Here is a 72,089-nt window from a genome sequence, read left to right on the forward strand (position 1 = left end):
AATCGAAACATTTTCTAAAATGAAATTATCAACTTTCCCCGTAGATCAGCTGTTTTCCATATATTCTGAAATGAGGACGTATAGCCACTTATATAAACTCTATAGTTCCGAAACTAGTACTTAAGTTGACCGGGATCGACTATACTTGATGCACACTTTTCCCCAGAACCTCTACACAAAACCTCTTACGTCGAGCTCACAGATCATCTCTTTTCAAGCAAATGTCCACCTTCTAATCTAACGTATATTCTCTTTTATAAGTTTGGGACCCAGCGGAGAACGCACCAAAAATGTCTCTTTTTTGGGTGTGGAGCTGAAAAGGTTTGTGAACCCTGCTCTAGCTCCCCACCCCACCACCACCTCGCCTCCCCCCCTTTATCCACTCTGACTCCCCACCCCACCAACCACCTCTCCTCCTCCCTGGATCCTCCCGCACCGTCTGGAATGCGTCGGGACAATAGCGGTTGTCCCTCTCCGTCCCTGCATAGCGGCGGCGGCCCCTCCAGGCCCATACAGGCCCTGACAGGGGGAACAAAAGTGCACCTTGCAGGCTTGCACCTCTCTGCTTGCACCAAACCACCCACCCACCCACCTCCACCCCTGGGGGGGGAAATTACCTGCATACCTGTGGTAAAAGGGGAGAGAGAAAGAGAGGGAGAGAGAGAGAACGACAGAATGACAACAAGAGGACGGCGGACAGAGCAGTAACGGGGGGATGAAAGGGAGGACGAGAAGAAAGAGAGGTGTTGGAGTACACTGCAGGTGATCCTCTGCTCAGCTGCCCTGCGTGTGTCAGACAGGCCGTCGTCACACCTCTGACACGCTGACACCACACCTGCGTCTTGTGTTGTTTTTCTGCAGAGCAGCAGGAGAGAGAACAACTTACGCAACAGTCTCCTGCTTTATTTATATAGTCCTGGAGAACAAGCAGATCTACAAGCTCACAACATCATGTCGCATGAGGGGGCAGCGGTGGCCGAACGGTTTGCGGAGCGGTCTTGATATCGGAAAGGTCGCTAGTTCGTTCGTATCCCCGGACCGGCACGTTAAAATTACCACCGCTGAAGTGCCCTTATGGACAAGGCATTGAACCCCTACCATGAAATGTTCTATATGAGCAGGGCCTGGCTGTAAACAAGTTCTTGAGCTTAGTCCAGTTACCCTATGCGGGTTAACATAGTACCTTTCCTTTCCTTTCCAGACACGTATAGCTATATCTATTCTTTGTGTAAGCATTTCGTATACTCCCTAGCTGGCTGTGTCCAAAATCAATCACTCACTCACTCTCTCATTAATCCGTATTCCCACTATATATAGGGGAGTTCTGTATAGGAGACTATAGTGAAGTCATCGGAAAAAAATGTACTATACACAGTCGGCCGTTCGTGACGTCGCTCAATTAAAACACGCCAGATCAACACTGGCTTTTCGAGGGGCCCGGCCCCTCCGATGTTGTGATGTCATGTGGCAGTTCAGTCGCCATGAGATCAAAGGCTTCGTCACTACTATATATAGTGCACTAGTGAGGGGAGTGATTGCGGACACAGCACCTGTCTTTCTGTAATGATATCGTCACCTTGTCCTAACGCGTCTGCATGTCCAGGTCTTCACCTGCAGCAGTGCACTCTTGCCTTGTGTAAACTCTCTCACGGCGTTGCGTTGCTATGCGTGCGGTCCTCAAGATACAACAACAACCCTGGTCTCAGTCTGCTAGTCCATGCCTTTTATATATACCATTCATGTTGTGACATGATAGCCTCAGCCAGCCTAGCACTATAGCACACGTACATTGTGTGTCTACATGTGTGTGTGCACTTTTGAGAGAATTCCACACCCACAATCAATGCAAATGTTTTTTGTGCCCATGGAGCGCACAACTTTGTGCCTGGGTTCAGGTGGCCAAGTCATACACCGCGGAGTATGCCGGAAAGTGACGTTCACGCCTGTGCTTTCTGGCTGCGATAATATGTCACCGACTTCACCTCTGCGTTTTCAACCAAGCTCTGTGGCTGTTCGACTATACTGGCCAATAACAGCAGGGCTTTTAGAGAACTGCGATGAGCAATAGTTTACCTATATACTCTATCCTTGCTCTACTGACCCCTCTCTCTATCTCTCTCTCAATCTGCCCAGCAGGGAATCAACATGGTCAGCGGCAAAGACAGATCGATCTCACCGTCTCACTCGGACACGCGATATTCATGGAGAAACAACAACAACAACAACGCGGACAGACACGTTGCGTTTGTCACACAAATGTCCACAAGTATAGTACAATTTGTGAAAAAGGACATTGTGGTCCTCACAACAGAACAGAGACGGCTGTTTTTATAGGCATACAATTAGGAAAAGATTCAGGTTATGTCTAGACATTTTGGAGGTTAGGTTTAGGTCTTGGGGTTGGAGCTATAGCTGACATGCGTGAGCGTGCGCGCACACACACACACACAGACACACACACACACACACAGACACACACACACACACACACACAGACCCCCACCAGCTGGGTCAATGTGGATTTGGACAACCTGGAGAGCAGATAACAGACAGACGGGGGGGCTTATAGGAGCATCCTCTCCCCAGGGTCCTCCAGCAGGTATCATGCAGCCAGATAGGAATCACCGTTACAGCCCTTCTGTCACTACACTGCTCCTGTGATGTCAGAGGTCACCATTCCACACACACACACACACACACACACACACACACACACACACACACACACACACACACACACACACACACACGCGCAGGTCAGCAGTGGAAGAAGTAACTCTGGTTTTCTTGGTTTGCAAAACCACAATGTAGTAAAAATGTAAAAACCTGTATTCAAAAACATATGAATGTGAGTTTTTAATTGGGCTTAAAATAGGCATGGTAGTTAGTTTTTAGGCAGTAAGTTGAATGTTCTCTCCGTTTTGTCATGTGCATGTAGAACTACAGATAGATATGAGCTTATAATATAGCTAAATCCGGCATGTTTACATGATATCATGTTTATTGACTGAGTCTCTCAGTCTCCACCGAGTCCCTGGTACTTAAGTAAAAAAAAAATGTGAGTAATTTTTCCACCACTGGGTCCAAGAGATTAAAAAGGTATGAAATGGTAAATGGTGCATTTATATAGCACTTTTATCCAAAGCGCTTTACATAAGATTCACCCATTCACACACATTATTCATATACACCGATGGCGGAGGAAACCATGCAAGGCACCGAGCTACACAACACATCGGGAGCAATTAGGACTTCAGAGTCTTGCTCTGTGCTCAAGGACACTTCCAAGTTCCTTCCACACTGATAACTCTTCCTGGCCACTGAGTGACGTCCCTTGACAACGAAGCGGTTCAACATCAGCCGGCCTGACTCTGAACACAAACACTCCATGGAGGGACGGTTGTTGACCCACTACTCTCCCCATCTCTGCCCTAAAAGCTGCAGCGCTGCACGGAGTGAGCTGTGGCGACACCTCAAGAAACTAAACACAACAAAACTAAACTAAACTAAATAATAGGGGGGTTGGGGGGTAAGATAGAGAACGCACTAAAAAAGCAATTATCACTCCCCCCCCCCCCCCCCCCCCCTGCCACCACACACACACACACACACACACACACACACTCTCCCACCCCCATGTCAGCTTATCCCCCTATAAGCCTCCCGCAGCAACAGTCCTCACACCTCAACAGGTGTGGAGAGCAGAGAAAGTGGAAAAACAGAACGATTCAAAGAAAATAGAAAATAAGTCCCCTTAATTAGATATGGAGAATTTAAGTGGTTACGTTATCTTTACTTATGTAAATATGTTAAGTGTACATATACATTTCTTAGTTTAAATTGTTTTTATTTCACTTTGCTTCAATGCTTTAGCAATGTAAGCATTATGTTTCCCATGCCGATGAAGCCACTTTGAACTGAAATTGAATTGAGAGAGAGAGAGATAGAGGGAGAGACAGTTAATTACGTTTGGATAAATTGCTGCTATTGGATGTTTTAAAGTAAACCAAGGGAACACTGCTGTCAACCGTTTCAAAAGCTTATCCCACCAAGATAACCATTCCTATTTGGATGTATAAACTATATTTCTCACAGAAAATAGACAAGGTTTATAGTTTCGTAAGATATAGTCTCCCCTCTAAGTAACAGAGCATTGTTTTATTTTGTTCCACTTCGGCTTCGAACTTGTAGATCTGCTATTTCCACTATAGTTCCCGGGCAAACATCAAATCTCGGCATCGACCCGAAATTACTATACGGTATTTTCTACTTTTGGTACTTTAAGTACATTTTGGTGCCAATACTTTAGTACTCAAGTTTTCACTATAACAGACCTTTTCCACCACTGACAGAGATAGAGACAGAGACACAGAGACAGAGAGAGACACAGAGAGAGAGACACAGAGACAGAGAGAGACACAGAGACACAGAGAGAGAGACACAGAGACAGAGAGAGACACAGAGACACAGAGAGAGACAGAGACAGAGAGAGACACAGAGACAGAGAGAGACACAGAGACACAGAGAGAGAGACACAGAGACAGAGAGAGACACAGAGACACAGAGAGAGAGACACAGAGACAGAGAGAGACACAGAGACACAGAGAGAGACAGAGACAGAGAGAGACACAGAGACAGAGAGAGACACAGAGACACAGAGAGAGAGAGACACAGAGACAGAGAGAGACACAGAGACACAGAGAGAGAGACACAGAGACAGAGAGAGACACAGAGACACAGAGAGAGACAGAGACAGAGAGAGACACAGAGACAGAGAGAGAGAGACAGACACAGAGACAGAGAGAGACACAGAGACAGAGAGAGAGACACACACAGAGACAGAGAGATAGAGAGACAGAGAGAGAGACACAGAGACAGAGAGATAGAGAGACAGTGACAGAGAGAGACACAGAGACAGAGAGATAGAGACACAGAGAGAGAGAGACACAGAGACAGAGAGATAGAGAGACAGAGACAGAGAGAGACACAGAGACACACAGAGAGAGACACACAGAGACAGAGAGATAGAGAGACAGAGAGAGAGACACACAGAGACAGAGAGAGACACAGACACAGAGAGAGAGACACAGAGACAGAGAGGGTGCAGGAGCACCTGTTTGGGCCTCCCCTGCTGGTCCAGGCTTGCAGCCTTCCCGCCGGCAGCAACAGGCTCAGTGCTCAGCGCCCGCTGCCCGCTCAGCTATGTGACCCTGGGCTCCGAGGTCACCCTGCGGGTGGAAACATGGCTGCAGAGTGCAAAGACATGGAAACAACTGTCAAATCCTGCAGCGGTTCATTTGACTCCGACAGACTTAAGTGGAACTGAACGGCCGAGTTCAATTGACACTCGGGACACTCAAAAACGAAATGACGCCATGACGCCAACTGTAAACCTAACTATCTCCCCCAAATCTTGTTTAACCAATCGATTCAAGGAGCAAGGAGTCAAGGACAAGTGTCTATTTCTACAATTCTACTACACTTTGTGGGAACATTGTGGGGCCCTCACAAGTGTAGTCACACACACACACACACACACACACACACACACACACACACACACACACACACACACACACACACACACACACACACACACACACAGAGAGAATACCAGCGGTGCCTTTGCAGATCCCACTCAGGGCTCATTAACCTCCTAGTAGGGGGGACGGGGGTCACTGGCATCAAAGTGGCAGGATCGCTGCAGACTCTGCCATGGGGGTCTGGAGCCGAAACGTCTAACCCCCTAATGAGAGGCCAGGACACACACACACACACACACACACACACACACGGTTTGACCTCTCCGGACCAGCTGGAAAAGAGAGTCTGACAGACAGTCATGCCTTGTCTCCCTCCTCCTCGGTCCTCCTGTCCTGTATCCGGATAGCCCTCCTCCTCCTCCTCCTCATCGTCCTGGCTGTGCATTCCATCCAGAGCGGTATGGTGGACCTGCCCAGTCTCCCCCCTGCCTGGGACAGTCCCCCCCCCCCCCCCCTGCCTGGGACAGTCCCCGTCCCCCCCTGCCTGGCCCATTTGTGTCAAGGCTTGAAATGCACTCCTCCAGGCAGAGAGGCAGACCTGGCTCCCAACACAGGACAGCCTGGTCACCCACTGACTGCACACAACATGAGGTGGAAAAACCCCATCTGCAACTATTGACCACTTTAAACCCTGTACTTAGGGTCCCCCCCAGGGCAGTGGTTTCCAAACTGGGGGGGTCACCAAATAAAGGTTTGGCACATTTTTGCACATTTCTAAAGTTACAATTTAATGACTTTTTAATACCAAATTGGCTAGATTGTCAGATATTACATAACAAAGAGGCAAACGTTGTGAAAATAGCCGAACTATACGTGTTAAAAAAAATGTAATTCCTACAATTCCAAGTGGTTGTCAGAGTGGGTGGGGGTTCAAAATTAAATATGGTTCTTTTTTGGGGTCTCAGCCTGAAATGTTTGGAAACCCTTGTCCTATATTGGGTCAATATTCAAGTGGCCTCCTTTTTTCTCTTTGCAGAAAATGGCCGATTTACAAGCTCGTGCTGTAACCCAATCTAAGTGAGCTCCTAGATTGCCTACATTTCACAGAATGTTTGGCTATTATGACATTGATTCCCAGAATAGGGATGCTAGGGTTGATGTGACATAACTACTGTACCTGCCAACTGTAGCAAGGCATCAGACACATACAGTACTTCCCAGAAGTTCCCACAGATTACAAACACACCAGAGACGACCTTGAAAACATGACTAATAAGAGAAACCCTCTCCCATACCTGCTATGCTGGGTGAAGTACAGCATTGTGCAAAAACAGAGAAGATTTGGGCTGACAGGAAAAGCACATCCAATGGCTGGATGGACTGTAAAGAAGACTAATCATGTGATCTCAATACGTTTTTGGACACACCAACTTATTTGTGTATCCCGAAGGTCAAATTAGCCTTAGACATTTTGGGGGATAAACAATTACCTCAACAACATAGTGTAATATCACATATATGCCGATACTGTATGTCACTTGGCGGACCAGTTGAAACACTTTACAAACCCATTTATCAGCCAAATATATTTCCGTTGTTACTGCACTTTGGCTTTGTAGGCCAAACCAACTTAAAACACATCTAGAAGTTATAACTATCTAATATATTTTTGTTTGTATATGAATTTTAACCTGCCAATTTGATTGAGATGTTGAAATGTCACCCAGCCTCTGTGCAGACATTCATTTATTCTAAGAGGGCCTATATCTTTAACAGCTGCTATTTCACACTTACTGTGGCATTGTAAACATGTGCCCCCCCATGCCAATAAAGCCCCCTTCGTATTCGGGGTGGGGTGGTGGTTGGTGGTGGCGGCGGGAGTGGGATGTCTTTCTGGGTGTTTGGACTAGTACGACCCGCCAAGTGGGGAAGACGGGCATTTCTAAGTCAAGTGGATCCAGGAATTCCAGTGAGTTCAAAGAGAAGCCGTTATAGGATAGACAGACAGACCAGACCAGAGGATCATCAGAACAAACGCATGTTAAGAAGAAAAAAAACATAGGCTACGCTACACTCATCTGTCAATCAACACAAATGAGTGACGGCGAGTGACAAACGTCAGAGGTACAGGATGTGTGCAACTGTGCATTATGCAAGGTGGGAGGGGTCTGGTGTGTGGGGTACTTACTGGGGGGGGGTCGCAGCTAAGGTTAGTTAACCACTAGGCTAGTTAACCACTTTGTCCATTTATTCGTTGGCCATTCAAATACAGCATGTAGACTTCTGCTTTTTGCTACTCGTTATCTTTTTAACATAAATCCTCTCTTCTGAGGGTCTCCCTGGTACAAAACATTTTCAGATGGGCGGGGCCTTTTGACATGGAAATGTTTGAGAACCACTTGGTGTGGAGAGAGAAAGAGAGAGAGAGAGAGAGAGGGAGGGGTGGCTGTCAGAAAGGCAAGTGCAGCAGCAGCAGCAGTGGGGTGAACCGAGGGGTGCAGGGGGTCGAGGGAAGGCACCTTGCAACAGCTGGTCTCAATTAGCCGCGGCAGGGGCAGCCCAGGCATGTGTGTGCGTGTGTGACTGTGTGTGTTGGGCTGGGGGTATTGGGGGGGTCTGAGACCACTGGCGCCAGGAGGAGAGCAACAGGTCAGAGGATAAAGATTATAAAAATACTAGCAGGCAGTTGGCCTTGGTGGTGCTGGTGCCGCCGCCGGTGCACAGTCAGTGTACATGTGCGTGCGTGCGTGCGCACACGCGCACACACACACACACACACACACACACACACACACACACACACACACACACACACACGCGCAAGTGTTCTTGTATTTGCTATACTTGAGTGGGCAAGATGTCCCCACAAGTGTAGTAGAATTTCGGTGCCGTCAGGCAGAAACCTCTTATCTCCATATTCTAACTTTGTGTTTTATCGTAAATGAATGCCCTACTTGATCATACTACAGTGGCACAAACGCATCCAAAATAGGAGATCTAAGAACGTGGCGTTTTGAGCTCGTCTGCTACTTTTTTCCTCTTTAACAGTTTTGACATATCTCTGCTGTCCCGAAGAAACCTCATAACTCCAAAATGTTCATTTTTCAGGAAATGAAAAATATACATTTTTATGGAAATGAATAAAACCTTATTATTTTTTTAAACGATGCAACACTGCCTCATCAAAGTTGGTGTTGTGACTTTAGATATTGTCAGTTACTTGCATGAGAAGGAGAGAGGTGGTGGAGTTATGTCTAATGTGTTTTTTTTTTACTACTTTCCATTGGTTCAATATTGTCGAAACAACACACGGACGTAAAGGGTGTTCAATAGCACTGATTTATGGAAAAATGAGGTTTCCTCCGGACAGCAACGAGACAGAGAGACGATTCGAGAATTCGACTTTGTCAGGAGTAATGGTCCTCAAGAGAAATGATTGTTTTATGGTAAAAAGAATTAGGAAAAAAAATCAGGTTGGGGGTTATGGTTCGAATTCGAGGTTAGAATGTGGAGAAAGGGGTTATTAGAGTTATACCTGATCTATACTTAGTTACACGCTGGTGTTGTGCACCGAAGAGTAGCCGATCAACAAGCGTGAGCTTGTAGATCTGCAAAATTTAGACTTGAGGCTTATGGTTAAAAAGTACCAATTGTTTTTGAAAAACGGCATTCACACAATTGCCTTCCTAAAATGTTGATGACCTCACGAATATAGTAATACAATCGTGTGTGTGTGTGTGTGGGAGTGTGTGTGGGCGCTCAGTGAAATCCACAGGATGAGGAAAGCGATGGAGGGAGGGGGGGGGTACAGAGCATCATCAGGGTGTGTGTTTCACAACATCCTGTGAGATAGTGCCCGGTGTCAAACACCTAAAATAGCAGATCTACAAGTTCACAATGCATCCCGTCTTGAGTTGAAGAACGCATAGGCCTACCCTACAGGATAAACGTGTGGCACTGGAGGCGACGGAAAACAAAACCAAAAATGAGCAGACAACAATTGGAACACTAAAATGTACCGTAAGATGATACATTTATCTTTGCAGGGTTCTCTCTAAAAATGGTATTGTGACCTGAAAAGTTAAAGAACTTAAGAGATAGGGAGACCTATAGGCATATTCATCTCTACTCACTAAAAACAGATAAAGCAGACCAAGTACAGAGCCAATGGTCAAGTTGGCTCATTTTTGAGCAAGTGGTTAAATATCTGAAATAACTCATTAACACTGATGATGGTGCTGTCAGTATGTACGAAAGCCATCTATGAAAAAGTTTACCAGGCAACACAATTGTATACAATACATAGTGGGGGTCACCCTGCTTCATCCCTCTGCTAAGGGGTCCATGGCTTGAAAAACATTGAAGAGCCCCTCTATAGCAATGATTCTTTACAGAATTAAGAGCTTTAACATATATAATTTTCTTTTTTTTACATAATCACTTACACTCTCTGTAATGTGTCAAATGTATTTGAAAATGTGCAGGTCATATTACATGAAATACACGTTAAATTGTATATCCATTGTATGTTCCATTAATATTACATGAAAATATCAGGAAAGGGAACAACTCAATTTGTCACAGCAATGGAGTCCAAGTGTAGATTCATTCTTAACATTTGAGTGCATGTCGCCCTCTAGTGGTTAATGTGATGAATTGCATGTGTACACAACAGTGGGGAAGAGAACTTTTATTTCCAAACCTGTGGGCAACATTCACAATGCCTTTTCTACCTTTTAACAGCAATAGCCTCAATACGATTTTCCATTAGCATCAAGCTGGGTTCGCTTACAATTCCGCAGTTAAACATTTTCTTTTATAAACGGTGCAGTTTCCACAATTTTCTTTTTTTTCCCCTCCACCCACCCACAAGATTATAGCAGCACCGTCATCCCTTATCCGATGCACTATATATTTTTTTTCACAAAGAGGTATATGACATGCTTCTTGTAAATATATATATATTTGACAATCTGGTGGTAAAGCCAGAGAAAGAGCAATAGGCCAGTTGGGGCTGAATACACCAGCACCACACACACGCATCAAACCAAAACTATATAATAATGTACAACTTTAAAGTAAATCCACAAATCACAATGAGATATTCAACCCCGTTGTAAACTGCTCTGACTCTCTTTACCAGGAGGGGGGTGTGGGGGTGGGGGGTACGTGCATATCGTTGCTGTCGGGCAGAAACCTCTCATCTCCAAATGAAAGAGAAAAGAACATTGAATACCGAAATGTTTTGGACGTGAGGTTTCCAGTTCCACCCGACAGAGACGATATGAATGAATACGATGACTAGACCACCGCCGGCCACTGAAGCCACATCACGACTCTCAGAAAGCTTCAGTTTATGTAATAAAAGCTTTTAAAACGAGCATGGACATGGCATAGCCGCTGCAGCCAACGGAACAATACCCTGAAAAGAGCATGGACATGGCATAGCTGCTGCAGCCAACGTGCTGAATGGAACAATACCCTGAACGCATTATGTATGCATGTTAAAGCGTATATATTTATATACACATGCACCCTTTAAAACCGCATCGCACCGAATTAAATATACATTCATTTTCAGAATTAAAATATCAGCTTAGCAACGATACGATTGTCCAGAGTAACTTTGACCTAGAATGAATTAAGAAACATCAGTAACAGCAGCAGCAGCATTTGCCTAACAAGATAACTTGCGATAGACTCAGGATAAGACTTAAAATGGCAGCGTAGTTTTGACTGTCTTTCCACAGAAAAGGAGAGATTATAGAGGTGGTGTTACTCTTAAATGATGTAGAGAAGAGATAGAGAACACATATACTTAGGCCGTAAATGATACACATACGGCACATACAAGTGGGCTGCTGGTACGAATAGAACATAAAACAATGATACAACATAAAAAAATGGGTCAAATGAAATGCCACTGTAATAATACTAAACTTAAAATGATATAAAAAATAAATAAAATTAGACACTGCAAAATCCTTTGAATTGGACACTTTTTTTTAAGTACAGGCCCAATGTACTGTTCCTGTGCATTCCTCACCAGTTCTAAGTTTTTGATCTCTGATTAGTGCCAAATAGCTAATACACTTCAAATAGCACACATGATTCTTTCCTCACACTGCTCACCAACTCCCTCTGCTGGTAGAAAAACAGACTTCCATCAAAGTGACGGGGTGGTGGGGTGGTTCTCTCACTTGAACAGCTTGGTTTTGGCCGCCGCCTGTCCGTTCACGTTGGCCCATTTGTAGCGGTCGTCTTCTCCGTCTTCGCTCTCGGTGTTATTCGCCCAGCTCTCTTTCAGAGGGGTGAGCTCGGGCGCCGTCACATCTCCATCCTTACACGTGCCAAAACACAGAAAGTGATCATTCAAGGTTAATTAACTCATTTTTGGTGGGAACCCCCTTTGGTGTTTTAAGGCATTACTTCATGTTAAATGTGGCGCAAATCTTTGAATATATTTGTAGGAGCCATTAGAAGAGAGGCATTATTTGTATTATTATTTCCAGTATTATCTTTGACCACTTGGTGGCGGGCTTGAGAAGCACAGCTTCTAGAAAGTGTGTGCACTTTATCAGGTGAGACAGGTGCACTGAGAAGGAACTAGACACAGGGAACCAGGGAGCAAACCGTTCTCACCAGTAGCAGCAGCACAGCAGCAGCAGAACAGAGACCAACAATAACATCACTGGTGTGTTCATGTTCATGATATAAACTGCTCACTTTGACTTCTGATAAATAAATAACACTCAAACTGGATCAAAGACTGGACATCCATCTGTTGCTATTTTCTGTGTGTGTACTGCGTAGGATCACTCCCATACCATACCCGTGAAGTAACTGCAAAGGAGACTGGGAACTAGAAAAAATGGCAGTTACAATATTCTTTCACAGCGAACATTTTTAACTAAAATCTTTGCTTCCAGGGGGTCCTTGACATGAAATATTGAGCACCACAGATATAGAAACATTAACACATTCTGTACAAAATACGTCTGGAAACGTCATAAGGATCAGAAACGAGTGGTACCTTGGACGTCTGTGGACGTCCTAGCGACGTCCAAACGACGCGGGGCGAGATAATAATATTCGGAATTATTCCTATTTTTTTTTTGGCATTTCGCTTTTCGCTTGCCGTATGCTAACGCTCTGTGCAAATATTAGCTTGTCATTGACTCCCATGTTAGCGCGGCGGAAAGAATGACTCGTATCTCCTCATCCAGGGCGCTCTCCGTGGTGATGAATGGATCGATATGCTGGCGCTGCATTTCTGCTCCTCATCCGTCTCTCCCGCAAAATATGAACGCTTTTTGGAGTTTATATAAATATATTAAGATGATCGGGGATTATGAGCTCACTTTGTCAAGTCAATTTTTTTAAGAAAGTATTTCCGGTTCATGGCTTTCAGAGTAAAAGCGATCAGACTACTCTGGCACTATAGGGGCCTTTATTTTGATGCACGTTGGCGTACTCAATGTGTTAACAGAGACATTTTTTTATTTTTTTGACGACAGGCCTAAATAGGTTAATAAAGCTATTGCAATTTGCATGCAATGCGTTGGCTGGATCACGCATCTGAAACGGACATTCTTCGGTTGCGTACTACACGTGTGAACGGCCAACACTGGACAATCATTCCCTGGACGTTTTCCTAGTGTCAGATGTTAAATGGGTATTACCCTAGGCTTGGTGAAGTTCTTGTCCATACACCACTGGACAAAGTGCTTCTTGGCTGCCTCCAGGCTACGCTCATCATTCTTCTTATAGTAGACTCTGATCATCTGCTCGGCAAAGTTCTCAGGGAGCAGCTTGGACACCTAAAATAATAGATGGAGCGTATCCGTTATTTCATCCATCTTGTAAACACTACAGCAGGGATGGACAACACTGCCAGTTAGTATCACCACCTGTACCACTCGTTCTGGGATACAATATCAGATTACGGTAAAACGAGGCCTAGGACCAGAATTCTCCTTTAAATGCAAAGCTTTTATCAAAGAACTCGATAGAAGTTGTGTCGAAGTGTGACCTGGTTCTTGCGGATGCGGATGGGTTTGGTGGGGTCGTCCTTGCAGTAGAAGCGCACGTTACTGATGGGGTCCTTCGCTTTCATCCCGTAGTCGAAGTTCGTCACCTAAGAAACAATGGCGAGAGAAAAAGACTGTTACAAGCAGGCTATATTAGAAATAAAATAATTCACATCCGTGTGAAAAGAGTGGTGCAACTCCGTGTGGGGGGTCTCCGGAACTTCCAGAACCACAGGAAGTAACGCGCCCAGGGTGCCGGCCCGGTTAGGGCGAGCCGCCCCACGTCCGAAACGGGTCGTGGAATCACTGGAAAAAGAAGATACTCACAGTGACCACCAGGTCCTCAGGCTGTAGCTCAACATCCTTGTGTCCAGAGATAGACGGATGCTGAGGCTTGACTCTGGCCACTTCCCCAGCCCAGCGCAGACGCATCTCCTTATGGAGCAAGAGAGATGAGTTACAGAACTATACATGTCCTTATGGAGCAAGAGAGATGAGTTAAGAGTACTATACATGTCCTTATGGAGCAAGAGAGATGAGTTAAGAGTACTATACATGTCCTTATGGAGCAAGAGAGATGGTTAACTCATTTAGTAACCAGACTTCATTGTAGTGGACGGGAGCAGGACGGTAAACGAACAGGACGGCACGGCAGCCCGGCAGCCAGAACTGGCGACGGTAGCGACAGACGGCATCAATGTTAAAATATTTAATCTAATTTGGTGCCGTGCCGTCCAGCAGGTTGACGTCTACCACTTGCCTGATTCCATGTGAATGCAGCGTTAGAGTACTGTATTGCATTACTGCTCTTGTTTTTTAATGTTTACGCCCTGCTTTTCTTTTCTTTCTTTCTCCATTGCTCTGTAAAGCACTTTGAGCTGCATTTCATGTCATGAAAGGTGCTATACAAATAAAGTTTTATTATTATTATTATTATACACATTATCCACACCAAGTACTTGAATCATGTCTACAAAGTTTGAAAAGTTGTTTCAACCAGGGCAAGTAGGTGAATTTGGGGCATGTCATTGCAGGTGACAGTAAGTAATTTTTTATTTTATAAAGCACTTTTCAAAACAACGTTACAAAGTGCTGACTTTGAAGTTTTACAGTGGAAACATTTTCCAAAAATAGTGAAAATATCAGATCTGCAAGCTCACAATGCATTTAGATTGTTGTTTTCGCTATTTGTAGTACGGTATATACATTTAACAATGTAAATAAAATGCTATACTTCTAAATATATAGGTCATCGAAAGAGCGCACACACACACCTCATTGACATCGATGGGTTTCTCAGCTTGGGTTTGACCCAGACACTTGTAGAGACGCCTGTGAACAACATTGGACAGGATTTCCCTGGCCTCAGCCAGCTCCGGGGAGGACGAGTAGAGGATCTGCTCGAACACGTGATCTACGTGATCACAGACACAGGCACGGAAGAGCACAAAGGTCAGACCCAAGATAACAGAGGTCATCTGTGTTGACCCGACATACGTTATGTAATGCAAAACTGAAAATAAACTACGGCTGTCAAATATTTTGCCTAATGGTTAGAATCCCTTTCATTCATCTGTATAAAACGGCCAACAGAAATGTCATATTTTCCACACATCATTATTTCCACTTTGTTGTCCATGCTCTTAACCGTCGCAATTATTTGAGATAATCGTTGTATTATTTCGTCATAATCTTTCCATGTTGAAACATGTTCATACATTAAAAGCACTGTAAGCTTATACTGTAGTGTAATGGGTTAGAAACATTACAGTAAATTAAATCAGGTGATGCACTTGAATGAATACTAAGCCATTTATTCCATTGCAGGTATAGGCAAAGATGATAATTAAGCAGAACCGGTTCAGACCGATGCCAAACTTCCCTGGAACCGACGTCGATCCCGATTTATGAGAGTCCTGCTCGTTCAGCGATTACCAATGTTTTGACCGATATTAGGTCACAAAGTGATATTACATTTTTTGAAAAACGTAGATTTTATTACACGTTTCTTTTGAGAACCTTTACTGTAACCGACAAGCAAACAAACATACTTAATGTTGTATCTATCCACTATTCAGAAATGTTCAAAAATAGCGCAATCTACAAGCTAAAAAGCTTAACATGTTGTAATTATAATTGAAGATACAGATAAAAGTCAAATAATGGCTCATACTGTATATCGGCCAGGCCGATATATCCGTCTAGCTCTAGACTAAATTCCATTGCACAAGTACAGTCTCTGTGGCACAGAGACGACTCCACTTTATCATGGAAACCAATGAGTTGAATTTCATGAGCCTCACAGTACTGTACAGATGGCTTCTACTGTACTCACCCGTCAGCTTGGTGTAGGCCTCCATGTCATCGATGGCTGTAGAGAGCGTAAACATCCTATTCCCAGAGCCTGGTATCTGGATGTGTGGGTCTGCCTTTATGAAGGCCTCTGTAATCCTGCACAAGCACATTGTCCATTGTTTATTATATTTTTTCCCCTCCTCTGTAGATTGCATAACAAGTGAATCACTCGCTGATGGCGACTAAACATAGCGTAATAGACTAAACCAATGGTGTTATCAAGGTGCCAGTGTGCAGGCAACGTTATTATAGTTAACCACTAGCATCTCTATTCTGGGGAGAACATTTCACTGAAAATAGCACATCTACAAGCTGCAACGTGCTGCGTTGTGAGCTTGTAGATCGGCTATTTTCGGGCCAAGATATTTAGTAGAGAGCTCTTGGGAATCCGTTCAAGCTGGTTTACGTGGCTAAATAAAACAAACGAAAGTAGATGTGCAAAAAAACCTGTGTGTACATACATGGTCTCGATGATGTTTCCCACTTTGTGCTGGTACGCTCTTCTGTGGAGGCAGTTTCTGGTGTGGAACAGGTCGTACAGATTACCTACCTCCTGTTGAAAGGAATTCATTCAAGTTATAAACCGCAAGAGACCCTTGCTTTAAAGTGACTTTAGATTAGAACCAAACCACTCTACTTCAACCTTGGCTGTCCTAAAATCACAGCAAACCACAGTCTTGTGTTTACATAACATATGGCAATGTAAAAATCATAGATAGCAGTCAATGAAACTGGTTTGAACAATTGTCACTACGAGAATAATTAAACAAAGACGCATGGAAGGTTCTGAATTGGGAATATTGTAAACATACCATTGTAAACGTGAAATTAATCAATACCGAACAACTGCATAACTCGTTTCTCACCTAAAATGTTATAAGTGGCATTTTTCTTTGTCAAATCTATCAATATTTACAACAAAAGGACCAACATCTGTTTCATAAAGACCGTCAGAATATGTTATTGTTTGCGTCAAGAAGTCAACAAGGACCTTGTCTCTAGTGCAGATGTGCTTCTTTCCGTTCTCCTCGCACACCCGCGCAAACTTGAGGAAGCGGCGATAGTCGAAGTTATTTTGGATTCCAAGGTGGTAGCAGTCTCTGAGAACAGAAATCACATGATCACACCGCGGTTATCGAAAGAATGCCAGATCAATCACGCCGTTCGTCCTTCCACCACAACACCCGGTGGAGAGAATGTGACACAATAATTATCCCACCTGGCGAAGTAGTCCCACTTGTCCACGTCGATGCCGTTCCGTTTGTTGGCCACGATCTCGTACAGGAAAGACTTCTCTTTCGGACGACCTTCGTAAGGCCACTGTGGAGAACAATGGCACAACTACCACATCAGACACAGACCGTTACCCATCTATTTAACCCATTCTGACCTGAGATCAGATTCATACGAGGTTTTCCACTGGACACACACTGGTCTGATTAACCCATTCTGACCTGAGATCAGATTCTAAAAATGTCAGTCGTTCTTCGATTTTTCAAAAAATAGCAGACCTACAAGCTCGTAGCGCGCCACTCGGTGGCGCGCTATGAGCTTGTAGATCTGCTATTTTTCAATAGCTAAAGCATAACATGATGCTAAACACCAGAATGGGTTCCCGTTCAGAATGGGTTAATAAATAAAGTGTTATAAAAAGATAATTTCAACATTGTTCAACATTTCAACAAGTGACAACTACGGCTCTCATTTCATTTTCATTTAATCCCTACGGAATATCATAACTGAAATGGTTTTGTTAGGCCAAGTACCAATCTGGGATTTGTGAAAGGGCAAGATAGGAGGCCCCCCACATTCCCTACACAATATGTAAAAGTATAATGTTTTTATTATCGTTCCAAACCTATGTTGCTGCTGTTCTACATACAGCCAATAGGTTGAAGAAATCACTGGGTTTGAACAATTATGGAATAACATGTATTCGATGGCTAGTTTGACCAATTCAAATAAAAATAACTTTAAAATAGACTACTACTATACCAGCCACATGGGTTAGGGTTAAGCCTGATTTATACATGGCTGTGTGTTTTGTCGCAATCAATATCCTTTAGACTCAAGAAAGCCCAGACTTAGACATGTTAGAAGACATGGAATCTGTGGCAGCCGGGTGTCGTTTTTACTACTGTATGACTGACCGGCGCCCCCTGGCTGAGAGAGGCAGAAGTGTCCAGGGGCCCGCCGATCTGCTCCTTGATGAAGATGAGGTCCTCCGGCAACACCAGGCCATGTCCTTTCATCACTGGCTCGAGGGCATTGTCTTTCACCAGGTAGTCAAACATGGCCAGGGACGCAGTCTCATGCTGTAAGACACACAGGCATGACAGAAACATGAATATAGAACGTACAGTCTCATGCTGTAAGACACACAGGTATGACAGAAACATGAATATAGAACGTACAGTCTCATGCTGTAAGACACACAGGCATGACAGAAACATGAATATAGAACGTACAGTCTCATGCTGTAAGACACACAGGTATGACAGAAACATGAATATAGAACGTACAGCCTCATGCTGTAAGACACACAGGTATGACAGAAACATGAATATAGAACGTACAGCCTCATGCTGTAAGACACACAGGTATGACAGAAACATGAATATAGAACGTACAGTCTCATGCTGTAAGACACACAGGTATGACAGAAACATGAATATAGAACGTACAGCCTCATGCTGTAAGACACACAGGCATGACAGAAACATGAATATAGAACGTACAGTCTCATGCTGTAAGACACACAGGCATGACAGAAACATGAATATAGAACGTACAGTCTCATGCTGTAAGACACACAGGTATGACAGAAACATGAATATAGAACGTACAGTCTCATGCTGTAAGACACACAGGCATGACAGAAACATGAATATAGAACGTACAGCCTCATGCTGTAAGACACACAGGTATGACAGAAACATGAATATAGAACGTACAGCCTCATGCTGTAAGACACACAGGCATGACAGAAACATGAATATAGAACGTACAGCCTCATGCTGTAAGACACACAGGCATGACAGAAACATGAATATAGAACGTACAGCCTCATGCTGTAAGACACACAGGCATGACAGAAACATGAATATAGAACGTACAGTCTCATGCTGTAAGACACACAGGTATGACAGAAACATGAATATAGAACGTACAGCCTCATGCTGTAAGACACACAGGTATGACAGAAACATGAATATAGAACGTACAGCCTCATGCTGTAAGACACACAGGTATGACAGAAACATGAATATAGAACGTACAGCCTCATGCTGTAAGACACACAGGTATGACAGAAACATGAATATAGAACGTACAGCCTCATGCTGTAAGACACACAGGTATGACAGAAACATGAATATAGAACGGGGGAAAGGGTGCATCGCGGAGCACATATTTATCCGGTCAGGCTGGGCGGTCTACCCAACGCTATGTTAACCCATTCTGACCGGGCACCCATTTTGGTGTTAGCATCATGTTATGCTTTACCTATTGAAAAATAGCAGATCTACAAGCTCATATCGCGCCACCGAGTGGCGCGATACGAGCTTGTAGGTCTGCTATTTTTGAAAAATTCGAAGAACGACTGACATTTTTAGAATCTGATCTCAGGTCAGAATGGGTTCATCAGACCAGTGTGTGTCCAGTGGAAACCTCGTATGAATCTGATCTCAGGTCAGAATGGGTTAAGGGGCAGAATGTGACATTGGCAGGGATGATGATGTGTGCGGCATTTGTCAGTCCAAAACCAATGTATGATGGACGCTTATAGAATACATTGTGTCATGTGTACACTGTAGTGTACACCGGTACAGTACAGTATGTGATGGCGGGATTGCACGGGGTATGTTGTCGAGGCGTCATGCATGTTAAGTGGGCTGTAACTGAAGGCCGACGACTGTCCTATGTTGATGTGTTATAGGTGCTGTGGTCTATTTGTGTCTCTCGCCGTTTGTGTTGCACTGGGGTGTGTGTATGTATATGTCAGTCCCTGTGTGCACCGTGCACGTGTGAGAGTGCATCGTTTGTATCCCATTGCAATCCCTCGTTGTTGCCGTCTTTCTCTGTGTGCGGTGCACACAGTCTCTGTTCTGAGCAACGTAAACAGTGGTGTTGGATTAAATGTATCTAATGTCTACTACTAAACAGCTTAAGATACAAAGACAAATTAAGGTCTTATCACCCTCACATTCGTCATATAGCAGAGCTATGCACATAACGTACTGTGGCTACAATTTCTTATCTCCCAGCCTTATCAGAACATTATTGTAGTCCTTATCTGTACTGTTCAGCTGACACCATCTGCTACACTAGTTCAACAACAGTACAACAATAACAGCTTGGCATGTGCTTCCTGTGGATACTGTAAAACCTTACTCGACAGTTTGACATTGGCGACAAACGGAAATGTCACTAAAAACTAGCTGCTCCTTTATTCCAACAATGGCATTCATTACATAACTGAACAGAACAGCCCTGGTCCAGTGTAAGTAAGTAAAGTAAGTAGCCTTGCTGAGCCATGAGGCCCATAGGACAGGAGCCTATCTCCTGTTTCTGTAGTGTGAGGCAGCTTGATGTACAAGTACACCCCCTGGACATGACGCTAGTATGTCGCAGGGACTTACCCCCAATCCAACCCTTGATGCTGAGTGCCAAGCAGGGAGGCATTGGGTCCCATTTTTAGAGTCTTTGGTATGACCCGGCCGGCGATTGAACCCCAACCTCCCAGTCTCAGGGCGGACACTCTAACTACAAGGCCACTGAGCGGGTCCAGTGTGCCTCACTAATAACAGGTTAGTGCAGCAGAGCTGTAAGTGGACCAGAGCTAAGAACAGAACAGAATTGGGAGTTTCCGTCCCCAGACAGCTACAACTCATTCAGAATGCATTAGGCAGAAAGAAAGTAGAACACATTACACCAATTCTCTCAACTCTGCACCGGCTGTCTCTAAATCACTTCAATGGTTTATGGCCATTAGGATTTATCCCTCCCTGACATAATGGCTCTGACGCCCATGAGTCTCCCACAAGAAGAATTCTGTCTGCCTTCTACTAAGAAGAAATTCCAGTAGACACATTTGGCTTATACCTGTAATGCTTATACCTGTAATGCTAATACCACTATTATTTGATTATATTGCCTTATCTAAAGCACCTTTAATTGCCTTTGTGTATGAAACATACAAACTTGCCTTGCCTAGTCTGTGCAAGGTGATTGTTTAGAATGCAAAAAAAATCCCTTACGATTTGCATTGAGTTGCAGCCAGCATGACACAAACTCAGAACCTAAAGATACAGTTATTACATGGCATGATAATAGGCATATGAACCCCTCAAGGGAATAACCTAAAGATAAATTAATTCTTGTTTGTTGTAGCCATACCACTACTGTGATTGTATATATATGTCGCATATATGCTGGATATGTTTTCCACCTGCACAAGAAGCATTCCTGCCTTCCATACTGAACTCTACTGGAAATATGACACGATGGTAACCATGCAGAAAAATGAATTTCACCCACATTTTTAGATTTTATAAGACGGAAGATGATCCTGACTGTATCCCTTAAATTGCCAATTTTTAGACTTTACTTGATTTCACTGTGCCTTTCTGGTATTTTTGTTGAGTTTATTCATTTCTTCTCTATTGACACCTCAAGAGTCAAGCACAACGCATGATCAGTGTGTAGAGATTGCCCTTAAGTACTGTACCAGTACTGTATCGTTGAGAGCTTGCACAAACAATTGTAATTTCTCCAGGAGGCTGGGGAGGTGAAGGGAACTGGTAGTAGTGGCAGGGAGAGGAATGCTGAACATGTACTGTAGGAGTGAGTTTCACTCTGACCAAATATTAGATGCCAACTAGAACTGCACTGTCGAGTGCCTACTTGCTTGTTGCACACAAGTAGGCCATAAATGTCCTACTAGTGCGCAAGCCGAGCGTGCAAGTACTGTAGACCGCTTCAAACTTTCAAATCTCAGCCTCTCTGTGAAAGAACGTTTGCAATATTGAATTATTAGGTTTAGCCATTTGCTACGTACCTTGCTTTTGGAGGGGGAAAAAAAAGTAGTATTTTGAAGTATGGTAATGATTACTTACGTACACCGTACACATGTATACATAGGTGCATTACCTTTAGTCCACCCGACACTGAAACATGTCATCGTTACATCACCATCGATAACCAATTATATCCTGGCATTGGTACATATCTTCATCACGTCATATGTCTCTCTCTAATATATATATATATATATGTATATGTAATTTCTGAGTTGGTTAGTGGTATAATGTGGTTACTCGGGTGGTTTGATGCGTATGTCCCTTTAATCCACCCAACACTGAAACATATCATCATTACGTCACCATCGTAAACCAATTATACCATATCATATGCTGCTAAGGGACACACGCATCGTACAGTAGCACCTGACTGATAACATTACTTGCACGCTCTGCTTGCGCAAGTAATTAACGATTGCCCAAACGATCACATAAAGCAGTTTACCTTCTATGCTTGCACACTGGCACACCCACATGGTTTCAGTCACGCATAAATCTGACACGCACATCATAAAATGGTATTAGCTGCAGCTGCGTTGCTTCCTGGGCTGTTTTACCCGTCTACGTGCCTCTCTGCTAACGAGAGACAAAGTTATAGCCTATATTAGAGTTCAGGATAGAGACAACGATACAGAAGACAGCAGAATGGGGAAATAATGTTGATTTCCCCCAGAATGGAAAATGTATTCTTGTCATCTGTAACGACTGCATGGTCTATTTTCATGAAAATGGTAAAGTTAATGCGACCATTGAAGCTTATTATAAGCAACTTTTGGTTTGTTTTTCTGTAAAGTGCCTTGTAAATATAGGTAGTTGCTGGTTTTGTTTTTTGGGCTGGTTTCTAAAGTGTAGTTTTTTATTTGGGCTTTTTTCTAAAGTGTAGTTGCTTATTTGGGCTTGCTTCCTAATAATAGTTTTTCACGTCAAGGAACCCCCGATAAATATGTAATTGTCCACTCCACGGACATCTATCTTAAAATAGTTTGTGCCAGGGACCCCCCCTACTAGATTTGTGTTGTTAAAATGTTTTAAAAATATTTTAATTTATTCTCAATATTTTTTCAAACATAAGTATAACCTCACAATGTGTCACTGTGAGCTTGTAGATCTGCTATTTTCAAATAGCTGATGTAAAGTGGTAAAACATTTGGACTTGTTCTCATAGACCTGGCCGCTTGTTCTCTTGCAAAATCTGGCAACAATGATCACAGCAGCAAGAGGAAGAGGAAGTTATGCACACATTTCACGCAAAGGCTCATGGGACACTGGAAACAGATGGATACATGAGAATGGAAAGAGGCAACCCATAGCATTAAAGTTAGTCGGTACTGGGGTCATTTCTTACCTTCCAATTATATCCTGGTCGCACCTTGGGGATGAACATCCCATCAAACATGTGGCTGAAAGGCCCATGTCCTGGATATGGAAGAATGAGGAGAGAGAGAGGGTTAGTTCTTGCAAGCGGAATGTTGACTTGACGTATGTAAACTTTCCTCCTCTACCCCAGATTTGAACCCGGTTTCCTGGGCAATAGGCTCCATGCACATACGCCATTTTGGAAAGAACTTGGGCCCCTTCTCTACTTCCTTCACAGGCGCTACCTCTGAGACTAATGAAGGCTTTAAATGTCCAAAACTCATACATTTTAGGATTAAAATTCTAAAACCGCGAAAATAGCAGATCGACAAGCTCAAAACGTGTCGCTTTGCGCCATATTTCGAGCTCGCGCATCTGCTACTTTTGACGCTTTTGTGTGATGCTGCAGTACGATCAAGTAGGGGCTTTAAGTCACGAAAAACACAATAAGTTAGAATATGGAGATAGGAGGTTTCTGGCCCGAGAGCAACGATATGTGGTATAAGTGGTTAACAGTCTACACTACAGCAGTGGTATTCAACTGGTGGTCCGTGAAGGTATTGCATGTGGTCCCTGACCATGCATTTATTACGTAGGAACGTATTATGAAGGCGTATGATTGATGACATTACTTATGTTATCAGTCAGTAATTAACGATTTCCCAAAGTAATTAACGATTGCCCAAACGATCATATAAAGCAGTTTACCGTCTATGCTTGCACACCCACATGGTTTCGGTCACACATAAATATGACGCGCACATCATAAAATGACATTAGCTGCAGCTGCATTGCTTACTGGGCTGTTTTACCTGATTAGAAAACAACCTGTGATATGTCAAAGGTATCAATTGTTCATAAATAATGTTTGCTATGAGCTGGTCCAGCCGGCTCCTTTCACTGCCATGTATTCATTGAACTTCTGGTGTGAGTTTGGCTCCCATGAAAGTGTCGTCATGGCGCAGCCCAGTCACGTGACCATTTATTTCCTTTCCTTCTCTAAGATTCCTTGACCATCATAGGGAAATGGGCCCATGTCATGTTTGCTCGCTCACACATTACTTGCAATGAACAGAATCATGAGTTTAATCTGGAACATTAGCCCACCCCCTCCCAACACAACAGTGGTCCCCAGGTTGATTCCCAGTCAGGGTGGTGGTCCCTGGTTCATAATCAGTTGAAAACCCCTGGTCTAGGACTTCTGTGCGGACGTCTGTGCGGTGTGGTTTTCATCATCTTACCCAGGTCATGGCAGAGTCCAGCGATCTGTACACAAAGGATGTCTCTGACGGAGATGAGTAGCTCTGGTTGCCTCTCATCTAAAGCTTGTACAAGCCTTCCTGCAAGGTGCCCCACCCTGCAACAGCACATTAACAAGTCAACATTAACAGTCCATGCAGCAATAAAACTGCTGCATGGATACAATTGAAGCCTAATATTTCTCCCACAGTACTGCCGTCATTGTGGTACATGATTAAACCCACTCATGAAATCCACTACAGTCCTAGCCTACCCAATGGAGTGCTCAAAGCGGTTGTGGGAAGCTCCAGGGAACACCCAGTATGTCCCTCCCAGCTGCTTGATGTTGCGAAGTCTCTGGAACTGGGGCGTGTCAATGATACTGATGAGAACAGGGTGCAACTCAATGTGCCCATGGATGGGGTCATTAAAAACCTAACGGAGAAACAAGAAATTAAAGTTAAGCTTAAAAGTATCTGATATTCGGCCAGCCAAAAAACAAGTCGAGTACAGTTAAGTATTCCTTTAAGATATTACAAACAAGTGTTATGCTCAACAAGAGGAATACCAAAATGGTGGAAGAAGTGTCACACAGTGTATAATGTAGTTGAACTTCTCTCATACAACAACACAGCACTCTCTTGCTAAGATCTCTTGCCAACATGTCAACAACTTGTTTTGGCCACAGTTTGGGAACTGGACGTTCCTACCAAGAATAGTGATTTGTTCTTGTTGACGTGTGCCCACTCTGCTGTGTCGTCCACAGTTCTATAGAGGGTGCTTAAAGTGAATGGCACATCGAGTGGCAAATCGAGTGGCAATGCAACATGCAAAGTAAGTTTAACATTGTTTAATGCAATCAGATAGCACTTTTCTGTGTGGATGTCTGGGCTGTCAAGGCCAGAAAGTCGTTTTTTGCCACTCAGTAGGCGTTCCTGCGTAACTTCCTGGTTTGATGATGATGTCACGTGTGCATACCCTCTATCAGGTCGTAACCCAACCCAGTCAAAGTTGAGACCACAAGTACTGAGGTATCGGTTTGTATTGTATTTGGACCCATAAACTGACCGTGGTGACACTCACTTGCTTTCTTTGTCTTAACAGCATTTAAAGTAGTCTTTATAATTCAGAGTTTTGAGAAGACACACATAACCTATTACCTTGTTAGGCTCTGCTGTTATCTGCCAGAGTTTTCTGAGACAGTGATGGATGTGTAGACGCACACCGAGGGGGCTAGAGAGAGAGAGAGAGAGAGAGAGAGAGAGAGAGAGAGAGAGAGAGAGAGAGAGAGAGAGATAGATAGATAGATTAGATAGACCTGTGAGATTGCCATCAGATTCAGAGCTCATACTGTTGGCAGCTGACAGTCATAGTAACTAAGCTATATTATAAACCACATTCAATATTAAGAAAAACAACATTAAAGTATGCCAGTATGGACACATTTTCTTACCCTATGCTCATTTTCTCCAGGTGTTCTTCCGAGAGGTATCGAAGCGCCACGCCATTGATTTTTTCCTCTGTTTCAACAGAGAATTATTTTAAAAACCATATTACTCTTTTTTTCATGCACAGCTGGCTTTCTAACTGCTCACTACTGCCAGTTATGTAATGGACACTGACAGTTAGAGGGGCAGCGGTGGCCGAACGGTTTGAGGAGCGGTCTTGATATAGGAAGGTCGTTAGTTCGTATCCCCGGAACGGCAAGTGCCCTTGGACAAGGCATTGAACCCCTACCATGAAATGTTCTATGAGCAGGGCCTGGCTGTAAACAAGTTATTGAGCTTAGTCAAGTTACCCTGGGTAAACATAGTACTTTTCCTTTCCTAGATGTAGGTTTTACAGGTCCATTTGTACACCCCCCAGACAACCGGTATATTTGGTTCCATTTGTACACTTGATTCTACTAACTGACTGTTGTATGTCTACTCTAATCTACGGGTCAGTCAGTTTTAGTGTTGTCATAAGTACGACACAGGTCATTACAAGTGAAATGTGTGGTTAATCCAATCATGTCACATCATGTGACAGCCAATAAAGTATTACATATTCATGCAACTAAATAACTATGGCTTAACTACCTGTGCTTGTTCTCGCAGAATGATACATTTGTCATATTTATTTTTGTGATTTTTAGAGAATAAGGCCTTGAGATGCAGCATCTCGTGTTCAAGAGGGTTAGGTCCTCAATCACAACACAAAACAACAATTCAACAACATACCCGTAGAACAAAACATAACAAGCCATTAAGGCTCTTCCACCACGAAATGTAAATAAATAAGTGATTCTTGAGGTAATTGCAATTACCTCAAGAATCACTTATTTATTTACATAAACATGTTTATCCCCCAAAATCACGAAGGCTAATGGGACTTCGGGTCTATGGGCAGTTCCCGTTACTGCACTCACTGGGCAGTATAATTTAATAGCCAACACAACACAAGGGAGTAGTGCCTACTAATTACTAAAGTGAAAAGTAATGTTCCCTGGTCTATAGCCTTATATTAGCCTCGATACCCAGGCTTTCAGTTTCGTCGGCGCAAAATATTAAGTCTTATATTAACCTACTAACTAGTAACTAGTAACTAGCATAAACACATGCACACACACAGGCATAGCCATGTTCACAGTCATGTTTCAGGGTAGCCCCTCTCGGAACCCTACATAAAGCTTTTATGAAATTTGATTGTCGCTTGGTAAAGTAATCAAAGTGTCAGAAACTTTACTACATTTGGGTTCTGCTTGCGGGGCTAGTTTCAGGGCTAACACAGGCAGAGCAGATCAAATCAAATGCATACACACACACACCTCTGAACTTGCTTTCCCATTCCTGCAGCTCTTGCCGGTGCAGGTAGTCGCACACATCGTCCACATCCCAGCCCATGAAGTCTGCGTCCTGCGGGACAGAGGACACCCGCTTCACCGGCGTCTGGAAGCCGTGAGACGGCGCTCCTTCTCCGCCGGATCGCGGACGTTTCCCTTTCCGACTGTCCATGGATGTTGTCGGTTACAGTTTCGAGTCCCACGTTAACAACGTCAAAGTCAATCGGTTTACCCTCCCACGCGGTTCTTCAACGCCAGATATCGTTCGTTAACGTAGTTTACTAAACTATTTAGGCTTCTAAAGCACCACCATACACCCTCACTCACACACTGACGGAAAGGAACAGTCTGAAACTGAATTTTCGCTGCTGGAAAATGCCGGGTTTTGTTTCGCTTGTGTCACGTAAGGGCGGGGCGAATGATGTACACTCGCGTTGAGCCGAAGATCGCAGATCCACAAGCTCGCAACGAGTCGTGGATGCCAGAGAGCCTTGTGGATGCGACGCGCTGTGAGCATGTAGATCTGCTATTTTCGATCAGGGCCGGGTGTTAGCTAACTGTTACGTCGACTGTAAAGCCTGGTGACGCGAGGTTACGTTGACTGGGGTTTTAGCTCATGACATTGGTGGGGTAACGGTCTGCCAAAAATAAACACAAAATAATTTGAATAAACACACTATTTCGTATTTCCACCTCTGCAGAACCATTCTATCCAGTGTCGGTTCTAGGAGTCAAGTGGCCCTATGCAAGATTATTTTGTTTATTATTATTATTATTATTCTGTTGTGTCTTGTGTGAGATCTTAATTTTATTGCATATTAAAATAATAATACATAAAGACAAAGACTATAGTACAGACTAGTCATTAAGCTACTAATATAAACTAAAGTAATTAAAGCGGGTCATGTTTGCATGTTTGGAATTGTAACAGCTGAAATCAATAATATATCAGTATTCCGATATTAACCTGCGGGCCGGGGCACATAAGTGAGGTGGGGGCCTGATATGTATTTGGCTGCAGACCCCCATCTCCCAATCTCTTGGTACCCGCGCAAAGACGCTTTACAGAACAGAAGTACAGAGTAGACATTGTTATTAGAAAAACTAGTTAAAAGGTTAAAAGGTTTGTGTGTGTGTGTGTGTGTGTGTGGGGGGGGGGGGGGGGGGGGGGGAGGGGGATTATGTAGGGAAGCCACTTTGTAAAGGTGGGTTTTGAGCGTGCTTTTGAACATTTCGAAGGTGGGGGCAGCTCTGATGTGAGTTGGGAGTGAGTTCCATAGAGAAGGGGCGGCCACTGCAAAAGCCCTGTCTCCCCAAGTTTGTTTGTTGGACTTGTGGAGTTCCAGTTGGTTGGCAGTGCTTGACCTGATAGCAAGAGGCATGGCATGGCCGTTGATGAGTTCAGAGAGGTAGAGGTAGAGGGGGGCCTGGTTGTTGAGGGATATATATATATTCAAATTTATTTAAAGATGAAAGTTTTCACAAATATATATATATTATTTTTTAACCAGATCTACAAGCTTATTTTTGAATAGCCAAAGTATAGAATATGGTTAAAGCGGTTAAAATGATTGTGATGCTATATTAACTATACCCTGGATTGGAATCTCCACTTTGAGAATCAATGCCAGGCCCAGTCATGGTCATGGACTCTATAAAAGGGGTCCTTGTTGCTCGAGTGGCCAGAGGATGTCATTGTTGTAGAATTAGAATAGCCTACCTGTATATTCAGTTTGTTTTGTCGCTTTCCAATCTCTGACATGCTTTTCATTCTCTTCAACAATAGGCTACTTCACCCAATAGAGAGAGCTCTTGTCCTCTTTACTGGAACTTACCAGACCAAACAGGGCAGGTATAGCCCTCTACATATACAACAACAGTATGGAATGCAAATGATTTTAACAAGTGGTTACAACAGTATGGAATGCAAATGATTTTAACAAGAGGTTCCAGGGATGGGCAGCCGCCCTTTCGATGCAAACAGGGCATACACAAACCCCCCTGCCCCTCCACCTCCACCTGCCAATGGCATTACAATTTACAATTTAGGCATTTAGCAGACGCTCTTGATCCAGAGCGACTTACATTTAAGCAAAAACAAAAAGCATGGCATACATCACATATATCGGCATGTACCCTGCCGGACCCCCACCTGCAGCTACTCCTAAACAAGCCCCGGAGCTCTTCAAGGTACACTCTTAACATAAACGTTTCACCTTTTAGGTGAAACGAGGCATAGGGTTTGATTTGAACGTTTTAAGCCCTATACTTCTTTGAACGACAAATAGTGTAAATAGCCGAGCTACAAGCTAACAACACTATATGATTTTTACTTTAGTTAAATTAGATAGTGAACCATATAAATGTCCCAAAAGGAAATGCATGTATTGAATTCAGTCTGACCAGAAGCAGGGATAAAACATATCCCCACAGGAAATAAAAACACATGGTGATATATCAAAAGCCAAACCCCCAATGCCCCCCCCCCCCCCCCAAATCCTCTCAATCCAAACTAGCAGGCTCAGTAGTCATCGCCCCGGCTCACGACCTCTTTGCAGGTGGGCCTGAGAAGGATGGTGTGCTCAAACTGAGCAGTGTAGCAGCCCTTGGTGTCACAGAGGGGTGGGTAGGCTTCCACGATGTCCAGGTCACACAGTTCCTTCAGCGCTATCAGGTACCTGCTCTCGCCCGCACGGTCGAGCCAGCGGCGGCAGAAGGCCAGCGTTCCAAAGTTCTCGTTGATCACTTTCAGCAGGTGCTTGGCTTTGGGGAGCCTGATGGGGATGTGGCCGACGCCAAAGTTCTTCATGTAGTGAGAGCATTCCATGTCCTCGTGGACCATACCTTTTCCTGTGCTACCGAACGTCTCGATGGCATAGACCTCTCCTTCCTCCATCCTCGTCGCTTCCCCTCCCTTAACGATGGGCACGGACTTACCGGCATGTATTCTGTACTGAGCGATCGCGTGACCGCTCAGATTTCTAATCGGCTTCACTTGATACGTTCTCCCGCCGAGCTCGACCTCGTACGACTCCATCACCTCTTGAATTGCTTCTCCGACGTCGCAAAGACGCACGTCGATTCCCGCTTTTCTGATCCCAGTGTTGGTGGCGTCTTTCACGGCCTCCAGCAGCCTGTCGTACTTTGGGTTGAACGTGACCGTGAAGGCAGAGTCGATGATCCGCCCGTTGACGTGCGTGCCGAAGTCTATCTTGCAGACGTCGTCGTACTGCAGGACCGTGGCGTCTCCCGCGTTGGGGGTGTAGTGGGCGGCGCAGTGGTTCAGGGAGCAGCCCGTTGGGAAGGCCAGGCCCGCGTTCAGCCCGTTCTCCTTGACCAGCGCGCGGGAACATTTCTCCAGCCGCTCGCAGATATCAATCATGGCCATACCGGGTTGGATGAAGCCGCGGACGTGCTGGCGGACCTGCCTGTGGACTTCGGCCGCCTGTCTGAAGTCGTTCCACATCACCTCGTCTGCATTATCCCGCGTGCGCTTCTCCTCGTTGGTGGTACGCCAAACTGCGCTACGACCATCCTGCACCAAGGGGTATTCACACTCCTGTCCAACGGGGAATACTAGGTTTGGGTATAACTCACAGACTGGCACAGACGGGGGGTCGGTCTGGGTTTTAGGTCCTTTCTTCTTTCTTCTTTTCTTCTTTTTCCCTGCAGAGTTTTTGCCACCATCTCCATCATCCTCTCCATCAGCCTCCTCTTTCTCCCCGTCATCCAGAGACTGTTCCTCCAGCCGTTTGGTTATGTTAGCCACTCCATCTACCTCTGCCTCGGTAGCTGCTGGTGTCGCAGACTTGCTCTTCTTATTTTTCTTCTTCTTGGCCTTCGTCACCTGGGCTGGGTCGGTGTCCTTGGTGACCACGTGTAGGATCGCGTCCTCGTCTGGTACCTGGTGCTCCTCTACAACATTCATCATGAACACAGGTGTTAGTGGGAAAAAATGCAATTTATCCACAAAAGATATTTTGATAAAGTGATGTAGTACATCTATGTAATATATAAGGTCGGTTGCGGTTGTCATAATAATTAGTGCAGTAACTGTTACCGCTAAGGCCAGTTTATGACATCATATTGATATCAGGGATCTCCATATATGGGCATAAAAGGTCATAGACAGACAGACAGACAGACAGACAGACACGATCGAGAGCCAGTTATACGCTGGCATTGGTACATATCTTCATTACGCAGCTACGGACATACACATCAAACGACCCAAGTAACCACAGTACTGCTAATCAACTTACTACGGTAATTACATATACATATATACAACTTACATACATGTATACATAGGGGCATTACCTTTAATCCACCCGACACTGAAACATATAATTATTACGTCACCATCGAGAGTCAGTTATACCCTGGCATTGGTACATATCTTTATTACGTCACTCGCAGCTACGGACATATACGCATCAAACGACCCAAGTAACCACAGTATACTGCTAATCAATTTACAAATGACATATACATATATACAACTTACATAATATACATGTATATATGTCATCTTTATTATGTCACCATTGCGAGCCAGAGATTTGAAAGTTTGTAGCGGTTGACAGTACTTGCGCACTCTGTAGGCACTCGACAGAGTGCAGTTCTAGTTCTAGACCGCTGAGCCACGGTCCAGGCGCTATAGCATTCTTAAATGGGGGTACAGGTACCCCTAGGGGTATGTGGAGGTACTATAGAGGGTATGTGTGAGAGTGGAAAATTGCACAAATTGTCACAGTTAGCTTGGATTACAGCAATTCTGTGGAAGTGGAACAGCAGTGAAATCCACACAGTTCCACTGGCATCGATGTACTAGCTTGCGGTTTCGTCAGAAAACAGCATGGACATTCAGTGGTTCAATTTGTGTAGTGTGTGACGTCATATCAGAACTCTGGTCAGATAGATATATACATTGCTGTTGATGTTTTTAAACACTGACTTCGTCCAAGGATGATAAAAATAGAAAATAAAAGACAGTGAGACAAAGATTGAGATTGAAAGAGAAAAAAGGTACAAGCTGGTAAATTTGCAAATGCTGAGAGACTCAGCATTTGAGAGACAAGTAGAGTTTCACATAACAACATTTAGATTTTTTTTTAAATATATATATATCCATATTATATATAATTATTAATCCAGGTGGAGCACCATGGACTGGGGAGAGGAATCCAAAGACGATGATGCACTTTTCAAGGCTAGACTGAAAGAGAGTAACATACCTAAAAGCCTAACAGATGAAGAGATGGGCGATGAATTCTACATGGATAATGCTCTGCACAGACCTAAAAGCCTAACAGATGAAGTAATGGGGGATGAATTCTACATGGATAATGCTCTGCACAGACCTAAAAGCCTAACAGTTGAAGAGATGGGCGATGAATTCGACGTGGCTAATGCTCTGAACGGGTACAGAAGACTAACAGTTGAGATGGGCGATGAATTCTACATGGATGATACTATGAACAGGCCTAAAAGCCTAACAGTTGATGAGATGGGTGATGAATTCTACGTGGCTAATGCTCTGAACACGTCTAAAAGCCTAACAGTTGATGAGATGGGTGATGAATTCTACGTGGCTAATGCTCTGAACAGGTCTAAAAGCCCAACAGTTGGTGAGTTGGGTGGTGAATTCTACGTGGCTAATGCTCTGAACAGGTCTAAAAGCCTATCAGCTGAAGAGATGGGTGATGAATTCTGCATGGCTAATACTCTGAACAGACCTAAACACCTAACAGGTGAAGAGATGGGTGATGAATTCTGTGTGGCTAATACTCTGAACAGGCCTAAAAGCAGAACAGATGAAGAGATCGTCAAAGAATTGCGTGTGGCTAAAACTCGGAACAGGCCTAAGAGACTAACAGATGAAGAAATCCTCAAAGAATTATGCATAGCTAATGGGATAAATTATTACACAAAGGATTTTAGCTCAATTGCTTCCCTGGAGATGTTCTTCAATGGTTTTCCCAGGATGGCTGGGCTTTGCCACTTTACAAGGCTCTGCCAGCTTACAATAGTAAATCAGAGCATAATAAAAATCCATGGCCTCGAATGTTGCCCCCTGCTCAGAGAGCTTTGGGTGGTCGAATGCCGACTGAAGGAGATATCTGGGATACAAAATTGCCTTTCCCTACAAAAACTCTATCTTTATGATAATCAGATCAGTGAAATTGAGAATTTAGAGCTGCATGTTAATCTTCAAGTGCTGTGGCTCAACAATAACTACATAACTGATATTGGGGGTCTGAATGCACTTAAAGAACTGAAAGAACTAAACCTAGCTGACAACTGTATTGAAAACATTGGTCATAGCCTTGATTTGAATATGAACCTTCAACACCTTAATTTAACTGGGAACAAAATCAGCTCCTTTAAGGAGCTTACCCTGCTAGCCAATTTGCCACATCTCATAAAGCTAGAACTGAAGTGCCCCCTGTCAATCCCCAACCCGGTGTGTCTGCTCTTTAACTATGCAACCCATGTCCTTTACCACCTGCCTCGCCTCCGGCGACTCGACAACTATGATGTCTCGAGCAAGCAAGTGAAGCAAGCAGCCGAGTTCACAGTTATGAAAAAGATGATGTATTATAACATGCGTGTCTGCACTTCTCAGAAGAGGAAACTGGCAGAGATCCAGGCCAGTCTTCTGGAGCAGAAGAACACTGTGTCAGAACTGCCTGTGGAGCGCATCAGGGCACTACTTTATGCTATCAAAGGTCTGGAGTGTGAATTCTCGGATAGGCTACACTGCTGCAAGAAGTTACGCTGCAAGATGGAAATACTGAGGGGGAGGCTTGAACATTGGGACAGGAAGTTGGAAGAGATTGAAACCTGGTATAAGCACAGATTGTCACAAACTACTAGCAGGAATGTGTTTATGGTCAACTGCCTGTTGATAGAGCTGAATACTTTGGGAAATGTTCGTTTTGAAGAAGGTTGCTCTGCAGACCCTTGGTTCATGTCCTGCCATGATCTTGTGCAATCCCGCTTTTCAGCTCCAGACTACTTGCATCATGGCATCACCGGTGTCAAGGTCAACCACATTATCCGCATCCACAATCGCACTTTGATGCTTCGGTTTGATGACAAACTTCATAGCCTCTTAGAGTTTGAAGGATTATTCTCCATGTTCTCGCAAAACTCTAAACAACGACTGGACTACTTGTTTTACGAGTCTGTCCCTGAATGTACCACGGAGCAGAATGGAACTTTATACATTGCAGAAGAAGGTTTTCAAAATCCAGAAATGTATAAGGCCTTAGGCAGAGAGGGTGCTGTGCCGTTATCCAATAGCCTATTTGTGGCTGAACAGCCCAGAATTGAGTATGCACAGCGCCACGCCAGTCAGAGCTCCTCCAGACTAAACAAGGATACTGTCCCTTTCAGATATGGTCAGATCATTCTTGCCAAAGTATTCTTTGGTCGATACTTCCCTGTCCAGGAGGGAGACCCAATAGACAGCAGTTGCTACCCCAAAGCCCACTCGGTATATCGTAGTGTGCACAGTTGCTGTGCGGCATCAATTCTCACACAAAGTCAATGGTTTGTGTTTGACCATGAGCTGGTCTTGCCCGAGTACATCATTGACTTTGAGTATATCACCCAGGACCCAGCTCCGCCTGCCCTCCCTAGCCTTGGCATGGATCGAGATCAGATCCTCCTCGACGAGAATGCCATCAATATGGAACCTGTGCTCAAACCTCGGCCCAGGATGTCCAGCCTTGATGAGGAGATTCTGCTTACAGTGACGAAAGCTGATGCACTCAGTCAGATCACTGTACTCAATCTCAATGGCAACAGCCTGAATAAGCTAACGGAGATCTCCTGCCTGCAGGCACTGCGGCAACTGACTGTCAGCTTCAACGAGCTCACACACCTAGATGACATCTCCAATATGCCCAATCTGGAGTTTGTGGATGCCAGCCATAACCACTTAGTCACCCTGGATGGGATGAGGGGGCTGGGACAGCTGAAAGAGCTGGACCTGAGCTGGAACCAGCTGACAAAAGCACGGGAGGAGACGACTATGCTCAGAAAACATGCCCCCTCTCTTCAGAAACTGGACACTCGGCACAACCCTTGGCAGAGGCCGGAGAGAGTCAGAATGACCATATTGGGTCGTCTCAAGGACCTAACACACTTGGATGATATATTGGTGGAGGGTAATGAGAGGGTTGCTGGCTCCATAATTAACCAGTCATCTATTCTAGCTCACTGTCGTACAGACAGTGATCAACCATGCAGCCTCAGCCTGCTTTCAACAGCTCAGCTCCTATGCCAAATCAGCCCAGCACCCTGGGACCTGAACAGAGAACCAGATCCTGGCTGGATGTACAAGATCACAGCCCTGAATCTTGACAGCCAAGGGATCTCCAGGCTGTCAAACCTGGATAAGTTGATCAGCTTGCGTTGGGCTTCCTTTAACAACAACAACATTTCTAAACTGGAGGGACTGGACAACTGCCTGCGCCTGGAAGAGCTGTCCCTCGATGACAACTGTATCACCAGTATGGATGGGCTACCCAAACTGAGTCACCTGACTAAACTCAGTTTGAATGATAACAAGCTGTCTCGTCTGGAGGCCTCTGTCCTGGGCCACCTTCCTGTCCTACACTTCCTGTCCGTGGAGAGTAACTACATCAATTCCATGTCTGGCATCCAGAAAGCCCGTTCCCTCTTTATGCTTTTAATTGGCAACAATCATATTTGCACCACACGAGACATCTCACATTTGAAGCCACTGAGAAAGCTTGTCATTCTCAATCTTCATGGGAACCCTTTCGTGGAGAAAACAGAACACTATCGTATTTATATGGTATTCCAACTGCCCTCCTTAAAAGCACTGGACGGTATTCCAGTGGACGTCACTGAGAAGGAGAATGCAAAGGATGTGTTTGGGGGCCGTCTGACTCCAGACACAATTGCGGAGAAGCTGGGCCACTCAAACTACTCAGATATTACTCACCTCCGTCTTCGATCCTACTCCATTAGGGTAGTGGACCTGGCTCCGGCAGACCTCTTCGAAAACCTGCATCATGTCAACTTTGATCACAACAACCTCAAGTCATTTTCAGGCCTGATTGACCTGCCTAAGGTCAAGGTTCTCTCTCTGAATCACAATTCCATTGATTCTATCCTACCCAGACAGCAGATTCAGGCACACCTGACCAACAGACAGGTGTTATACCAAAAAGTGACCTCCAGTGGATATGGTCAGCAGACCAAGGGCAGCAGAGATGGCCCGACGGAAAGCTTGGAACCACTGATGGGCAGCCTAGAGGTGCTACATTTGAGTCACAATGGCATCTCCAATATGGCCAAGCTACAGCTCAGCAGGTTCAAGAATCTTAAATCACTCTTCCTTGAAGGTAATGATATCAGCCAGGTGGAGGGCTTGGAGGGGTTGCGGAGCCTCAGGGAGCTGGTGCTGGACAGGAACCGTATCAAGGCCTTCAGTCATAACTCCTTCATAGGCCAAACAGCACTGGTGGAGTTGCGCCTGGCAGAGAACCGCATCCGAGAGCTAAACTATTTGGATCCAATGGTTGAACTCTGTCGCCTGTTCCTTGACAAGAACTGTCTAAGGGACGTAACAGAACTTGACAAGCTAGAAATCCTTCCCTCGCTGACTGAACTCTCTCTTACTGAAAATCTGGTGAGCAGACGCTCCGTACACAGAATTGCGCTAGTGCAGCGTCTCTCCAAACTGCAGGTCCTGGATGGAGTAATGGTCACCCACGAAGAGAGGGCCGGGGCTGAATTCCTCAATACGGACACACTGTGCCCTTCAGCCTCTATGCCTACACTGGATATGTCTCTGCCCGTAAATATGTCTCTAAAGATGACAAGCCTGAGTGGGGGACCGCAGAAGGGTATGTCAGAGGAAAGAACCCAAAAGCAGATGACAAAGTTAAAAGTCTTAAAGCCACCAACCAAATCCAAATCAAAAAGACAATTCCAGATTCAAATTTTAGGGCAAGAGGGGCCAAAATAGGAAGCTCGGGCATGCAAGCTAAGACAGTAAAAACAAAACAAACAAAATAAAACACCTAGTATCTGACAGAGAACAGAGGAAGTAAATACACATAGTTGTATGAGGGAACAATCAAGCACATGTTTAGGAATGCAGAGCTGACCAGATCTGACTGGTCGAGGTGAGGTGCAACGATTGGTAGTGAGCTACAGGACGGACGAAGGAGTGGAGACCAAGCCCCCAGGGAGGCTCTCCAATGTTGAAGCACTCGGCCCTACTGGTTAGAGGGTGAACTGCAGGCAGACCCGTGGATTCATGACGAGGAAACCCTGTAGCAGCTGGGGTTTAACATTGAGTGCTCGCTTGCACTTCCGCATTTGATCACCAAAATGTGGTGGTCAAATGCGTAGAGCGTTCTTCCGGGTGCTTCAAAACGCCACTGAGCAACTTCCGAGAATAAATATTATCCACATTTATAAACAATTACATTGTACTAAATGTATATGATTATGAATGACTATGGCTTGATCTCTCGATCATTATGTATTATTTGCTATTGTGTTTGTATCATAGGGGTGATCTCCCTCAGCCATGTACTATGGTGTTTAGGAGCGATAGGATCCTTTTTGAGCGGTGCAGCCGCTCCAATGCACAGCTTTGTGTGTATGTATGTCTGTCCGTTTAGCACGGAATGTGGTCATATGATTGGACATTGTGTTGTTTACGTCATCAGACGTCATCATTGTGATGAAAGGCACCACTCACTTCACACAAGTGTGATTTTTTGTGAATCGCTTGCTCTACTATATGAGTTTCCATTATCGTCACTATTAGTTTTTTCTTATGTCGATGATGATTAGGACCCTTGTTTCATTTTTATTATATTATTATTTATTTTTGAGAATCGCTAAATAGAAACACTGACGTACCGCTCCAAAACAACCACTGCAGGGTCCTAGTGCCGGTAAGTATTAAGCATTGGTATACATTTTATTTATACGTCACTTTTAAACATGTTTGGAGTCATTAATGTCTCCTCTGGCTTTTGTGTTTCACCCCAGGCAGTTTTTAAGTTGCTTGATTCAGTATTTAGACATTTTATTTTCATTTTATCATTGTCCACCGACCACCTTACGTATACCAAACCCATTGCAACTTCAAACTCCATTTTAACCATGTTAGATTAATCAAAACCACCTGTCATTGGTAAAGTTCTCCTAATACGTGAGGGGGCTGTGTATTTTCAATTACTTTTTTCATTTATTTTATTTATTTTTGATGGGCTATGCACAGCTTTGTGTATTTGTAACACGAAATGTGATGATTTGATTGGCTGAGAACGGAATGTGATGATTTTATTGGCTGAGCACGTCTGATGATAAGAGCGCCCCTTACTTCACACAAGTGACTTTCTTTTTTTTCCCTGAACTTTTTCCCATTCCCCAAAAAAAATTATTGAAAAGATACGGCCCCCTCACTTAGAAAGACAATATCAGACACCAGAACCAAGGATGGGTGTTTTCACTGAATCTAACAATCTTACAATAAATGCACCGTGCACTGCACATTTCTGTACGTATATGTGTACATCTGTCAAATTCGACACACGCATTCCACACCACCACAGGGAGTGCAGTGCTCGGCCTTGAGTTGGTCAACATATACGGTTGTCCAGAACCGCCACAAAAGGCTCTGGTCAGGCTCTGCCGGTGGACCTAATGAGCCTCCACACCTGTAGAATTCCTGCAGGCTCTGCCTGAGCCAATTGATTGCCATGGCAACCTGCCTGAGTCTCATCCATATATATGAGACTCAGACAGACAGACGGTTAAAACAGGTGCTTTGACAACGGGTATTTTATACTGGAGTGAGGTATGCATTCCCGATTATCATTGTTCCCAATTTGCATCGTTCCCAAGTATAGGCCCATGCCCAGTGCACAGTGAGTGGTTCATTAATTAAAATGGAGATTGAGGGCGGAGATGATGTTTTCACCAATGTTTGTCTGCCTGTCTGTCTGCATCTAATCTCGCAAACTAGCAGCAGTTCAGTTTATAGGGCTCAGGAGGGAGAGCAGGTCGTCCAATGATCCTGGGTCGGCGGTTCGAATCCCGGCTCCTCCTGTCCACATGTCAAAGTCTAAAGGGTTATTTCTAAATAAGTAACGGTATAACCTAAACTGTGCCTTAAATCAAATTGTAGACTGACACTGAACAGCCATATGCTGTGGTGATACAAACACAACATAGGTTGCCAATTTTAAATCTTAGTTGACCGCTAAATAAACATATGATCGACCACACTGTAGTATTATTATACACATTATGAAAATATACATGTATATTTAAATCATTTTCACAGTTTTTATGACCATAAGGCTACATTAATTGTGGTTCGACGCAGCGAAACAGACTTGTAACATTTTGCTAAAACAATGGTTTGCTGCAGAAAACAAAGATATTACATTACACGCAACTACACGTATCTCGCCCGCTTACTTAAAGTTAGGATCAATGAATCAAAAGCACATTTTATTTCAATGGAAAACAACAGCAGACAATTTCTTTCTGTTGGAAGTATGTGTGCCAGAGAAGGATTCGCAGGCAAGATTGTTAAATGAACTGCATATAGGCACCTGCACAAATTGCCATTGTTAGGCATCCAGTGACAGTTTGTTACAGTATATGAGTGACATCTGTCTTTATATACACACATATATATATATAAAAATATATAAGGTGTCGTAGAAACCTTTACGCATCAAAGTTATTCCGATGATGACAGAGAGCGTCAGTGGCGGGGTGAATGACAGCGAGTCAGAGAAAAGTAGACAGAGCATGCGAGAACTTCTTGCAGCCAGTCTATACAGCACCACTTCAAGGTCCCCAGACGGGTTAGATCTCACTACCTTGGACAGCTTCCGTCATATAGAACTTCTTGCAGCCAGTCTATACAGCACCACTTCAAGGTCCCCAGACGGGTTAGATCTCACTACCTTGGACAGCTTCCGTCATATAGAACTTCTTGCAGCCAGTCTATACAGCACCACTTCAAGGTCCCCAGACGGGTTACATCTCACTACCTTGGACAGCTTCCGTCATATAGAGCGGAACTGAACAGTCCCCACTGGGGTCAGGTCATGCTAACTTGGACAAGGGCATCTCCATGGCTCCCATCACACCCGTAGGGGCAGAAGGGGCAGATGCTCCTTTGCCCCAGACCACAAGTTGCCCTCCAACCCTCCTTCAGCCTACACCACCACCCGCCACAACCTCTCTAGACATCAGCATCTACATGTCCGCTGGGGGAATGGATAAGAAGAATGAGGGAGTGGAGCTGATGCCGACCTTCCTCAACTCGAATGGATCTGTTCAGTCGGCCATCCTTGCCAAGCACCTGGACGAGGTCAGACGTGAGAACACCCCTGAAGGAGCGTACGAGCTCACAGAGGTCACCTCTGTCATGGACAGAGCAATTGAGACTGATGGCGACAACAACTGGTCAGAGATAATAGCGAACGCCAGCCAGAGCAACGAGAGCGTTGTCACCGGCACCACCGACCAGAGCCCCGAACCACCGGTTCGACCTGCACCGAGGTCTCTGAATGAGACCTCCTTTACTATCCTTTACCAGGTAGTGTTTCCATTCCTCTTGGCCGGGTTTGGGACCGTGGCAGCGGGGTATGTACTAGACATCGTGCAGCACTGGGAGGTGTTTACAGACGTGACCTATATCTTCATACTGGTTCCAGGGCTAATGGGGCTCAAAGGTGATTTGGAGATGACACTGGCCGCGAGACTCTCGACAGCAGCGAACATTGGTCAGATGGACATGGCTCAGGACATGTGGAAGAGAATCATAGGCAACATGGCCCTCATCCAGGTCCAGGCCACGGTTTGTGGTTTCGTCGCCTCTATAGTTGCCGTTATTATTGGCTCCATCTCAGAGCAACAGTTCAGGCTGGGTCATGCCGTTCTGCTGTGTGCGTCCAGTGTGGCCACTGCGTTCATAGCCTCTCTGCTGCTAGGGCTGATGATGGTTGGTGTGATCGTTGCATCCAGGAAGGTGGGGATCAACCCTGACAATGTGACCACACCCCTGGCTTCCAGCCTGGGAGACCTGATCACTGTTTCTCTGCTGGCAAGCATCTCGACTGGACTGTACAACATACAGCTGGAGAACAGTTACTATGTCAACACGTTAGTGTGTGCACTGTTCGTGGCATTGTGTCCATTGTGGGTGCTCATCGCAAGTCGTGTCCCCTCCACCAGGGAGGTGCTTTACTCTGGCTGGAAGCCTGTCATCATTGCTATGATCATCAGCAGCATTGGCGGTCTCATCTTAGAGAAGACCGTCTCCAATCCGAACTTCGATGGTATGGCTGTCTTCACTCCAGTCATCAACGGGGTGGGAGGAAACCTAGTTGCAATTCAAGCCAGTAGAATCTCCACCTATCTGCACATGAACGGCCTTCCGATGGGAGACCCGAACCACAATGCCAGGAGGTGCCCCACACCTTGCACCACCTTCTTCAGTTCGAAGTTGAATTCTCGTTCGGCCCGTGTGCTCCTTCTCCTTGTTGCCCCGGGACACCTGGTCTTCCTCTACACCATCACCAGTCTGAAGGGAGTTAACCCAACGTTTACCTTCGTCACCTCCTACTTAACTGCGGCACTTCTGCAGGTGATGATCCTGCTCTACTTGGCCAACTGGATGGTCAACTGGCATTGGGGCCATGGGACAGACCCTGACAGCAACTCCATCCCCTACCTAACAGCCATTGGGGATCTGCTGGGGACAGGCTTTCTAGCCCTGTGCTTTTGGATCCTGTTGTTTATTGTGTAATTCTGTGCTGTTTTTAATGTCCTGTAATATCCTGTGGCTTATTCGGGAATAAACACGAAGATGCTTCAGCAAGGCATCTGGATGAGTATACTTCAACAACAGCATGCTAGAATGGAAACAACACACTGAAGACGACGGGCCATGGCGACCACCAGATTCATTTCATCAGCGTTCACCCTCCCATATATGAAACTGCTTTATTTTGTTATTCTACTAAATAACAGTATAGGCTACTTTTTTGTTCGTCATTATCGTTATGTTTTCATTCGGACAATGATTTTTTTATTCTTGGTAATTGCACATTGTCTGCTCTATTTTAGTAGGGCCAGTTCCATTCCTCAATATTTTCAATGACTCGAGCCTGTGATATAAAGTATAACTTTACTCAAATTCAAACCTCCCATTCAATGTCGATAAATGAGGATAACATCACCCGCAGTGCGATGGGAGGAGCTGAGGATGTAACTTTTACCTCTACCCCCATCATGATTGCGTGGCCACGCACAGCTCAAACCTATAGAAGTCAAGTTAGCCAGGAGTGGAGCCTGTAGCTTAATTTGACTCAACACAGGGACTTTCACCTGGCCCGGACACATAAAGGATTGACAGCTCTTTCGTGATTATGTGGGTGGTGGTGGTGCATGTGGGCCTGGCTGGCTGCTGATAAATGTTTTTAATTCCCAAAACGTGAATATGGGTTAATGATGCAGACTGTGTTGAGTCAATCATTATAGGCTCCTAAAGAACCCTAAAACTAACCTTAATCCTATTTGAACACATTGAATGCCTATAGGACATGCATACACGTCCTATCAAATAAAAACATAGGATAACTAGGACATGTATACGCGTCTTAAGGTGTTCTATTGATTAGTGTATAGGTCCCGGTCCTATAAGCCACATCTCGTTAGCTCTGGAATGCTAGCGCGATGTAGACGGACAATGACCCGAAAATCTAAAAGGCCTCGCCCATTGAGTCACGGTCTGTTTACCTTTTCCAGATGCTTTTATCTCAGATTCTAATCCCAGATTCTGATTCTAATCAAAACGAGCAATTTGTTTACGGCTGATTTTGGCCACGGGTGCAAGCTTTATGTTTCGGGTGACTTAGATATGTGATCCGATCCGGTACTTTTTTCCTCAAGCAAATCCGCTCAGAATAAAAGGCATTGGCAGGGGCGAAGTAATTCATTAATACCTCACAAAAACCTATGCCTTATTAACATAACCCTAACCTCACAAAAATATACCTAAATCTAACCATAAACCCGGCCTAAACCTAACAACCAGTAAGACTGAAAACAACAGAGCTTCTTAATACGGCACAGTTAAGAAGCAGGAGTTAAACTATTAATATGGTGTCCGTGAGCTCAGATGTAGAGTTGCTGGCCGGCATCATATATGCAGATCTAGGTGATGATCCAGTCATATATAGGTCAGATCATATTTGAACTGGGTCCACACCCTGACAAGAACTTGGAATTCACCATTTGTCAGCCTTCTGACTGGTCCCTGACTGACTAACCAGCAGGCTCTTTCTGCCTTGTTCCGCCCTGGTATCGCCTTGTTTGTGTTGAATTTGCTAAAACATAGTTAATAAACATCAAGCTGCAGAGGCTTTGTAGCCAGTTCCACCACAAGGCTCCTGAAGGAAGTATAGTGATCAAAGAACTGTGGCTGAAACTGTGGCAGCCTGTGGTGGGCCAACCTCGGCAGAGGGTGTCTTGTGATAAGTGGCCGAAACATCCAATGAGGTCGGGGGCCGGGCACACAACTGAAGATGTGTCGTAGCCTACTGGTGGCACCACGTGATCATTGACAATTCCACCCATTCAATTGTTGTGCTGAATATTTAGGGGTCTTTAACAACCAGCCCTATTAAGAATCCTCAGGGAAAAAAACTAAAAACAAACATGATATGCCCAGTCACCATGCTATGATGCTGCATTGTTCCTTTTTACTGACAGGTTTAAATTTAGAATTGAATACACAGAATATCAATACAAATCAACAGATAAATATGTTATTTCAATGGTAGTGGATGGAGAGAAAGGCGTTTTGTCCTCAACTACAGAGCATCAGAGAGGGTTGTGCAGACAGCCCAGTGCATCAGTGGATGTGTGTGCTTCCCTCCATCTAGGACATGACATATAATGGATTTGTGTCAGAAAAGCCCATAGAATCATCAACGATCCTACTGTACCTGTGGTGGAACATTTCACTTAAGATAAAAAATAAAATTCTACCTTCTGAGGACAAGACAAATGATAAAACAGTGTCAAAGTACTAAATAACTGTATTCAGAGCTGTTCATATATAGACAGGGCAGTATAGCAGCAGAGTAACTGCGCTCTCATACAAGCTGCAGACTCTTGTACCCCTGGGTTGCTTGCTACACTGTTGCTATGAAATAACTATAGACTATAGGTACCAAACTGCCACTATACTTGGCCTGTCGTGAACAACAATACCAGGATGTAGTAAATCAACCCATGACACATCTTCTTGGGAGTACAGGAGAAGTAGTAGTAAGTAGCCGTGACTCAGCAGCTTGATGTACAAGTACACACCCTGGACATAACACTAGTATGTCGTAGGGCCACCAGCTCAGTGCCCTTGTGGTTACAGTGTCCACCCTGAAACTGGGAGGGTGGATTTTATACCCGGTCGAGTCATACCAAAGATTTAAAAAAAATGGGACCCAATTCCTGAATGCTTGATATGCTTGACACTCAGCATCAAGGGTTGGATATGTGTACAATTTTAATTACGGTCCCCTGAAATTGCACGAGCAGAACATTGATTTTAAAACTAGAAATGCACTCTGACGAGCTGCCAACTTGCGCTTCGCACACAAGTTGACCATGAATGGCCTACTAGTGCGCGAGCAGAGCACAACTTATCTCTGACTCTTGTCAACTTACTGTCCCTCCCTCTATAAAATATAACAAACTAGAAAAAGTGCCCCTCGATCGGGGCACAGGTCTCCACCATGCAGGCCAGGTCAGGTTGTGGCCTCCTGGTGGCGCTATAGGCAAATGTGAAAAAGGTGCCATTTGAAGGAAGCATGAGTTCAAGTCTGTTGCTCTCCCCTTGTCCCCCATATATGGGGACTAGGTTGGTGGAGGGTGTGTAGAGTCCAGGATCACATTAGATAATTGACACAGGGGTGAAAAATGGGTTACAAAATCTCTGGATAAATATTCTAGAAAAAAAAAAAGGATGGAATATGAAATATCGGACAGATCCATCTTTAGCACATGACTATAGAGATACTGTGTAACGATTTGCGGGATGTTTAGACAAAATCTGGAATATGGCATATATATGCAGCATAGGCTATATTCTGCATATACTTGCCATATATTGCCATAATATGTTAAAATATTTCTAATAAAACCATAGCACCACCATTAGACTTTTCATGTCGCGCACCCCCTAGAAGGTGCTCGCTAACCTCGCCTCACCAGGCTTTCCACCGCCTCGGAGGAAAGCCTGGTCTCAGTTTCAAAAGTCCGTATGATCCGAGCTGGGGCCGGATGATGTGGTTACGTCATGTTGTAGTATTGTTTTGTAGTCGCCAGACAGGATGAACAGGCGGCGACAACTTCCTTTTCCCTCTCAATAAAAGCTCTCGCTTACGAGAGCTTTTATTGCTTTTATTCAAACAGGAAGCAACAAACAGCTTCCTGTTTGTTGTAGGCAAACCATTGCCTACAACATGACGTAAGCATATCATCCGGCTCCAGCCCGGATCATATACCGAAATGAAATGGTGCCCAGGCTAGGTGCTCGCGCACCACAAGGGGTGTACGCACCACAGTTTGGGAACCACTGGTCTAACTCATGTTGATCAGGACCCTCAAGGAAGAACTGCAAATGGGCGTCTGTGCAAATCAGCGTTGTTAGGCATACTCAGCAACCGTTTGTGTTGTGTTTGACGTCAGACCAAGTATCCAAGTGTATAAAAGATTTCACAGTGCAATGCACTACCTCTGTTTGTAACGACTGAAATACTAATAATGACTAACGGCCTGGATTCCTTTGTGAACTATGTACAGCAGTTTGCCGCGGACAGAAAACTCGACAAACTCTATGAGTACATCAAGAAACAATCGGAGGTGCTGCAGAGACACATAGCCATCCTGAACGATGTGATGGGAGTCCTGGACATGAAGGAACACTCCATGGGGGTGCTGGCTGTTCTCGTTACCAAGTTCTCCATGCCAAGCATCCCTGACTTTGAGCCGCTCATGTCCAAAGTCCAGCAATTCCTGAGTGTCTGCAGTGAGGACCACATCAGAGAGGCACCGGACATATTTGCTACTCTCTGCCACAAATTGACAACTGCCCTCATAGATCGTCAACAGCCGCTGCGGGGGATAGCCTTAATAAAACAGGCGATAATTAAAATGCAGAACAGCCCGAGCCAACTTACCTCGGTTCATACGGACCTGTGTACCCTGTGCTTGAATGCAAAGTGTTACAAGCCGGCCCTGTCCATACTGGACCAGGATATAATGGAAATATGCAAGGAGAAGTCAAAATACGACGGCAAGGACTTTCTAAAGTACTACAACTCCGGGGGTATGATTTACATTGCTCTGAAAAACTATGAAAGAGCACTGTATTTTTATGAGCAGGCATTAACCATTACAGCCAGTATAGTGCACCCCACCATGAAGGAGGCCTATAGAAAGTACATCCTGGTGTCACTCATACTCCATGGCAAAGTGCAGACGCTGCCCAAATACACTGCGCAGATCGTTGTGAGGATCAAGCCCTTTTGCAGCGCGTATCACGACTTGGCCCAGGTGTACACCACCAACAACCACGCTGAGCTCCGCAGCCTGGTCAACAAACACAGCGATACGTTCAAGCAAGACAACACCATGGATCTGGTCAAGCGGTGTCTCTACTCCCTCAACAAGAAGAACATCCAGAGGCTAACAAAGACTTTCCTGACGCTCTCCCTGCAAGACATGGCGAGCAGAGTGCAGCTGTCGGGCCCGCAGGAAGCTGAGAAATATGTCCTGAACATGATTGAAGACGGCGAGATCTATGCCACCATCAACAAAAAGGATGGTATGGTCCGCTTCCTTGACAACCCCGAAAAGTACAATAACCCTGCAATGCTCCACAAAATCGACCAAGAGATGATGAAGTGCAAAGAGCTGGATGAGATACTAAAGCGAATGGATCAGGAGATCACAACGACCGAATCATTTGTGCGAAAGAGTATGGGGAATCAGGAGGAAGATTGGAAGTAAAGGTATAGCGAATGGACATAAAGATCCTGTTTTGTTCAAGACGCACTTGCCAGGAAAGAACCAAATTAACGATCCTCATTCTGCATGTTTTTGGCGGTCCGTAGCAAAACATCAAGTTACTACTTGAGAGGCACAGAGGTGGGAAGGAAGAAACAAACTTTTTTTTTTTAATGCTGTGGCTCTCTCTAAGAGGAGCGTGCACGTCTGCATGTGAGACGTCTGGAAGACAGGTTTCTTTGTCTGCCTAACCAAGGCTAATAACACGAAACCCCTGGAACGATCAGCACCATGTATCTTGTGCATGGTTGCCACAAGGTCAAGGAGGCTAAAATACAATAATGGAAGCAAATGGGTGTGGCTCAGATCAGTCTGAAACCTTGCCCAAATATAGTCATACGTCAGATCAGTCATAGATCACTGAGGTCACAAACTGGCCACATGGAGTCTGAGAACCACTCGTAGCCACACCATTATTAGACATTAGGACGGTGGCTTTGCAGGGGGTCCTAGCTGTTTATACGAGGGTCTGGTGGTGTGTTTGCAAATTGCAAGATTAGATTTTTAATCAATATTATAATTGTACAATAATATAATGGATATAAAAATATATATAATTTTACCGTCACCAATTAATGTATAGGCTATATAAAAAAGGGGCTTGGATAGTCTGAAACCTTGCCCAAATTTGGAATCATATATATACGTCATAGACAACTGATGTCACAGCATCCGAAGTCCTCCATCTAAATTGGAGCCTTGCCGTTCGCACGGGGATTTCAAGATCCTCAAGATCTTGGCTCTGCAGACTTCTAGATAAGTCTGTAAAAGAGGTTTGGTGACTTTGGTCTGTGTGTATATAATATGGTCAGTGCCAGATTTATTGTGAATACTGCCAGAAGGCCACACACTTTTCTTTCTTTTTCTTTTAAGTATTCAACTCAATATATTCAAGGTAAGGGTGACACCCCTTACCTTACTGTGTGTCCAAGTCTGACTTCTCATTTTGCCTTGGAAGGACAAACACATTAGGGCTCCGCTTTTGCGTCGATGGTTAATCAGTCTGTCTGTGATTTATCTATAAACAATGAACACTCAGCCATACATTATGCCTTACATAAGTGCTGGTCATAATGCATAAGCCCAGTGGAACAGCACATTTAGAATGCTTCATAAATGTGAATGCATTATGACCAGCACTTATCAATTATAAGTTATAATACTTCACGAACATTGTTACAAGTTGTTGCATAATTCAACTGTTAATGCCTTATAAGTGCATTATAATGTATAGTTTTCCATCATTAGAATACTCGAGTCGAGAAGCCTTCATATACAATGCATTTAATCTGTAGCCTACTGCACTTTTCATTCCAAAGATAATCTACAGAGTAAATGAAAATACATAGAGAAAAGAAACTCACACCTGTGTGAAGTGAGGGGCGCTCTTAACTTCATACATAATCTCATTCCGGCCAATCACAAGTTGCATCCTCACCTTCGAATGTTTGTGTTTATGTAATGTTTGTGTTTACACAAACACTCAAAACTGGCCATTCATTGTCAATGGCATTGGAGAGGAGAAGAGGAGAGCAGGTTCACAGGGGAGAGAATAAAGCACAGTAACGGCGTGACATTTAACTGTCTAACTCTAAGAACTGAGGACCTATGTCCCCCTCCTTTTAATACTCTATGCCCATGTCTGGCAGTGGCTGTCACAACTTTAACAACATAGAACTGGGAGACAGGTGCTGTGGAGCCCTCTAGTGGCGCTGAAGTGCCAGAACACCCACAGCATACAGATGTGAAGTCGAGACATAACAGTTTGCACTTGAAACACTTAAAACTGTCCATTCATTGTCAATGGCATTCAATGTTAATGTTTTCACAAACGCTCAAAACTGTCGATTCATTGTCAATGGCATTCCATGTTGTGTTTGTTTGTGTTAGGACAATGTTTGTGTCTGAACAAATAAAACCCTCAAAGTTGGACATAGGAGAGGCCTAAAAAAAACCCATAAAGAAACAGTCAGTGCTAAAGGGGGACAAAAATGGTAATCAAATAAAATGGAATATTGCTGACAATAATGAATACAAAAAAAGCTTTCCATAAAAAGGTTCTTATGCCTATCTTAAAAGGATCCCTGGCCAATAAGCCTTATAACGTATAATACGCTACAATTGCTCTAGTTAAGGCATGAGGCTTAGCCATGTGATCCTTTTAAGAGTCCAGGGTCTGAGACTGTGATGCTTTTAACCCTAGAACAGGGTGATTTTAACCTGCAGACATTTATGTTTATGTGAATTTCATAATGTTGCGGATCTCTGACATGGGTGGGTCCTTTTCTACAGGCAGGTGCTCGGGTGTATTTCACCCAGCCGGTGTTAGTGATAGAGGGTACAATAAATAAATATAACACAATCCCACAATGGGCAGTTGACGCAATTAGAGGAATGGGTAGGAATATATTTTTAAACAATACCCACATTTCTCACCGATTTTGAAATAGAAGCTATAGCTACGAAAACAGCAAATATAGCTGCTCTCACAATTAATTTTCAATGGAAGTCACATTTAAACAGAGTTCAACATTTTTATTTACAAATATAACAAATAGATTTGTAAAATCTACTGCAAACACAACAAATGTGATGAAGTGTCATTTAGAATATAGATAAAATCAAATCAAATCAATCAAATGTAAGCCGTTTTAGAACTCAGCTGTCCCCCTTTGGGGGAAAAAAAGGTAGTTTGCTTTTCTGGCACCATTTAAACATAAATTAATTACACAGGTATTTCAATGAATACCTACCTGCCTTTCCAAAGGCAATCATCTGTTGCACATAACCAGTGCCCATGAAAACATTGTCTATAAAGTTCAATTTGGCCAAATCAGCACAAATATACAGTATTTCCAGTGGATGAAAGGTGAGTCAAGCTGAAGTGACAGGAGTATTTGTTTTTGTGATGTGCATCACTGTCACATGAGTGAAATCAGTGATGCTCTGCTGGGAGATCCCAGTGATGTAGCTCAGCTCTTCCACCACCTGGCATGCATGAAAAGAAAGAGTGCCATGTCTCCTTATTATAAGCAACTTTGGGCGTGTTTTCTGAAGAATGTAGTTGCTTATTTGGCCTTGCTTCCTAATGTAATGTTTAAAGTCAAGGACCCACAATTAATATGTATTTGTCCACGGACACAGATTGCCTTCAATCATGACAAGTTCTGTCTTGCCTGCAGATACTGCCCCTACCATACCAAGATGTTGTGGCTGCGTATTGATCTTCCAGTTCCCTATAAAACTTAGTATAAAATTGTCAAAATGGCCATCATATGCCGTTCCTTTCTTTATAACTGTGATCAATAATAAACTCAAAACGAGGGTGAATACCAACCATTTGCAATTTTTTGAAGGCGCTACCCACATGTTTAGGACCTGTGTTACTCATGCCAGGATTGCCCGATCCTTACAAGCTATACCTCGTTGTAGAAACTATATAGAAATCAATACCAATTGGTATTATTAAAGGGGAGAAATAAGCGACCTAAGTTACGTTTCCGAACTTTTTGTGCTGAGTTTAGATGTAAGAGGTACGGTCAGAGGGTAATTTAAATGGTTGGGGTACATCAAGCATGAATGCACTCCTTAAGAGTCATAGTAATCCAATCCAATCAGATTTGAAGATAAAAGTCAAAATAGTCAAAGTCATATGATTTGTCACACACGTAAACACACCTGTAGGTCGCTATCAACGAGAGTGATTACCAACAGAAGCATATTGGAGGATTTTGCGGCACTACCCACACACTTAGCTGTGTTGCAATGCTCAGTCCACAATTGCACAATCCTTGCAAGTTATACCTTGTTGTAAAGGTGACAACAATAACAACGAAGAGAAATAATCGACCAAAGTTACATTTCCGAGGGGTGTATTTTAGAAGAAAAAAAACTAAATCAATTAATTCATGTAAATGGTTATATACTGAATGTTTCACCTGTTCCCATTTGCTGATGTTGAGGATGTATGTAGCCACTGCGATCACGCCAACGCTGAGAAGCATACAGTCTTTAGTCACAGGTACAAATTTCTCTCTGTTTAAAAGAAATACATATACAGCATATAAATCATTCTAATACGAGTAAGACGCGCAAACGCGGGAAGCGAACGCAGATCGTAAATTGCAATAACAATTAGAATAAATTACGAAGCATTCGAAGCAGGGCCTTGTCCACGTTCCTGCGTTCATCATGGCCCTTGGCTTTGTTGATTTTTTCAAACCGGGTCCATGTGTTGGCCTGAATGTCTGCCGGTCGCAGGCACAGGCCTTGGGGAGACGTGACTCGGGAGCAGCCTACAAAAGTAATGCCCAAAGAATGTTCCGAGGGTCCGATGTCTAGCATGACCTTCTCTCTAGTCCATCCTTGGCTTTTGTGGATGGTAACGGCAAAGGACAAACAAAGGGGAAGCTGCGTACGTGTGCACACCTTCTCTCCTTTCATCCATTTGCGTGTCAGAGGTGGAATTGGTACGGTGCGGTTTGGCAGAATGTCTGGTAGGAAGGTTGGCCCTTTGTAGATGTCAAATGTATTCGATTGTTTAATTTATTGTGTGCAGGTTTTTTTCCACCCTAAAACATGATCATCAGGTCTTATTGTTATATAAGGAGGTATATTTCTTTCAAAAAAGTGTACAGTATTTGTTAAAATGTTGTTTTTATGTGGGCACGCCCACCAGTTCATTAAGTATGCCTGGTGGGTGGTGATGGGTGGTGATCCACCTGAACTGAAGCCACACCCACAGCTGTAGTTGTATGATAAAGGGGGGGTCACTATATTACTGTTTATTTCATTGGCCCGTTTGGCTGTTAAGGGTTCAGCCTCCAGGAAGAAACCCTAAATACAAAGTTAATACACCATTGCACATAAAAAATGACTCCAGGGTGTCTAATGAAGTACTGTCACCTCATAGACTCACTGAAAAACTGGAAACATGTGATGGAGTTTAAATTAAGCTTATGCCCCCCAAATCATCCAAACTTTGCAGCATGCAACCATTCATAAATATAAAAGGGTATTACCTCTGCTCTCTAGATGGAGTGAGGCACTCAGTGGTGGCCATTAGCAGGGAGTCATAGATGGCAGTCTTCTCTAGGCAAGTGAACTTGAGAACATGGCAGCACAGTGGATGTAGACGCTCAACAGGGATCGATGACTCGTTGTGTCCTATGAAAGTACACGTTTTTCCTTATCAATGTGGCTGCTTTCTATACGATTAGAATTATGATTATTTTTTTCACCGGGAGATCAGGCATTTGCCCTGTCTGTCTGTGTGCGTCACATAGTAATGTCATTGTACACGCTGCCAACAGGCCAAGGACATTCATTATTGAATATTATTCTAATCGGTCAATGACAACTGTCATTTAGAAAACAAATTAATGATTGCAGAGCAATTATCAATTTGTGACCACGAACCCCCAAAATTGCACATTAAACTCAAGACTGTCTTAAGGTGAGTCTTTACACACTTTTACAGTTTACAGTGCCAACACTCATGCAGCAAAGCAGAGTGAAAGAGTTAATGCTTACTCAGCTTATTTCGATCTCGCTGACTCTTGTAAGTCACTCTGATTATGTTAATTATAGCAGGAGAGGGAGCAAGACAACAGATACTATGCACACTCTTTCATGGCTGTAGATAGAACAGACGTCACTGTTATTATTATTTTATGCCTCCTGACAGAGCTTTTGAGGTTTGCTGGGTGCACCTAGTTTGGCTTATCATCGTATAAAGGCTCATACATAGTCTGGATTTTCGGTGGAGAGGTGACCAACGTTGAGCAGTGGTGAGTAAAAACAAAGAGAAGAGCTGGAGCGGTGGCGGTGGTTTGCTCTTCACCGCGGCTCGTGACGTCATGTTGTAGTTCGGTGGTCACCTCACCACCGAAAACCCAGACTATGTATGAGCCTTAAGACAATTAGTCACATCCCCCTAAGTACACAATGTCAATGAGACAAATTGACACATCCTGTTACTTTGTGTAGGCTAAATTGTGTCAAGACGTGATAGCTTACCAAGCACCTCCAAAAGAGTTTCCACAGATGTCAGAGCACTTGGGACATTTAGATTGAATTCAAGTGTTTTCAAGATCATTAATTCTGACTCCAGAAGGGCTTGCTTGGAGACTGTTTGGCCCATCGAGTGAAGAAACCGCACCCCAATATTGAGGTCAATGATCTTGACAAAGAGAAAATTCTATTTTAGAACTCGAAGCCTGGTAAAGATGTACAAGACCTTGAAAGTTGGTGAATTGTGGGACGTGTCACAATAACTTACATTAGTGTGCAGAGACAGTTTACTTGCAATCTGTACACAAGAGAAGACAATCAGTGTGTATTCGTTCCTCAGCTTTTCAAAAACAACATCCTCGTGGTTTATTGGCTGATCTGCAGCAGCTCCTTGAGCTCTCAGAGTAGTGAACAAATCGGCAAGGCGCTTGATCATGAACCTGGAGGGACAGTGGTTTGGATAAAGGCAAATAGTATGATAGAATAGAAGCTACATTATTGATCATTTTTCACCTTACCTTTCAAGTATTTCAATGGCATGGTATCCAGCCATGGGATCAAGTTTCAACTGCTCCGTCATCAGGAAGATGCATTCTGGGAGGCACAGTGGGGAAGAGAATCAGGTGACCATACAGTAGCCAAGTAGATAACTGCATTGTAATAATAATATTATGGTGTAAGTCATGTCATTTCATGCAGAGTTTCAAGATTCCTAAAGTTCTCTTTTCTTCAAATCATCTTGTTTATAAAATCCAGTTCAGTCCACATGTGTAAATGTACTTCCATACCTATACTATACCATAAAATTTTTACAATTACACCTCCAGAACCTCCAGTCCTTAATTGGTTCCCCGGCTAAATAATTAATAGGAACCATAAATGGGCCCTTATGTGGGAACTCTGGGTATGTAACTCAGGAGGAGAGTTTGGTTCCATTTGTACACTGAAACAATGGCATCAAATTGACACCAATTTGGTCCATTAGTACACTCTGAGTTAAAATGTCATAGCTTAAAGCTTAGTGTCGTGCTGGCTGTGGCCTATAGTTCCATACAAACTCTGGGTCCTCCTTGAAATGATAAAGGTTGAGAATCACTTGTCTCTTTAGAAGTTAGCATATAAATTCAAGCCATGGTTCCACAGTAGGGTGACCAGATCCTCCAAGTATCGCTTGTGTGGGACAAGTGGGACCCCGTCCCCCCATCCCACTTGCCCCACACAAGCGATACTGGAGTACCGGGTTAGCAAGTTAACTTACTACTTGAGTTGCTATTAAATGCCTTGATGTCATATTCTCTGGTGTCTCACTGTCACATTTTGTTTTAAAATCATGCTTTATTTTTATGATATTTTAACAGGCTTAAAAACACATCTTGCAGCAAGAGACAATGAGAGAGCTTTACAACAGAAGGCCAATTAGGGGACTAACTATTAAGGCATTTGAACACTGATGCCTGCCAGTCACAATGTGGGACAGGCTCTCAATTTGTGGGACGCCTGAAAAGTCTTGGAAATGAGGTCACCCTATTCCACAGTCATTTTTCAGGGCTCTTTCAATGATTTTTATTTGATTTTCAATTGTATGACATGGATCACATTGACGTACATAAAACAAAAACAAAACAAAACAAAACAAAAACAACAACATATATACAACAACAATATACATTAGCTAAGGCTTTAGGGCAGTCCCCAGAATGAGGGGGTCGAACATTTCTGAAAATAGCAAGCCTGCTGCCTAACTAACTGTCTTGTGGCATGGCATGCCCGCATGCAGCTGCCACAAGAACTTCAACAAGTATAAGGACATTAAATTCGCCCTCAATCATAATGTTACTCACCAATCATCTTCGCGTTGTCTTTAAAAGCACCGTTACATTTTAACAAGCTGCTGAGGCTATCTTTGTTTTGCTTGTTAACAACCACGAGGACGTCCGACAACATCTCACAAGACGTTTCACCAAACTTGAGACTTGGGCTTTGGGAACACAGAAATGACTTCGCCATTTCCAGGGTGAGCAACCGTCTACCTAAATTTGCGTTTGCGGTTGTGTTTACTAATAATGACGTGGTCTGGTCAAAAACAAAATACCCTAAATAGTAAATACCAGGTAAATGAAGGTAAAGACCAAATTGTTCACAACTTTTTTGTCGAATTATCCAAATTAACAATTCCCAAAAGATGGCGCTGTTGTACTTTAAACGTTTCGAAAGGGAATCATTTGGATGTTGCACCTGTTTGTCTCCCACTATAGAACGTCCGGGGGAACTACCAGACTGTAGCGAAGAGATTCAGTAGGATAATATTAATGGCATTAAATGTTTGTGTTTGGAGACAAAACAAACATTAAACTCAATGGCGTTTTTAATGTTTGTAAATAAAATATAAATAACTCTTTAGTTAAAAATCGATTTCTTAAAAACACATAATCATCAGGCTTTGAAATATAACTGCATATTCGTGGTCAGCCAGCATGATCACTCACTAGGGGTTCATAGAAAATAGCTCTGGGTTGTCAAATATCGCTCTGTACAATTAGAAAACAACTTTCTTGAAGTTTCCAATATTCCTTGAATCCTTAGGCCAATTAACATTGAGGTATTAGGATCATGAACTCCAAAGGCTGATATTTTTTATGCACCTTTGTGATGGAAATTGAAACTCAAGAGTAGGGCAGTAGGCTATAATGTACACCTAGCTGTTTAATGTGTTTATAGGCCTACTGTTCCAATTCCACTTGCACAAGTGCATCCTCAATTCCTATCAACAGTAATCTTGAACACATTCAACATTATTGTGATTTGCATTTTATATTTTACCTGATTGTAGGCTCATAGCACTTTGAGATTTGTTTCAAATGTAAGTCTTATTAGCCAGGGATCCTTTTAACAATTTGGCCAATGTTTGACCATTCTTTATAGTAGCCTTTGATTAGTTTTGATGCAGTAATGGTCTTTTAAAATTTTTTTAGAGGTATTAAACATTTCTTAAAATGATTTAAATGGTCACTTTAGAAACGTGCAGATATTGGTTTGTTTTACTGTTGAGTGAGAAAACAATGTGTCATATTAACCCATTTAGACCTGAGGCTGATTCTTAAAAAAAAAAAGCCTTTTAAATTCTAAAACACAAATAATGTGGGGGTCCCGGCCCACAGGTTGAGAACCACTGAATTAGATAAACTGAAGTTGTGGGTGCATTTGCAACATTGCAATGTTGTAATGCGTGTAATAAATCACACACAACATCCCAATGGAACACATACAGACTTTTTTTCCCCTTTTTTTGCCATATTAGTGTATTTGTGTAATGTTACTTCTTCCTTCACAGGTGTTACTCATGATACACTAAGGATTTATGTTGTGTTCCATTGAGGTCAAAGAGAGTCAGGATGTGCTGCTATTTTGTGCATGTTGGCCATAGATGTTGCCTCACTGTAAAAAGAATAATCTGCTGCACTAAATAGAACAAAGACTTAATTAGCATCATTAATAACACCTAACTCCTGTGATGGAGGTAACATTACTGCTGTGAATAAGGTCTATTGCAAACATATAATTGAGCTATATAGTTCACATTTATTGTATATAGTAGCAGAGTGGCTAATATCTCCCCCGGCCAAGTGGGGGAATTTCCCTTAGGCGTTTGGCTTTAGCCATCTCTTCCATGCGGCGGAATAACCACAAATGCGATGGATGGTGCACCTCAACAACTTAACCACTTAAACCCCAGGATCCATATTATGAGGAATTTAGGAAAACCCATTTGCAGAAAATAGCAGATCTACAAGCTTGCACAAGCTTGTAGCTCCTCTATTTCTAACGAATATATTTAAAGAGCGAAAACAGAAAATACACAAGTATAGAGACCTGAGGGACACCGCTCAACCATATTTGGTTAAACCCTTGCATACCAATTATTGGGCTTGTCTTAATAGGCGAACTTTAGACAGAAATAAAACTAGCCGACCTAAAAGCTCACAGCATAGATCGGCAAATTTTTGCCGGTACCGGTAGACCAAGTGAGCCCTGGGGGATACAAGTCGCATTCGATGAAGTATATAGGGTTCAGTGGTTATTAAGGGTTCTTTGTAGAACCATTAAAATACTGGTTATTCAAAGAACCTTTGTCTAAAAGGCTCTGGTCTGGAACCAAAAATGGTTCTTCTATGCTACGGCATCATTCTGAAGAAGGTTGCAGCTTGGCACCTTTATTTGTCTGTGTGTACTAGGCAGCAGGTGCATTGATTTCCCCATTCAGAGCCACTGTACATACTGTACCCCCCTGTGTTTTAGTAAAGAGGTTGTTTCCATTTATACCATGCGCACCACTCTGCATGCTCAAATAGGAGCATTGTATAACACATTGGTTCTCAATGCAAGCTCACAGCGTGGCACACCTTTAGAAAATGTTTAATTATTTTTTAATTTTTAACACATATCTTTGCTTCTGGTGGTCCCTGACACAAACCACTGGTATACCATATAGCATACATAGCCTACATACATATATTTATCTTTAAGTTACATTATACAGTACAGGTATATATTGTATAAAGGGGTATCATGTGCATGCGGACAACATGTGTGCACACTGCACAGAGCAAGTGCGAGAAACATCCATTTGGCTCGGGAGGTTGTCTGGGATGGGGAAGGTCCCTGGTTCAAATCCCCCCTCCAGGCTTAGCATTGTGTCCTTGAACCAGACACTGATCCCATGCAACCACTCCCTGGGCACTAACGGTATTAATAGTGGCTACTGCTCCTAAAAGTTTGGGATGGGTCACTGTGCAGAGGATGCCATTTGTGGTATGTGCAAAGGTATTATATAGAAGTTCACGGTTCCCACAGGCCATTTTTTATGTTATCCATATATATGAACCTTTATTGAGAAAAGGATATCCCTTTGAGATGTATCATCTCGTTTTCGATGGGGTCCAACAACATACAGCAAATACAGAACAATACAACAAATACCTTCATGCATACATAAACGTAACACATAATAAAGGACAAAACGGACAAAAAAGCTCTCCTAAAACTAGCCACTCCCACCCCACCTAATCACCCGCAACATAGTATCAATATATTCATGTAATGATATAAAGATGTAAAGATAATGAACATACACCGGAAACCAAAGACAGGCCAAAGACCATAACAGAATCCCCTCTGCCAGTGGGCCTAATCAGCCTCAATTTACAGCCTCTGCCTCAGCCAATTGATTGCCATAGCAACCCCACACCTGACAATTGATTACTTGACCAGTCCACTTTTCACAGTCAGTCAGTTTGCCCTCTTCAGACACTGGCAGACAGGCAGATACAACAGAGATCTCCATGTGGGACACAGACAGACAGTTAAAACGGGTGCTATGACAAGTTGACAACGGGTATGCATCGTTCTCAAGTTGGCCGGTGGCCGACGGGCAAGTACAGTACAGATCTAGTTGTGTTAAACAGACCTATTTCACATTGCAACGTTATACATGTTGGCAAGGGTAGCCTATAAAGCGTTTTGAAACAAATAGCAGAAATCTTTTGCACTCACTTTTGGGACAATTAGAGCAGCATTTCCCCCAAAATGATTTAAAATACTATACAAAAGCAGGTCAGAGGTCAACTCAAATTCAATATATAATAGTTGTAAGACTAGCCCTGCGATTCTCAACCTGTGGGCCGTGGTACTGGTATGCTGTGAGTTAATTATTGAGTGAATTAAGTGCATGCAAATGTATTTACTAATTCACCCACAGTCTCCTTTTGTCCAGCAGGCTATGTGTGAAAACGGTAAATGTGTTATGTATGTGTGCCATCTGTTTTTGCTTATTAGGACTTTGGTATGTGCAATTGTTGCGAGAATTGCGACATACTGTCAGATTAGATTAGTCTTTATTTGTCCCAGAGGGAGATTTATTGTCCACACATACACACTAGCATATAAAACAGCTACATACCCAATACACATGGAATCTCAAGGAACATCCAGGCTTCCTCACATAGCAGCGGTGGCCGAACGGTTTGCAGAGCGGTCTTGTCTTGATACCGGAAGGTCGCCAGTTCGAATCCCTGGACCGGCACGTTAAAATTACCACTGCTGAAGTGCCCTTGAGCAAGGCATTGAACCCCTACCATGAAATGTTCTATGAGCAGGGTGTGGCTGTAAACAAGCATCTCGAGCTTAGTCCTCCAGTGTTAGTGGACTAACACTGGAGGTCGTTAAATTAAGACCTGAGGCCGATTCTAAAATGCTTTACAAGTGAGTAGTTCTCACACTTTCAAGATTTTTCCAAAAAATTCCAAAATAGCAGATGTAGTATTAAGCTGTATATCTGCTACGTATATGACGGAGTAGACTAAAACTCCTACAGTTTTTAAATTTTGGGTATTTTTACTAGCCGTTGTTTCGTAGATGGTCAGACAGACACACACGCACACGCACACGCACACGCACACGCACACGCACACGCACACACACACACACACACACACACACACACACACACACACACCATGCAGTGCCACCACCACCATGCAGACGATCCTATCTACAACGCCCCGCCCTCTGTACCTATAGCGGGGACGCTCATTGGCTGGAGGCGCCAGTATAAAGTTCCGCAATGTCTCTGTTCAGTACTGTTCACTTCATTTAGGTCAGTGAGTGAGAAGTGAGTAGAGTTCTTGTCGTCGCTTCTGTGGTTGAATCAGCATTCCTTTCAGCACCACTGAGGAGGACAGCACCGCCGCCACACATAGCTACATGCATGCAGTCAGAGGCGGAGATACAGCGCCGCACTGCTCGTTAGAGGAGAGCCTATATACTGACGGACTGGCTGACTAACTGAGGCATCGATATCATTGCTCATTGGCTATCCGAGGATCGAATCGAAAAGTCTAATTTTAATCATTCTGACTGTCCTGTTTGGCCGCGATAGTATATAGTCCAGTTTCTGCTGCTTCTTCATAATGAAGGAAAGAAGAATTAGCCAGCCATTTGTAGCGAGGTGTAAACTAGTGCTCGTCGGGGACGTCCAATGCGGTAAAACCGCAATGTTACAAGTATTGGCAAAGGATTCCTATCCAGAGGTAGGTTTATGTTTTATTATATATATTTGTAGGTGGCTAAATAGCTGTAATAAACAATTTCCGATGAACGTGACACTACTATAGCAGGCTAATGGGTGGATGGTACAGCAGACATAATTTAAAAGTTTTAAGTTAGTCTGTCATTTTCTTGTAAAGTGAAATAGGCCTACAAATCATGAACGCTCCCATGCAGGCATCCTAAACTCATTGCATTATCCATCCATAGACGTACGTACCTACGGTTTTTGAGAACTACACCGCCTGTCTGGACATTGAGGACCAGCGTGTAGAACTCAGCCTTTGGGACACTTCAGGTGAGGATCATATAGGCTACTCGGTCTCCTAGCTGTCATGTCAAAAACTGTCCTTTTTGCTCCATCAGAGTTAATTAATTGCATTTTTTTTAATTCATTAATGGGTGCGAGAAGAGTGCGCACCTCTACTGCGTAGGCCTATGCCTAAAATGATTGGATGTAGTCTACAGGTTGCGGTTTTGGTTTTCTAGCAATCTTTAGCAAATACAGAAATATTAGACCTAAACTGTGAAATGTTGTGAACATTTCACAATGTAGATCATGTTATAATCACGTATTTTTAATTGTAACACTTATTTGGAGCAACTTTTACATGGAGATGCTTGCGCACTCATTATTTTGCTGGTGGGGTTAAATGTTGTTTTGTGAGTCGAGATAGAAAACCCATTGGACTAAACCAAATTATAAAACGGCAAAGGGAAAACTATCTGACACATTGGAAAGAAGCAACACAAAAGCAGAGTAAACTAGAATGCTATCTGGCCCTAAACAGAGAATACACAGTGGCAGAATACCTGAGCACCGTGACCGACCCAAAACAAAGAAAAATCTTAACTAGGTACAGACTCAGTGAGCACAGTCTCGCGATCGAGAAAGGCCGTCATAGGCAGACCTGTATCCCGAGAGAAGACAGACTATGCACCCACTGCACACTAAACGAAGTGGAAACCGAGCTACACTTCCTAACCATCTGCCCATTGTACCAAGACATCAGAGACACATACTTCCCACAGATTACAACCACACACGGAGATTTTGAAAACATGACCAATGACAAAAAACTCCCATATCTGCTGGGCGAAGTACAACAATGTGCAAACACAGCAGCAAGATTTGTGAGTTGCTGTGATAGGAGAAGGATATCAAATGGAACACAACCACCCTAAAGACTAATAATTGTGTATATTCCTGCACTATACCTGCATCGAGTTATCTTGGTACACAGAAGTTGATCTATTGAAGATTCTGACCTTCAAAGTACATAATTTTTGTTTTGATTGTATTGCTGTATTGTTGTATTGTTCTTTCTGCTTTGGCAATGTAAACGTATGTTTTCTCGTGCCAATAAAGCCCTTTGAATTGAATTGAATTGAATTGAGTCGTGAGTTTGTGAGTCGTGACCACCTCTCACAGTAAGTGGGGGCAGGACAGGACCCCCCTCAAAATGTGTGTGTGTGTGTGTGTGTGTGTGTGGGAGGGGGGGGGGGGGGGGGGGGGGGAGTAAAATAAATATAAGCCCAGCAATTTAGCTTTTCTTTCTCCACATGGTCTAATATAAGTGGTTGGCCTATATATCAAGTGCTCAACCAGGAAAGATCAGAAGGCAGATTCAGGAACATTCTGACTTTAAAGACTTGAAGGTATCTACTGTGAAACCCATCAGTTTACCCTTCCCAACCTCCAGACAATGCAATCAGTCACGAGTTGGTAAACAAGTGCAAATGAAGGTCTATCGCCTCTATTGTGTCTTACTGTCTTGCTATCTTTGCAGAGACTGGCTTTAAGTGTTCTTGGTGTTTCTGTTGATCCAGTTACAGTATTGTTCTGCTGTTTAGCACCTTGGTGAGAGTCTACATTTTGCCTGGCTTTGGCAAGGCAGCACAGAGTCACAATTCAATTCAATTCAAATGGGGCTTTAGTGGCACGAGAAAACATACGTTTACATGTCCAAAGCAGATGTGAAATCTGAAAAGTATTCACACTTAAAAGGTAATAAAGGAATGTGTAAACAGAGCTGTCACACTGCAACATACCTTGCAACTTAGACAAAACTAGCTTACGAAACCATTACAATTGTGTCTTTGCTGTTAGAAATAGTTGTATTATGTAATGTAAGCACGGATAACAGATTTTAAAACAAATAGCAGTATTTCAAGATTTTGCAGTCACTGGTATACAATGGTTGAGACAAATAGCAGCAATTTTCTTTTAAATATTTCAGCAAAAATGTTGAATTGCCTTCTGTTCTCAGAGTAACGATGTGATTATTCAATTCACCACAGGCCAGATAGAGCATGTCTCGACCTCTTTTTATCTACACTGTTTTACACCAAACGCTCTGCAGTGATATGGACTGCTTTTCACATTAATAATTCATAAGCACCACCAGCACCCCGTTTTTAACATTCCACACAGCTCCCAAAGCCCAGCATTAATTTGGAATGCAGCAGCGCTGTTGTATAGCCTATTCCGAAGACTTGTGAGATTGTGGCAATTCTAGATAGGATACGACAGGAAGCACGCACATCTCCAGGAATTCTACAGGTGCTGGTCAAAAATACGTACAATCAATGAAAAAGGAAGGGATGTCCGCACACTGAATTGAAGCTCCCAGGAAGATTCTTTATTTGTAACAACGTTTCGACCTCTGTGGGTCTTCGTCAGGTATGAGTATATACAACATCAAGAGGCGTATTTTATATACTGTACAACATCAAATGGGCACGTCTACAAGGAACAAGCTCTGTTGCAATGATGAAAATCAAGCTAAGACACATGTTCTCGTTATTTTGTACTGTAATTACAGTACCCTACTAGTTACTTTTACTATTATATTTTGGTCTCATCCTGTAGGCAGTATTTATTTTTATCCTTTGCAATGTTTTTATTTGGTTTGCATGCTTACTTCTAACTCTGTCTGCACCTTTATGCTTCTTTTGGGTTCTAAAAAGTTGGCATTAGAGCCACTATTGTTCAATATATTTATATATATACAGAGTCCTTCAGCTTGACACGCCCTACATGCTGATTGCAGCCTCATCCTTTTAGATGCGGTGGGCGTGTCTTAGCTTGATTTTCATCTCTGCAACAGAGCTTGTTCCTTGTAGACGTGCCCATATGCTGTTGTATATAAATACGCCTCTTGATGTTGTATATACTCATACCTGACGAAGACCCACAGTGGTCGAAACGTTGTTAAAAAATAAAGAATCTTCCTGGGAGCTTCAATTCAGTGTGCGGACATCCCTTCCTTTTTCATTGTGCCAATTCTAACCACATGTCATGTACCCTTAGTACTAGCGTCCCTATTTGGATCATGTAATGGGCGAACATGCTGCGAAAGTAGCCAATCTACAAGCTCGCAATTTGATGCTTTGTGATCGTGTTTTTTTTTCCGGCAAAGAGATTTGTTGTTCAGGGAACAAAGTATAGACCCCTGGAGATCCTCGGTCAAGTGAAGTAGGCTATATAGAGTTTAACACATTACTGCCAGGTATTAAATTCATTCATTCTTCCACCACTGCCAGTGTTTTTCAGTGCAGACCCTTATTTTGACTTGAGCCGGAAGTAAAAAACAAACGCTGTGTAGAGTGACGGACAATTGTCTTTTCTTTCACAATATAAATCAGGTCACACAAAAGTATCAAAAGTAGCAGATATGCAAGCTCAAAACACGTTTTGAAAGAATTTTCGAAATCCTACAGGATCCTATTTTTTGACTAGGGGAGATAGTCCCTTCACTCAGAGAACAAAGGTTACAAAGTAACCGAATGATATGTAAGATTATGGTCTTCTTTGGAGCAAATGTTGTGATAATGCAGGGTCAGGTAAAAATAGATCATCAACATTGGTTGTCCTTCTTGGTACCCTTTAAAGTTTAAACTCATTGACCCTATAATTAACCTAATTAGACCTCATTAATTACACATGCATCTATGATAACTACCAGTACCTATCAGGGAAACAAACGCCTGTGGTTTCCAAGGCTAGGGAAACATTGATAAGCAGGAACTTGCACTTTATTGAAGCACTCTGATTCTAGCCTAAAAATATATATTTTAAGACTTTACAGTATATCATCAAAACATTTGTAATATTTTGAAGTGGCTCTTATGAAATTGTGTTGTGAGTAATAAGGAGACATATCAATATACAAATATAATGCAACTATTAATTGACCTGCGGACACAGTGACTCTCTCATACATACTGTATCTATCTATAAATGCACAAATACGTCTGTACGTGTGTACAGCTGTAATGCACGTAACTTGAGAACTGTTCGCCCCACCGTCTTCAATTCGACACATGCGTTCCACACCCCCACAGGGAGTACGGTGCCCGGGCGGGGAGTCGGTCGGACCCACGGTTGTCCAGAACCGCCACAAAAGGCCGGGGCTCTGGACAGGGCCCTTGTCCAGGCTCCTTACTGTATATGTTTCTGGCCTGTTCTGACGACAAAAATATGTATCTGCATAGACTCCATATTTGGGCATGCCTGACAAATAACTCCAGGTATGGGCATAAAATGAAGAATTACGTCAACCAAACCAAAAGTGCGGTCTGGGGGCCCCAGCAAACGTATACGATAATATAGCATTAAAAAGAATCTAATTTCTTTCTGACCACTTTAACCCTATTTTATGCTTCAGCTATTCAAAAACACGAGAAAAAAAACGTGAGCTTGTAGATTGGCTATTTTATTATTTGTGAAAAACATTTGAACAAATCTTCTCTTGTGGGGATCAGTTCATATCACAAAATATCTTCAAATTGGGGTCTCTTGGCCAAATACATAATTTGGTGGTCCTTGACATGAACATGTCTGAGAACCACTGACCACTAAACAATTTATCAATAAAGAAAAACCAAAACAAGTAGGATAGCTTTCATAACAGCCAAGGCATTCTGGGTAGAGGAAGCAGGACTCTGCCAGTTGGCCAGAGCTTGTTGCACAGGGATGAGGGTTGCCTCGCACACGGGGGGTGGAAGTGTGTGTGTGTGTGTGTGTGTGTGTGCGTGTGCGTGTGTGTGCGCTCGCACATGTTATTTTTGACGACTGCAAACAGAAGGCACAACGGAGGGATACCAAGCAAGGAGGACATGCATGACCTGCCCACAGCCTCACACTGTGCACTGACCAAAAACGAAAACGGACATTATTATGTAAAAGAAACTGCTACCAGATTTAGGCTTCACTCACACCTTTCGATCTAGCATACAACATTGATGCATGCTAGATGTATGAGACTTGTTTACTGATGCAAGCTCCCAATGCATTTCGGCTGTGTTTCGACTGCCCCCCCCCCCCCTCCCCCTCATACAACACAAATGTTGTGTCAAACCATGTGACTCCCATTGGAAATGCATTGCGAGCTTGCATCAGTAAACAAGTATCATGCATCAGCTATACATCAATCTGTTGTGAAGATGTGAGTCAGGCCTTAGGGCCGATTCATACTCCTGTTTCGGCGCTGTAGTGCCGAAATGATTTCGGCTCGTCAGAAATTTTCAGTAGCACCGAAGAGCCGACTTTAGGACGGTACCCGCCCCCCCGAACCTCAAATGACGTCAAATTGTAGGCTCTACAGAGCCGAACCGACTTTTATTCGGCTCTAAAATAGGAGTATGAATCGGCCCTTAGTGTCCCTATTGTCTTAGCCCGTTAAGACCTGAGGCTAATTCTAAAAAACTGTTTTCTGAAAAACCTAGGTTGCTATATCAGTGGCGCTAAAACCTTTTCATGCCAACGCCCCACCAAATGTTATGTATTTGGCCGCCAACCCCTTGTCTATATAGTTGTGTGTATACAGTATACGTATATAAGATATTCCATAAATGGTAGATCTTCAAGATCATAGCACTGGACGCTTTCCCTAATAGCCAAACAACGCGTTGCATTTTGGCTTGTAGATAAGCTATTTTATTTATTTATTTTAAGATATTATTTGGGGCTTTTTGCCTTTATTGATGTATGTATGTAGACAGGCAACGGGGAGACCGATGGGGTGGGGAAGACAGACACAGTAAAGTTTGTCAAGATCAGGACTCGAACCCGTGACACACTGTCATGTTGGATTATCAGCCAAAGTTTAGCCTTTGCATATACCTATAAGGATCTCGAGGCTAGTGCTACGGCTAAGTGAATATGGAGATAGAAGGTTCCTGCCCTGACAGCAACTCATTAATGGTTCATTCTTGTGTCCTTTTCCTCGGATGGTTTGCTCCAGACAGTTCAGTGGGTTCATGTGATTGTGTTGTGTAATGGAGAGATGCTGCAGCCCCATTTAAATTCTGTGGTACAATGGTGTCACATGTTCACTTCTGTTGTTGGCAAGCGATACCGTTTGCATGATGGGAGTGTACTGTACATTTTGAAAGCATGGCCCTATATGTTGTACGTTTTGTTTTTCGTACAGGTTAAAAACTAAAGAAGGGTAAAAAACCTGACAGACTGTCCTTATTGTACAGCGTTATGTAAGCAACGTAGCTGCAGCTGATCATCATTAATTATGGGTTTGATCGATTTATTTACGTGTGCCAATCCTTTCTTGTGCCATAGGCTAGCCAGACTTCTTTTTTACCTTATTTTTTAAATCTTTGCTAGTGTGATCAATGCCCATTCAGAATATATCTGTTCAGTTATGCAACCTGTTGCATACAAGCTTTACGAGACCCATTCATTATCATCATAGTACATACATACAGTAGGCCAGTCTATGGTGTCAGTACTGTGACGTCTTATTGATGATGACATCAGGGATCTCTATATATGGGGTTTTGTGAATTTATAGATATTTTTGAGGGGTGCTAACGCTAACCCCTCTGATGTCCAGCTTTGAGGGTGTGTGTAAGCACAAATATTGAAGACGAAGGTGAGGACGCAAATTCTGATTCTCATTCTACGATGATAAAGGCTCATACATAGTCTGGAGTTTCGGTGGTTAGGTGACCACCGAACTACAACATGACGTCACGAGCCGCGACGTCGGCAAACCACCACCACCGCTCCAGCCCTTCTCTCTGTTTTTACTCACCACCGCTCAACGTTATTTCAGCTCCGGTGGTCAGCTCATCACCGGAGCGATGGTCACCTCACCACCGAAAATCCAGACTATGAATAGGCCTTAAGAGCGCCCCTCACTTCACACAGGTGTGATTTTTAGAAAGCTGCTGATCTGACCGGGAACTGTACTCCATGTGGTCCTCTGCGATCATGAGACTCACTCTTCCGCGATGGGCGTGGTTTTGATGTTATAATTCTGTGAGGTTAGGGTAAGGGTTAAGGTTGGGTTTAGGCATAGTTGTTGTGGGTTAAGGTTAGGGTTAGGTTTAGGCAAATATAGCCACACCCATCAGGTGTGGCTTTAAGCTCCGGGAAAGAGGTAGTCCCCCTCTGCGATACACACACCAATTTAGCCAAAAGTCGACTGGTCAGACGGTCCTTGAGAAAAGCGAAAGAGAGAACACGCAGAAAGACATTAATAAAATCGGTAATTGTATTTGGATAGCAGGAGCATTCTCATTGGATAGAGATTGATCTGTATTTGTTCAAAGAAGCCCACCAAAGCAGTCGCATGATTGTCAGAATTCAGATCTGATGTGTTCTGTACATTCTCTTTGTCTGGTTATTATTAGAGTTGTACCAGTATCGTAATAGCTGCCAATACTGCCTGAATTCTGGCATGAGTATCGGAAGTATGTTCTAAATCTGACAGCATGTAATTTATGGTAAAATAAATGGTGCATTAATGCATTTTATCCAAAGCGCTTTACATAAATTGTGAAATGTATCACATGATGATGTCTCATTTACAACAGGATTTTTAGTTTTTCAGTTTGCTACAGTATATATAGACTGCTAATCTGCTAGCTTGGCTGATATGCAATTGTTTGACCTGCTTATTATATCCTTGTTATTTTTAGGAAGCTACTGTAGGCATATAGTTGGCTCCCTGTCAGAGTAGGAAATTAGCCACTTACTTGGAATTCTTTAGAGGCTAATAATGACATGTCCAAAATAGACATGCCATTACCATCATTAGCGAGCGTTCGTGCGTGTGTGTGTGTGTGTGTGTGTGTGTGTGTGTGTGTGTGTGTGTGTGTGTGCGCACAAGAAGAAAACACAATAGGGAACAGACGGACATCCTCTCACTCTCGTTTTAGCACAGCATACTTCCTGTGAGTTAAGAGGGTCACACATACTGTAGTTGTGTGATTTATTAAAACGCAAGAACAAATCTGCTTATTCCTTCACAGTAGGAAGTAGGCTCTGCTCTTAATAGGACAGCATTCACACTACGCTACAGAGCAATGGTATTTAATCATGTACAGTATCTTTATCTTATAGTGTAAGTATATTGTCTCCGTCAGGCAGAATCCACATTATTTTCATAAATGAATGTCCTACTTGATTGATCACACTACAACGTCACGCAAAAGTAGCAGATCTGTAAGCTCAAGCTCTCACGTTTGGTGATTGTAGATCTGCTGCTTTTGCTATTTTTGAATTTGAATCCCGAAAAGTAACAGTTTTGGACACCAGCAGAGACGATATAAATGATATAAATAAGAGACAGCCTGGTAATGGCACATCACTCTTTTGCAGCTGCTTTGTTTTGTTATTAATGAGCAACATTTCTACAACGGTGTCACTAAAATAGGCTGATGAGCTTGTAGATTTGCTATTTTTGGCAAGCGACAGCATCGTACAACAGTATCAGGCTGTAGAGCGTAGGGCGGCTGTGGCTCAGGAGGTAGAGCAGGTCGTCCAATGATCCCTGGGTCGGCGGTTCGAATCCCGACTCCTCCTGTCCACATGTCGAAGTGTCCTTGGGCAAGACACTGAACGCTACACTGCCTCCAATGAGTCGGTTGGTGTGAGCTCGCCACCATTGGTGTGTGAATGTGGGAAGTGAGGACGCTGGCGTCGAGTGTTCGCCGCTTCACCTCCCAATGTATGAATGAATGAACCATTGTAAAGCGCTTTGAGCGCTTGGAAAAGCACTATAAAAATGCAATTCATTAGAGACCCACCTGCATCTAACTGTGTCTGAATCTACCTAAACTCTTGAGACAATCGTAGCAATATTGTGCTTTTAACAATCTGGCAGCATGAGTAATACTGTCAGCTCAGTCAACTCACACCACTGTAACCACATATGCTTTTTTGATGGGGTTCCCCGGGGGTCTATACTTGGTCCCCCCCCCCCCCCCCCCCCCCCTTTCCCTCCTCTAGTCTACACTAAATCTCTTCGAAAATGTCCTATCTCAATCATAGCCGAACTTCAGTTAATTTCACTCTCCGGCTACAAGGCTACAAGATGCAAAATCAGCCGTAACACAGAGATCTGTCTCTGATCTCCCCTTTCGTCGAGTGGGATTTCCGACTCAAACAGAAGATGTGTAGTTGGTTATGTTGCTGTGAAAAGGAAGCAAAGCTTCACTGAGGACACGGTGAAATGATGTTCCCTCTGTTATCAGTTGTGTACAGTTGTGTTGTGCTTGAACCTTGAGCATGTGTGAGCAGAATGCTTGATGGGTTTGGTTTATACTGCCTACCGTTGTAGCTGCCATGGTTACCAGTTTGGGCGGTGGGGAGGGCTGGTCAGAGAAAGACCTGTTATGCACATATCCTGGCAACTTCAAAGTGACTACTTGATGCTCTTATGGTGTTTGTACATATTGTATAGTTCCTTTCCACATGGATAACATGCTTGTTTTATATAAATCACATTAACCTTGGTGTTCTTCGCATTTTGTTTATCTATAAGCTCAGAATGCGTCACATCGTGTGAGCTGGTAAATTGCCTATCTCTGCTGGTACAGTAGCTGTTTGGCCAAGTATAGGCTATCATCTTTGTTGCGTGGAAACCTCCTATCTTTCTTTTGATATTTTATTTAACTGTCCTTCATATTTGAAACAGCGTCTCCATATACACCAAGATATCCACTTAATAATACAATATCCCTGTTTTATTGTTCCTCAAATCCTTTCTGAAGTTGGACGCAGGTCATTCCACTACAAAACTCCATTTGACTGGAACGATCATCCTCTTTCGCTAAGATCTGTTGCCTCTCGGCCACTTCAGGACCTCATTAAATATTCACATCTAGAAACAACCTGTTCACTTTTTTTAATACCGCTACTGTATGTTGATTCAGGTCATTGTACTGTATTCTCCATGTCTTTGTTTAAAATGAGTTGAGGGCTGGGGGTTTGTGGGAGAGGGTGATCAATGAGTTGAGGGGGTGTGTGGGAGAGGGTAAAATAGTGCTTCACATTCACTGCCAGGTGTTTATTTATGAATCCTTCCAAAACCACCCGAGACGTGAACCGGATGTAGGAAAATGTGTGTTGTGACGGACAGTTGTTTGTTCTTTCACCCGGGAAAATAAATGTGGTGACCGGCGCGATCACCGGTTATTTTGTCATGGGCTGCTGATTCTGGGAATCTGGGAAAAGAATCTGAGATAAAAAAGCAAAAGCTGTCAATGGCAGGGAATAGTTAGTTAACCCATTTTGGGGCGGGAACCCCTTTTGGTGTTAGCATTATGCTATGCTTTAGCTATTGAAAAATGGCAGATCTACAAGCTCATAGCTATGAGCTTGTAGGTCTGCTATTTTTTGAAAAATCAAAGAACGACTGACATAGAAACATGGCTTTTTCAGAAAACTGTCAGGATGTAGAAGTCATTTTTAGAATCTGATCTCGGGTCAAAATGGGTAACTTTCCAAACCAGCACACTCTCTTGGACTTTCTTATTGAGTGTTTAACCCCTGCTTTGTGTCTCTGTGCAGGGTCTCCCTACTACGACAACGTGAGGCCACTGTGCTACAGTGACTGTGACGCAGTGCTGCTGTGCTTCGACATCAGCCGCCCTGACACAGTGGACACTGCACTGAAGAAGGTATGTGGAAAGTAACTAAGTACATGTACTCAAGTACTGTACCTATGTACAATTTTGAGATACTTTGACTTTACTGCCAATTTAATGCCAATGCTCTTGTACTGTGTTCAAGAGCATTGGTGTGTCCAAGAGTATGTTCATTGTTGTGTGTAACCGTATGATTTTTAATTTTTATGTGGACCATGAGTCCGCAATAAAGGCATTAATTCATGAATTCATTCCCTTAACAGTGGAAGGCTGAGATCCTGGACTTTTGCCCGAACACAAGGATCCTGCTGATCGGCTGCAAGACAGACCTCCGCACAGACATATGCACGCTCATGGAGCTGTCCCACCACAAGCACACGCCTGTCTCCCACGAGCAGGTTGGTCTCTCTTCCTTTCCCTGCATGTCTGTCTTATCTCTCCGTCTGGCCCTTCGAATTTCTCTTAACCCATTTTGATCCTGGATGGCTTGATTCTATAGGCTTAAAGTCATTTATATAGAAATGTTTTTTGGAAATCTCTATGGGGAAAATGA

At 43.5% G+C, this 72,089-nt stretch overlaps 7 protein-coding genes across 7 annotated transcripts in view; 4 read left to right on the forward strand and 3 right to left on the reverse strand.

Annotated features, from left to right (window-relative positions):
* Positions 1-10,158: 10,158 nt before the first annotated feature.
* Positions 10,159-27,686, reverse strand: samhd1 (SAM domain and HD domain 1). The gene is made up of 17 exons (XM_080763344.1): positions 27,353-27,686; positions 25,997-26,063; positions 25,704-25,776; positions 24,818-24,978; positions 24,546-24,661; positions 23,294-23,364; positions 18,019-18,183; positions 17,088-17,188; positions 16,860-16,968; positions 16,330-16,421; positions 15,849-15,964; positions 14,788-14,927; positions 13,841-13,948; positions 13,516-13,620; positions 13,166-13,303; positions 11,684-11,823; positions 10,159-11,627 (listed from the first exon to the last, which is right to left on the reverse strand). The coding sequence occupies exons 1-17, from the start codon at positions 27,537-27,539 to the stop codon at positions 11,612-11,614; spliced, it is 1,905 nt and encodes a 634-aa protein (XP_080619470.1). The 5' UTR covers positions 27,540-27,686; the 3' UTR covers positions 10,159-11,611.
* A 2,202-nt stretch (positions 27,687-29,888) lies between these two features.
* Positions 29,889-31,295, reverse strand: LOC308315150 (methionine aminopeptidase 2-like; the record flags this gene model as incomplete). Its single annotated transcript, XM_080762989.1, has 1 exon — positions 29,889-31,295. One exon carries the CDS (start codon positions 31,293-31,295, stop codon positions 29,889-29,891), a length of 1,407 nt encoding a protein of 468 aa, XP_080619115.1.
* A 2,019-nt stretch (positions 31,296-33,314) lies between these two features.
* Positions 33,315-38,427, forward strand: LOC308315151 (leucine-rich repeat-containing protein 9-like; the record flags this gene model as incomplete). The annotated part of the gene is made up of 3 exons (XM_080762990.1): positions 33,315-34,216; positions 34,919-37,254; positions 38,417-38,427. The coding sequence occupies exons 1-3, from the start codon at positions 33,330-33,332 to the stop codon at positions 38,425-38,427; spliced, it is 3,234 nt and encodes a 1,077-aa protein (XP_080619116.1). The 5' UTR covers positions 33,315-33,329.
* A 2,093-nt stretch (positions 38,428-40,520) lies between these two features.
* LOC308315152 (solute carrier family 41 member 1-like) lies at positions 40,521-42,200 on the forward strand (the record flags this gene model as incomplete). Its single annotated transcript, XM_080762991.1, has 1 exon — positions 40,521-42,200. The coding sequence occupies one exon, from the start codon at positions 40,521-40,523 to the stop codon at positions 42,198-42,200; it is 1,680 nt and encodes a 559-aa protein (XP_080619117.1).
* A 4,184-nt stretch (positions 42,201-46,384) lies between these two features.
* Positions 46,385-47,470, forward strand: LOC308315153 (COP9 signalosome complex subunit 3-like; the record flags this gene model as incomplete). Its single annotated transcript, XM_080762992.1, has 1 exon — positions 46,385-47,470. The coding sequence occupies exon 1, from the start codon at positions 46,388-46,390 to the stop codon at positions 47,468-47,470; it is 1,083 nt and encodes a 360-aa protein (XP_080619118.1). The 5' UTR covers positions 46,385-46,387.
* Positions 47,471-50,401: 2,931 nt separating this feature from the next.
* Positions 50,402-55,387, reverse strand: cntd1 (cyclin N-terminal domain containing 1; the record flags this gene model as incomplete). Its single annotated transcript, XM_080762993.1, has 7 exons — positions 50,402-50,515; positions 51,466-51,562; positions 52,549-52,693; positions 53,546-53,708; positions 53,808-53,979; positions 54,058-54,133; positions 55,381-55,387. 7 exons carry the CDS (start codon positions 55,385-55,387, stop codon positions 50,402-50,404), a joined length of 774 nt encoding a protein of 257 aa, XP_080619119.1.
* A 5,117-nt stretch (positions 55,388-60,504) lies between these two features.
* Positions 60,505-72,089, forward strand: part of LOC308315596 (rho-related GTP-binding protein Rho6-like) — a gene marked incomplete at both ends in the record, with an annotated part of 12,298 nt that continues 713 nt past the window's right edge. Inside the window, 4 exons of the mRNA XM_080763660.1 lie at positions 60,505-60,624; positions 60,851-60,938; positions 71,460-71,569; positions 71,800-71,934. Of these exons, the coding sequence (XP_080619786.1) occupies positions 60,505-60,624; positions 60,851-60,938; positions 71,460-71,569; positions 71,800-71,934 (453 nt within the window). The remainder of the gene's footprint in view (positions 60,625-60,850; positions 60,939-71,459; positions 71,570-71,799; positions 71,935-72,089) is intronic.

This window comes from Protomyctophum bolini (genome assembly GCF_963924005.1).
Source record: "Protomyctophum bolini genome assembly, chromosome: 5".
In the NCBI taxonomy this organism is placed as follows: domain Eukaryota; kingdom Metazoa; phylum Chordata; class Actinopteri; order Myctophiformes; family Myctophidae; genus Protomyctophum; species Protomyctophum bolini.

What these genes read in the sequence shown, in the direction of transcription:
- samhd1 (XM_080763344.1), bottom strand. Translation starts at nt 27,539, where the DNA reads ATGGACAGTCGGAAAGGGAAACGTCCGCGATCCGGCGGAGAAGGAGCG. An exon ending in CGCTTTGAGCACTCCATTGG is followed by an intron (nt 24,662 to 24,817) that starts GTAGGCTAGGAC and finishes GTGCTGTTGCAG; the next exon opens with GGTGGGGCACCTTGCAGGAA. An exon ending in GACCAGGATATAATTGGAAG is followed by an intron (nt 18,184 to 23,293) that starts GTAAGAAATGAC and finishes TGTGTCTTACAG; the next exon opens with CATGAGACTGCGTCCCTGGC.